This window comes from Aegilops tauschii, chromosome 3, assembly GCF_002575655.3.
Source record: "Aegilops tauschii subsp. strangulata cultivar AL8/78 chromosome 3, Aet v6.0, whole genome shotgun sequence".
Lineage (NCBI taxonomy): Eukaryota > Viridiplantae > Streptophyta > Magnoliopsida > Poales > Poaceae > Aegilops > Aegilops tauschii.
The window spans coordinates 29,082,461-29,154,145 of record NC_053037.3 but is presented as its reverse complement, the minus strand read 5'-3'; the positions used below and the strand labels follow the sequence as shown (position 1 = coordinate 29,154,145).

The 71,685-nt window shown below is 44.9% G+C and overlaps 4 protein-coding genes, 1 long non-coding RNA gene, 2 other non-coding genes and 4 pseudogenes across 7 annotated transcripts; 7 read left to right on the top strand and 4 right to left on the bottom strand.

Moving 5' to 3' along the window:
- Positions 1-5,041: 5,041 nt before the first annotated feature.
- On the bottom strand, positions 5,042-5,200 carry LOC120962227 (small nucleolar RNA Z112; annotated as a pseudogene).
- A 5,455-nt stretch (positions 5,201-10,655) lies between these two features.
- LOC109769241 (uncharacterized) lies at positions 10,656-11,327 on the top strand. The gene has a single exon (XM_020327993.4). The coding sequence runs from the start codon at positions 10,692-10,694 to the stop codon at positions 11,256-11,258; it is 567 nt and encodes a 188-aa protein (XP_020183582.1). The 5' UTR covers positions 10,656-10,691; the 3' UTR covers positions 11,259-11,327.
- Positions 11,328-17,328: 6,001 nt separating this feature from the next.
- Positions 17,329-18,029, top strand: LOC109769240 (uncharacterized). Its single transcript, XM_020327992.4, has one exon. The coding sequence runs from the start codon at positions 17,392-17,394 to the stop codon at positions 17,965-17,967; it is 576 nt and encodes a 191-aa protein (XP_020183581.1). The 5' UTR covers positions 17,329-17,391; the 3' UTR covers positions 17,968-18,029.
- An 11,332-nt stretch (positions 18,030-29,361) lies between these two features.
- LOC120975303 (uncharacterized) lies at positions 29,362-31,119 on the top strand. Its single transcript, XR_005771088.3, has 3 exons — positions 29,362-29,638; positions 29,740-29,897; positions 30,633-31,119. It is a non-coding gene; the product is annotated as an uncharacterized lncRNA (long non-coding RNA).
- Positions 31,120-33,035: 1,916 nt separating this feature from the next.
- TRNAL-CAG (transfer RNA leucine (anticodon CAG)) lies at positions 33,036-33,116 on the top strand. Its single transcript has one exon. It is a non-coding gene; the product is annotated as a tRNA-Leu (tRNA).
- A 649-nt stretch (positions 33,117-33,765) lies between these two features.
- On the top strand, positions 33,766-37,824 carry LOC109769236 (uncharacterized). Its single transcript, XM_020327989.3, has 2 exons — positions 33,766-37,177; positions 37,259-37,824. Exons 1-2 carry the CDS (start codon positions 34,432-34,434, stop codon positions 37,669-37,671), a joined length of 3,159 nt encoding a protein of 1,052 aa, XP_020183578.1. The 5' UTR covers positions 33,766-34,431; the 3' UTR covers positions 37,672-37,824.
- A 246-nt stretch (positions 37,825-38,070) lies between these two features.
- Positions 38,071-38,794, bottom strand: LOC141042653 (pentatricopeptide repeat-containing protein At1g68980, mitochondrial-like; annotated as a pseudogene).
- On the bottom strand, positions 38,071-40,005 carry LOC109769239 (uncharacterized; annotated as a pseudogene).
- Positions 40,006-46,676: 6,671 nt separating this feature from the next.
- LOC109769237 (pentatricopeptide repeat-containing protein At3g02330, mitochondrial-like) lies at positions 46,677-48,452 on the top strand (annotated as a pseudogene).
- A 2,780-nt stretch (positions 48,453-51,232) lies between these two features.
- On the bottom strand, positions 51,233-51,313 carry TRNAL-CAG (transfer RNA leucine (anticodon CAG)). Its single transcript has one exon. It is a non-coding gene; the product is annotated as a tRNA-Leu (tRNA).
- A 5,500-nt stretch (positions 51,314-56,813) lies between these two features.
- LOC141042652 (uncharacterized) lies at positions 56,814-57,200 on the top strand. The gene has a single exon (XM_073511513.1). The coding sequence runs from the start codon at positions 56,814-56,816 to the stop codon at positions 57,198-57,200; it is 387 nt and encodes a 128-aa protein (XP_073367614.1).
- Positions 57,201-71,685: the final 14,485 nt, after the last annotated feature.

Sequence of the window (71,685 nt, the reverse complement as noted above, 5' to 3'; positions counted from 1 at the left end):
TTATCATGATGTGGATGACATATGCAAGTTTTAAGCAAGTTTATGAAAATGTTGACATGAGCATGATACGAGGCATTTGTCACCATGGCGGAAGGAAAAGGGTGCCACGGCGGTGAAACGGAAATGGTACCACGGCAACATCCCGGTTCCGGTAGCTCACGGAGATTCCGGTGCAAAAGGAAGCGTGGCGTGAGCGTGTCATGCAAGATGGTGGGGTGATCTCGGTTACCGGGTGTCCCACAAGACGGTGGCAAGGAAACGAGGAACGCGCAAGCGACAACTGGGACACGGTTCGAACATGAGCAACTCATACATCACAATCATACATTCACGGGCGTCGTCTCGGCGGTTATACCTTCCAAACGTGCATTTTGGAACGGATCAAGTCCGTTGAGGGAAGTAGACGTTCTCGGGACGGTCGTGGTGGAAGTAGTGGTACACGTTCGTTTCGGAGAGGTACTTGACGAATCCAAGTCTGCGGGGAGACGGTAGTTGTACACGGGTCGTATAGGAACTTGACGAAACCCAAGGCGACGGTTGTGGTACATGTCATCGGTATTCGAGCTTGGCGATCCGGAGAGGGTACTTGGCGAACAACGGTCGTCGTGGTACTTGTGTCTTGTGGAACTTGGCGATCCAGAGAGGCAGCAAAACATAGTCGACCTTGTCGTTTCAGTGTTTTAGTCTTGCCGGTGGTGTACTTGGCGAATTCCACGCTCGGTGGTCGTTGGACTTGGCGTCAACAGCAACAGGGGCGCGATGCAGGGGCGACGGCCGCAGGACTTGGCGCGTGGAGGAGGCTGGTTTCGAGCGGGACTGGCCTGTCCTAGCGGGCTGCTCGCCGACGAGGTTCAGGTGAGGTCGCCGGCCGGTGGAGGTGCAGCAGAGGATGTCGCGGAGCCCTCAAGTGGAGGCGGGGCTCCTCCTGCTGGCTTTTGGCGACGAGCGGCGTGGGAACGAGGCAGGAGGTCGCACGAGGTGTAGCAGAGAGAGGCGGCGAGGGACTTGGCGGCGGGGACGTCCTGAAGCTGCTGCTGGTGGTGCTCGTGGTGGCCGCAGCAGTGGCTTGTCCTTGCAGAGGAGGTCGACGCAGTCGGCCACCAGGGAGACGACGGCGAGCTTGATGACGAGGCAGCCATGGTCGCGGGCGCGCGAGGAAGAGAAGGAGGCGAGCGGGAGGTGGCTGGCGGAGGAGAGCATCTCACGCGCGGGGAAGGAGGAGACAGAGGCAGGGCTTGCCGGCAGCGTTGCAGCACGAGGACGGCGGCGTCGGAGCATGGGCTCGCCGGCCGGAGCGGCGGCAGGGTCGCGGGGCGAGGCGAGGAAGAGAAGCAGGAGGGAGCAGGCAGGCGAAGGGGGGCGTGCTAGGAGATAGAGAGGGTGAGGAGGAGATCGAGCGGAGGGAGAAGCGCGAGGCTCTGCTCCTTTCTCTTTCTGTGTGGGAGGCAGCGCGAGGGAGGAGACGAGAGGGAGATGGGGATCGGCGATGGGTGAGTGACGGCGCAGGAGGAGAACGAAGGGAGAGATGGGGAATCGATCGGGCTAGGGTTATGGCGCGGCTGGGCCTTGGGCCAAGTGGACTGCGGCTACAGGAGGCCCAAGTGGCCGGCTGGGATTCTCTCTCTTCTCTCTCACTTATTTCTTTTTAGCAGAAAAATATTAGAGAGAAGAAAAAGAAAGATAGGGTTAGGGAAAGAATTTGCGCATGCGGATAATTTTCCCGGACTCACAAAAATGCGCTTGTTCCGAGAAAATAGAAAATGCCATGATTAAAAGATTTAAATTCAAACTCATTTGAATTTAATTCAAATGGTTTGAAAGAGTTCAAGGTATTGAGGAGTCCAAAAATGTTGGGAATTTAGTAAGAGCCTCGATAAATGGGAAAAGAATTATTGGCAAGGTTAGAGAGATCGACTCAAAGCAGAAAAGGCATAGGATTAATTTTGCACGTGTGTTAAGGTGAACTCCAGTTAATGGAATATTTTTAATATAGCTCCCTAATAATATTGGGAGGATATATGTTATAAAGAGAAATCACCACGTGTATTTCCCTCGATTTAAATGGATCGAAGATCCATGCAATTTACTTAGTTGAGTTTTTTAAAAAAAATTAATGACATGATGCAATGAAAAATAAAGAGCAAGCACATAAAAAACACACGGCGATCACGAAAATAAGGAAGTCTTCTAAAGCGTTGGTCTTGGAGCGTTACACATGCGTAGTCTCGCAAAGCATAAGTACTGTGACATGTTTCATCAACAATAAAGAAACATGGACACAATCACAGCCTTGTGATTGTGGTGACCGAAAGACCACCACCACACAATCAGCCCCGGCTCGATGGCCAGACCGTCTAAGGGCACACAGAGTCAGACACACAGACAGACCAAGGACTCACCACAATCCATGTAGTCTGACATGGAGATCCTGACAGTGTGCCATGTATGGTTCAAGTGCTGCCGACTGGCTGTCATGTCCCAATGGAGGTCGGTCGCTGGTGGCAGGCTGCTCTGGAATCATATGCTCGGGAGATTAGCGGCATTTGTTGCTTATACGCAAAAGTAAGAACTATTCATTCATAAGTACATGTGTAACAACAAGTACCAAGATACCGAAATGCAGCCACGGCCATAGCAAGAAAAATAGATTGGTCGTTGTTTATTCATAAAATGGAGATTGCACGAGCAGACAATTAAACACGGATCAATACATGAGAGTTTTTATCTTGCAGCAAACAAAATCCTAGTAAGGAAATGAATTATGCTAACGGCGCTAGTAAGGGAATGTTAAATTGGAATCGTTGTCAAATCAACAAGTTGTACTACCTTACATGATATCAGACCTATTCGTCTCCATTCCTATTCCTAGCACACACTTTTTTGCTTTGTACTCCCATCAGAAGCACATAAATAAATAACACGGTAGTGTGGGGGGGGGGGGGGGGGGGGGGGGGGGGCTTTTGTTTTCATGGATAGCAATTTCCTATTAAAGTTGTGGCATTTCTATTCCCTATACCCAGACACATCTTAGACTGGGAGTTGTGACTGAGGATCCAGCCTCCACAGAATGTGTTAAACTATACTATAATTAGCCAAATTTAACTCAAATACTTGGCATCTCAGTCTAGCTCTAAGTTTCCTCAAGAATATATTGCCCAACACAGTGCTTCAAGAGAAAGCTACAGATAGGCAGATGTGACCATTGACGTGAAGCTCCACAACATTTCTGGGGGACAATGCATAGCATAAAGATGTGATACTAATGCTCGACAAGACTACCCGGTGATTCAAAAATAAAGTCAGGGCTTACCTGCTAGCACCACCTATGTTCCTCTTATGCATGAAAGTTTTTCATTATATTCACTCTTAAAGCTTCTTGTTGAACAAAGAATGGCGTCGGACGGTCACAGTTTTGTGTTGCATGTTCATATTTCTGTAAGTTATTACTAAATCATGTTGGTTGTGAAAATCGCACAACTCAAGTTGGCCCAGCTATCACAGATTCACAGTGAACAAAAAGCTCGAAACAGTAGCCATGAATTTGTAGAAGTTTGGTATAAACCGAGAGAACCAACAAAAAGAGAAATCTGTCTATTGCGTGTTTGACCAGTCACATATACTCTGCTCTTATCTCTTCTAAACAAAAAAATACTCGGTCGGATGGTTCTATCTCGAATGTTCGCTACTCTAAAGGCAAAAGACAAACAAATCTCACATTATATCCAACAAAAGCAGAGTGGAATGCAAGATGCGTCATCGCCAAGTTAAGCAACTTTAGAGACTAATTCCATGCTCACAGGTTGTGCCTTCCAGCTTTCTAGTGCTTGCTTGAAATGAAAAAATGACAAAACATATTCACACAACACAGACCAGGAGGAACTGAGTACTACAAGCAATTCTACTATGAAGTTAAACCACATGATAGGAGAAGCCCTAACACAAACCAAACTAGATAGCTAAGAAAATCAAAGCGCTGCAAGCAAGGAAGGGTGGTTGTCTTACCATAGCCATCAAACTCGATGTTGCAGTTGCCGACGTGGTGCTTCTGGTGGTGCAAGGGCGTGAGCTCGCCAGAGATGGCTGCCTGCACTAGGACATGGTCGTATGGCGGCTGCGCTGCTGGTCTTCACCGCCTCCAACATGCTAGTGCCGGGCGAAGAAGAAGATGGACGAACCTCACCCTAGGCAGGCACGAGATCAACCCTGGTGAGGCGGCAAATCCTTCCTCAGCGGCCGATCCTGGATCCATCCAAGCAACACGCCGCCTCTGCAGCTCGTCCTCCACAGAGGATAGTTCTGGACAAAGACATAACAGTTTCATATGAACTAACATTGGTGCTTGTCAAGAAATAAAATGCTTGATTATATTGTACAAAACAAGTAGTGAGATGAAAGGCACATTGGTGAGAAAATAACTAACAGTAGTTACTGTGTACTACTCCCTCCATTCCTAGACATATGACATTTTGGTAGTTCATTACTACCAAAATGTCATATGTTTAGGAAGGGAGGGAGTAGGAAACAATTTTTATCCTTGTTTTTATCTGAAAACACAAGGACTATAGTGGCAACTAAAAAGAGAGCAGCCATATATATAAATGCATCAACAGTTTTCCGTCCAATGTCAGGCATTCACGCATCCAATCCTCTTCCGAAGACACCAACACCAGTGCAACTATATATAACAAGCATATACATCATCACAACAACAACAACAAAGCCTTTAGTCCCAAACAAATTAGGGTGGGCTAAAATTAAGTTTTCTTGAACCCGAAAATGTTGCTGTGCGTACAGCAAACCAAGCACCCCTCCCATGTTTAATTGTTGTTTGACCTGCTCCCATGAGTGAAAAATCAGCCTAGGAACTATAGTGTAAACTATTAACTGCACTATACGAATCTCAGAAACACCTACAGAATATATATGCCTAAAATCTAAATAATAAACCACAACCAGTGACCAAACATGATGTTATTTTTATTATCCCAAATTCATTGCTATCTAAACATGATGCACTGTAAGAATAGGAAGCACTACAATGATCCATCAGAGACCCGTTTAAAATAAAACACAAAACTGAATCAAGCTGGTCCAAATGGGTAACTTCATCCCAGACCAAATCTTATCATAAAAGGAAAGCACCACAATACTATATGCAAGACAACACATGTATCTATGATTTTAGTACCCTCAAGTAGACCTCTATTTAAGGAATTGCCAGCATATGCTTTGTTCTTACATAAGCTCGTATGGAAGAGGTGGAGGGTATACCTCGTCTGGTGCCCGCAGCTCGTCGGGAGGAGGCTGGAGTGCCTGCCGATGCAAGTTCCCGCTCTTCTGCTCCACGAGGGGAGAAGAGGGACCTTCCTTAGCGGCGGCTGCTCTAGGAAGAAACAGCAAGAAATGGTTCCATCACTATGGACTTATCCATTTAAGAACATCAACATACAAGAAACAGTAGGTATTTTTATTTTTTATTTGAATAGAGCACCCAATAAATAAAGGAGAAAGTATATCATTTTAAACACCAATCTAATGCATGATATCCAAAAAAGTTCAGTTTTTCTCTCTCATTACATCCAGCAAGACAGCGAAACACACTGGTACTGTCTAGTCAAAACCAAAAAAGAAAGACCATAACTCTAGTCTATTTGTTAGCAAGTGAACCTTATGACTCGAATTTGAAAAAAATTAAGGCATGAGCTATGTCATTCACATCTTAGATTCCAGTATGGCTAACTGGCTAAACACTGAGCAAAATGTGAGGTCAAATTTATATGCAGGGGCGGGCCCACCTCAATTCAATTTATATGCAGGGTCGTAAACCCTGCAGGGGTGCACCAAGTTACCCATACATGCATGATCATCTATTAACGTCACATGACACCCTTCCCTTGGGGTGTTGACAAAGGGTGATCAACACGACACTTCACCTACGCCTAAAATTCAAGCTTTGAAATAATCTAGCTTCAGCACACTCTTAAGTTGACACAGAACAGATCCTTGGTTTTTACTACTGAAGATATATGACATAGTTTGGCTGCATATTGCATATGAAAGGTAGTCTGGTCATGTGAAAATAAAGCTACAATGCTAGGCCATAAAGAAGTTGCATATCGCATATCGCAAATCTGAATGAAGTTGTTAAGTTCAGAAATACAAAATAGGGACACTCCAATCATAGCTGAATATGTACTAGCTAAATGTTTTATTCAAGATTTTGATACCATACTGGAATGTGGCTGTGTGAAGTATTTTGCAAGGGGTATGAAAATAGCAAAACTTTTACTAGAGGAATTGCCAGCAGTTGCAGAGCCAATCTTCTTAAAAGCTGGCTCAAGTTTTCTCAGCTTCACTGGATCAAACTGTTGTGTTGACGTGTTATTATACCACAAAATTCTATTGAATCTGCCAGTCAAAACCAGATCATGATGGTTTATCAATAAAAATGAAAACATATGCAGATGACGTTGACGAAATTCTTTCCGTTCAACACATTCCATGAATTTAGTAATCTGTAAGTCAACACAACTATAAGTTGACTGCTGGATTTTTAATTTATTCCTTTTAAAGCATTGAGATATTAGTAACATCATATCAACAAAACAACTATATTTCCACAATACTCCCTCCGTCCCACAATATAAGATGTTTTTGCAAGCTAAAACATCTTGCAAAAACGTCTTATATTATGGGATGGAGGGAGTAGCTGTTATCTTAACAATGACATCCTCTCCAACTTAGCACACCGGCCACGAAGTCTCTTCATTTAGTACACGTGAACTATCTTCATTTAATACACGTGCAAAATATAAGGCAATGAAAGCAATATTGATGGCAAATGTACTAAGTACTAACATTATTGTCATGCAGCAAGCCACAAACACCCCATATATTTTATTGTGTGAATTCAGAGAACACTGGTTGCAGAACTCTAGCATCTGCATTGACTCTTACATGGCCTTTCCGTTGATTCATTTGCTAAATTTCGTATTAGAGTCACAAAATCTCAAGGTTCTGGCAAGCTTTGTTCAGCAGTTCATCGACCAAAGATAAGCCTAGTTCACGGAGAAAACTTTGCTTGCAGTTTAGGAGCGCAGAAGCTTCCTTCATAACTAAACCGGAATTTTGTGTGCGTGCCTTTAGCCAGGTACTTTGGCTGCAGGGTGTTCTTAGCCCAAACAAATCATGTTTACATTTAATAAAACTATGACCACCAATGTCAGGAGATCTCTGTTTTACTGTTTAATGTACTACTACTTGTTCAACATACTACTACTGTAAAGCTTTAAGCTGACTGCGGTGGGATGAGCGAGCCCTCGAATTCTTGGAAGAAACAATTGGCAAATCTCGAAGAGATGATCCGGAAACAACAAATCTGGAAGAGAAAGACACGGAGCAAACCTCGTTTCCGTGCTTTCCCTTCTCACTCCACCTCCGAAGTAGTTCTTGTCTCACTTTGCCCGCTCCGGCTGCTTGGCCCCCTTCCAAGTCCCACAAGATGGAAACGAGGCCGCAATCAGTGCTCTGCGAAGAAACCAGCAGGGATCACTTGTTGAGCAGAGAATAATCTAGCTTCAGTACACTCTTAGGTGACACAGAACAGACCCTTTATTTTTACTACCGAAGATATACATAATAGTTTGGCTGGATATTGCATACAGAAGGTAGTCTGGTCATGTAAAAATATAGCTAAGCAGTATCATAAATCTGAATGAAATTGTTGAGTATAGAAATGCTGAAAAGAGACACTTAAATCGCATAGCTCAATATCTACTAGCTAAATGTTTTACTCAAGATCCTGAAACCATACTGGAATGTGGCTGATATCTAATACTCCCTCCGTCCCATAATATAAGAGCGTTTTTACACTAGTGTAGTGTCAAAAACGCTCTTATATTATGGGACGGAGGGAGTAGCTGCAAAGAGACATTCAAATGTACATAGCTTTGCATAATTCATCTCAACCATGGAAAAAGCCTAAAATTGGAGATCTGAAAATATCTAGCTTCAGTACACACTTAAGATGACAAAATAGATCCTTGATATTTACTACTGAAGATATACAACATAGTTTGGTTGCATATTGCATACAGAAGGTAATCTGGTCATGAAGAAATAAAGCTACAATGCTAGACAAAGCAGTATCATAAATCTGAATGGAATTGTTAAGTATAGAAATACTGAATCGAGACACTTCAATCGCAAGGGTGTGAAAATAGCAAACCTTATACTAGAGGAATTGCCAGCAGTTACAGAGCCAAACGCGGGCCGAGGATTCCAAAGCTTCACCGGATCGATCAAGCTGCGCACATAGATTAGCAGAGAAACCATGTTAAAACGGTAAGGAGAAAAGGTTTGCTGATGTGTTATTCTTTGTATACCACAAAATTCTATTGAATATGCAAGTCAAAAGTAGACCATGATGGTCTGCCGGTAAAAATGAAATGAAAGCATATATACGCAGATGAAATTGAAGAAATTCCTTCTCCGACACAATCCAAAAAATTAAGTAATCTGTAAATCAACACTGCTATGAGTTGACTGCTGGATTATCAACTAATCCTTCTTGAGAATTGAGATGCTAATATGTTACTGAATTTCACACTAGACTAGAGTCACAGAATCTCAAGGTTCTGAATTTTCTACAAGACTTGTTCAGAAGTTCCAACAAGCGAAGACAAGCCTCGTTGGGGGAGAAAACTTGGCTTGTAGTCTAGGAGAGCAGCAGGTTCGTTTTTTGTCAGTAAACCTTGAACTTTTGTGTGTGCCTTGAGCCAGGTGCTTTGGCTGAAAGGTGGGGCCAGCCTAAACAAATCGTATTCAACTCGTAGCACCAATGTCAGGAGATCTCTATGTTTACTGTTCAACATACTACGAGTAGTAGTTGAAGCTGACTACGGTGCTCTCGATGCTTAGAGGAAAAAGAAGCAATTGGGAAGCAGATAATCTGAAAAGAACAAATCTTGTAGACGAGGCAATTGGGAAACAAACCTTTCTTGTTCTGCTTCCCCTTCTCAGCCTAGCTAGTTGGGTAGTTCATGTCTCACTTCGCCCCCTTCCAAGTCCCAACAAGATGTCCTTAATCCTCACCCGCAGCCGCAGGACAGACCGACTGGAGGCCTTGGCTCTCCTCTCTGAAAAAGGTTGACCTGCCTCATCCCACGGTCATCTCCCTCCCTCACGGATCTCAGGTCCTGGCGGCGACCAATTCATGAAGAGAGGAAGGGAGGAGGAGAGGGTGGGGCGGCGGCCCTCGTCTCCACGGATCGATGGGTCCACCTACCCACGGATCAAGCAAAGTGCACCGTGATTCTTATTGGTTGTTTCCCACGTCTCACGGATCGACCCTTGTTTTGACCCGATCCCAGCCATTCGTCCACGAAATTCGGGTGAAAACTTACATATATTTTTCTTTGACAAAAAAAACCTCAATGCAACCGCACAAAGGGAGATCATCGTCCACACCCAACGCAAGATACTAATTGACAATCAGTACCTCCTCGCGGCGGCGCTGCGGAACGACTGCACCTTCTTAAAAACGCTCGGCATGTGGGTGGTGACGAGCTTCCTTGCTTCCCGCCAGTACTCACCGTATGGCGCGAAGCCGATGTCAAACGAGCCGTACATGATGGTGTCGGAGACCACAGAGTGGGGTTGTGACGCGGGTCGTGAGCGCGCGGCGAAGACACGACGAGGGTCGGCACGGCGCCGAGGCGGAGGAGCATCACGCTGTCCGTTGGCTAATATGTTCGGGTGTCATATCCTCATCACATGTAAGCATTGGTCCCCAGGGAATATGTTTGGATCTGGCCAAGCGTCATCTCTGCTGAATCCATCTGGATGGGTCGGCCCTCGTGGTTCTTAGTCTGTTTGCAGGTATGGTCCTTATGGTCTACTTCTTTTTCTTTGTCGATGATGAGCCAGCTCTTTGGGGTCTTAGCACAATGACTTCCCAACCGTCGACTATAAATAAGGTTTGCCCGACTTTGATGAGAAAAGGGCGATGACAGACGGAAGCACAACTTGGGCTCATTCTCATGCTTGTAGACTTTGCAGTCTGCGTTGGGTGGTTCATGAACCTGATTGCAATATTTGTCACCTCTGATGATCTTTGTAGTGTTGTTGCAAGTTATTTGGGCTGTCACAATGTTTACAGACGAATATAGAATCATTGGGCTGATCTAACCAAACATGGCGGCTAGTATCTAGGAATAAAGCGTGCTTCGCGAGTTTGTGAGCCTGCTGCGAGCGGGGTCAAGGCGGCCAACAAATGAAACAATTTGGGCTGCGCTTGTTGTTTGACTCTCTCTCGCGTAAAAAAAATATAACCCACACGAGTCTTCGCATTTAAATCGGACGGTCAGGGGCATGAATGGGACCGATTTATTTTTCAGCTAGCTTAGTTTTAACAAAACCGCTCATTTAATAAGCTAAAAATACGATGTGTAATCCTGAGATCTTTTGTGATTCGCTTTCAATGAAGTACTATGATTGCATATGTCCAGTTTCAGATATACGCTTCCTACGTATGGATTTATGAAGCATATCTCAAATGATTCGATGAACCTGATGGATTTATTTTCTTTTATTTATGATATGATACACCACCTACTAAGATTAGACTTATAAGAAGAGACAAATGGGAGAGAGGGAGGGTGAGACAGATCGAGAGACAATACGCCACCATCATGGCCGTGGGCACATCCTCTTCTATGCTCGGCGGCGCTTTCCTTCTCCTCGTCCTCTCCTCGGCCACTGATGTTCACGGCGGGCCAAGCTCCAGCGCCGCGCCACGTTCCCCGCTGGACTACCTCTGCAACAACCTCGGACCTGCGTACGTCGGGGCGAACCTCTGCGTGTCCACGCTCTGCATCGACCCCTCCTGCCGCTCTACGCGCGGCTTGCCGGGGCTCGCAGTGATCGCCACCAGGCTGACAGTGTCCAACGCCACGGTGGCCAAGGCGAGCATCGAGCATGCGCTCGCCCACGCCAAGGACGACAAGGCCAGGAAGGCCATGCGGTCGTGCCTCCAGCTCTACACCGGCGCCATCCCAAGGCTGCAGTGGGCAGCGCGGTCGGCTGCTGCTGGGCGATATAGCGGTGTACCGGAGGTGCTACTGGCTGCTAGGTACGTCTCAGATAAGTGCACCAATTTGGCCGGCGAGGGGGCACTTCCCAAGGAGAACGTTGAGTTCTTCATGATGGCCTTCGTCGCGGAGGCCGTTGTCGAAGGGGTGCAGCTTTTTATCGGCTGACCAATGGATGAATAACCCGCTTTTCCCCTCGGTAATAATAAGATAAAGCCGCTGTCAAAACTGAAACAACTATGCAATGGTGTATTTGTGGCCGGCCAATCAAGTCACCGTTGCTTGGTCCCTTTTCGTTGTTGTTGTGTGAATATACTGGCGCTCGACCGGAACGACCGACCCGTCTACGTGTTTAGTGACAAAAACAACAACAAATACGTGTTTTATTTGACGCTCAGGCTGGACGGAGCAAGCGGGCTTTTCGGCCCGCTCAGGACCGGACCGGACGGTCCTGGCCCGCTCAAAAAATTGGCCAGTCGGGATACAAAATTTCGGCCGGTCCAACCGAGCGGACCGAAGCGCGCTGCAGGCTGTTCATCGTCATCGCGGCAAGCGGCGGCACCATTCTCTGCCGGTGAGATGCGCGCGCCGCGAGTCCAACGGCCACGCCCTGACATCCTTCTCCCGCGCGACCGCGCCCCTCCTCGATTTGTTTCTTTTATTCAGTCGAACAGAGAAGAAAACTCATGTCGCACGCATCATCAGGTAGAAGAGAACAGAAATAGAAAGAACACGCTGTCACACCCGTGATTATCGGGAGGAATAGGGGCAAGAGACACTCACGCCCCACTTCCTTGTTATCCTTTTAATCATCCAGTTCGACCCGATAATTAAGGCGCCTTCCCAGGACAACTCCTCGCTGCCGTTCCTTTTATTCAATTGAACATGCACAAAATAGTACTAGGAACGAGAAAAAAAAATGGTTCGATCCGACAATCACGGTGTCAACTTCGCGCCTCTGCCTCGCGCCGCCGCTCCCTCGCGGGGCTGTTGCCCCTCTCCCCTGTGTGGGTGTGCCGCTCCCTCCCTCTCCTGTGCCTCTCCCACGCGCCTCCGCGCATGAGGTGTGTCTTCTCCGGCTCCGGCCATCGTGTTGCTTCTCTGACCACCTCGCCGACATCTTGGGCCCACATGGTGTCATGGCCGGTTTTCCGGGACATAAAATCTCAGCAAATGACCCTTGTGTCATCACCAGCCCTAGGATTACTGTTTGCTGGTGGACACTTTCTTGATACAGAATTTCAAGCAGTTACAAGAATTTGAGTATAAGACCATAAAGGTCCATTGAGAATAACAAGGATCTCTAGTGGTGGACGACGGAAGTGACTCATGGATCTCCAACGTCTATGAGACTCTATTCCCAAAGGAACAGCTGACCTAACTGTTGGGGAATGTAGTAATAATTCAAAAAAAAATCCTGCGTGTCACACAGATCAATCTAGGAGATGCTAGCAACGAGAGAGAGAGGGAGTGCATCTTCATACCATTGAAGATCGCTAAGCGCAAGCATTACAAGAACGCGGTTGATGGAGTCGTACTCGCGGCGATTCAAATCGCGAAAGATCCGATCCAAGCGCCGAACGGACGGTGCCTCCGCGTTCCACACACGTACAGCCCGGGGACGTCTCCTCCTTCTTGATCCAGCAAGGGGGGAGGAGAAGTTGAGTGAGGGCTGAATTGGAGGATATTTTGAACATTTCTTTTGAAGCTATATTTTTTAATTTAATTTTTCATCTTAATAAAATCCAAAGATCTAGATTTTTTTTCCATTATTGAAGAATTCGCATCCCTATTTTTATAGGGATTTTTTCTAAATTTATCATGTGCATTTTTATTATATGTAGCATGGCATTTTCTAGGTCGTTTTGTAATGCCCCATGGCAAGCTTTTGGGGAATTTAATCACTTATTCATGGCATTTTTTTTGGAATTGTTTCTTGTACATCTCACATGGTAGTTATATATATATTACTACAGAGTATATAATATTTAATAATTACTAACATGGCACTTTGATTATTAAGAGAATGAAAATTTAATTATTAAGAGCATGGCTTTATTATTATTATTAGCATGGTATTTTTTATTATCAAGAAGATGACAGTTTTATGATTAATAGGGTGGCAGTTTTATCATTAATAACATGGCATTTTTATTATTAGGGGATGGCCGTTTTATTATTAATAGGATGACAATTTTGTTATTGCGAGCATGACAGTTCCATTATTGTTGGCACGCAATTATATTATCAAGTGGGTGGTAGTTTTACTCTGAAGAGGATGGCATTATTCGGATCCACTGACATTTTTGGGCTCGGTGAACTTTTTTGAAATTCATATTTTTTGAATTTTGAATAGTTTTCGAAATTCGGAATTATTCACCTTTTTCGAGTAACTCGGTATTATTTACTAAAGAGAAAAAAACGATACAAGAGAAAAAAAATAGGCGCGCGGGGGCTTCCCGCTGCCGATCATGGGCCGGCCCAAAATGCGCTCGCGGGTACAGCGGGGGGTGCGCGCGCGTCCGCACCCTGGCGCGTGCTGCGCCGTATAGGCGCTCCCCCTAGTCAGCGCCACCTCGCCCGACCACTTCGCCCGCTAGTTTTTTGTTTCCTTTCCTTTCTCTAAAAGAAGCTCGTTTCTTTTCTTTTTTTTTCTTCAGTTCGTCTCTTGGGAAAACATTGACGGTTTAATTTTGAAAAAAATCATAAAATTTCCAATGTTTATTGATTTGAAAAAATAATTCAACAATTTTGAAAAAAGTTCATTGATTTTGAAAATAAGCTAATCAAATTTGAAAAAAGTTTATTAATCTGGAACTGAGTTCAAAACTTTGAAAACAAAGTTCATCAATTTTGGAAATAAGTTCATTGAATTTAAAAAATTATCAAATTTGAAAAAATTCATCTATATTGAAAAAAAAGTTCATCTATTTTAAAAAAAGTTCATAGATTTTCGAAAAAAAATCATGATTTTGAAAAAATCATTCAATGAAAAAATTTCATCGATTTTGAAAAAGATGCTCACGAATATGTAAAAAGTTTCACGAATTTAAATAGAAGTTCATGGATTTTGGGAAAAAAATCCATACAATTTAAAGAAAAGTTCATAGATTTTAAAAGAATCCGAGCATGTAAGATAAGATAAAAAGGAAAAGGCGAGAGAAAAGATGATACAAAAACTGAATAAAAAAGTTCAGAAAAAACCCACGAACTAACAAAGAAATAAAAGGAAAGAGAAAGCAAGTGTAACACAACTACTGGGATAGCTGAATGGTTAGGATGTTTCCCTTCGGACGAACAGGTAGCAAGTTCGATCCCTGTTGCCATCTGGGTCAAGAGTCACATAAGCAAGAGCTTACAGAATTAACATACCTAAATGATAACGCCCACATATGTGGCACTTATCGACATAGCCCAAATGCAGTTATGCCGTTCAATTCATTTGCACGAATATTGCAGCAGTCGTCATCTGGGCCGAGAGCCACGTAAGCACCCAGCGTCTTGTGGGCATTATCATTTAGTGCCACACATGTGGGTGCTCCTCGCCCGAACGGACAAACGACGCTCGCACGAACGTGTGGGCGAAACTGCTCTTCGCCAACACGACGCTCGCACGGTGATAGATGACAACTACAGTTGTGCATATGTGGCAACTAGTTAATCACACACGGCAACTATGATTGACCATACATGACAACTATGGTTTGACCACACATGCAACTCCAATTAGTTACACATGACAACTAAAATTAATCAAACATGGCAACTAAAGTAATTAGACATGTCAACTATAGTTAATTACACATGGCTACTAAAGTTAATTACACACGCGTTCCCACTCATGGTGTGGGGGTAAGCAATTGCCACACAGGGTCATGTGAGCCGTCGTACCTGCGCCCCAACGTGTGAGCAGTTTTAATGTTCGCCCACACAGGATCGTGTGGGCTGTCTACTGGATACGACCGGACGAGTCGTGTGATCGGGTATACGTTGTGCCACATGTGTGGTGAATATCGGCGTCCTTAACATATGGGTCTGTAAGAGTGCCCTGAGCACCGTCGCGAACCAAATCAGTCGCTGGATATTGTGATCTTTTTTTAATATTTCTTTTCTTTCTTTCCGGTTGTCAGTTTGGTTTCCAGAACTCCTTTTTTTTAATAATCCCACTGCTAACATAGTTTTTTATCTCTTTTTTATTTATAATAACCCACCCTTGACACAATTTTTTTTATCCTTTTTTATTGCAGCCTCACTTTTTAAAAATGTTTTTTTCTTTCTTCCCGGTTTTCAATTTAGTTTTCAGAACTCTTTTCTTAAATAATCCCACTTTGGCACAGTTTTTTAATGTTTCTTATAACAACCACACTCTTGACACGGTTTTATTAATCTTTTTTTAACAACTCCACTCTTTTTTTAATATGTCTTTTCTTTCTTCAAGATTTCTAGTTTATTTTTGGAACATTTTGTTTACATAATCCCATTCTGGACACATTTTTACCCTTTTTTTATTCACAACCCATTCTTCTTCAAATTACTTTGTCTTTGTTTCTGATTTTTAGTTTAGCTTTTGGAACACTTTTTTAAAAACAACAAGTCCCACTCTTGACAAAAGATTTTATTATGTTTCCAAATAACACCTTGAAACAACAAGTCCCACTCTTGACAAAAGATTTTATCCTGATTTTCAGTTTAGCTTTCGAACACTTTTTTTTTAAACAACAAGTCCCACTCTTGACAAAAGATTTTATCCTGATTTTCAGTTTAGGTTTTGGAACACTTTTTTTAAAACAACAAGTCCCACTTTTGGAACATGCTAAAAATTTGGCTCAACAATTTTTGAAGGAAAATTACACCTGAAATATATCCTAGGGAAGTTCGATGATCGTTGAATTGAATTTTGGTTTGATTTACACCCTTTAATGTAGAATGGCGAATAAATCACCGCCCTTATGTGATTTTTGAGTTGATGTGGCATAGATTTAGGTCCTCCTCCAACCCTCCTTGAAGATGTGTGAGAATTACCGAGAATGTTTTACCCAGAAAAGGAAGGACCATTTCATGTCAGTATGTAATGTATCATTTTTTTCTTCTGAGAACTACACTTAAATGCAAAAGAAAGGGCACAAATCAGAAGTAACAAGCTGACATATGCCAATTAGAGAATATTTTAGCAAATTTCAACACCATTCATATATTACATAGGTTTATACTAGAAACAGACATAGAAATTACATTAAGAGGAGAATATGTGGACCATGAATGTATGACTTGAGACAAACAAAAAAAGACAAGTGCAATATGGTCAGTGACGAGGCGAAAGATGGAACTTATAACAAGGTATGGGTTCAACCCATCGATGCTTCGATTTTCTAAGTGAAAAATCCTAAAGAATATTGGTTGCAACTATAAATATTGACAAATGAGAAAAGTGAACCAGTAAAAGCTAGAGATTAGTAGTACAGTAAATGGTTTATCATGTCAGTAAAATAGAACCTGAATCATTCAGTCTTTCATGTCAAGGCAAGTGCATCATATATTCATATGTTTATCTTTACATAAATAAAAATGTAGCAACGGCTGGTATGAAAGCGAATAGGTAGAGAGAACACACCAAGAAGAAAAGTCTAGCCGCGCAAATGCCCGGGTCATCCCGCTAGTTTTAATAATAATATAAGTAGATAGATAGATGTCTGCCATATTGAAATTTGATGAAGTACTTTAGATTGCAACAAATTTTGTTTAAGTGCTGGAAGATTTTATAGTTTATACCATCTCATTGTGATCAAAGATTTTAATTTGTAATGGGTCGTAGCATAGGCAAAATGGACACGTACAGTAGCATAGGCATTCACGTCGTACATGAGCATACGGGAGAAAAACGTGATTGAAACATACGTAGAGATGAAACCAGTGTTAGATTGAAATCTGACGGGGTGAAAGAAAAGTGACTAATACATACAACAAAATCAGGCACATGAGGCACAAGGGCTCCCAATAATAAGTGATATAAATGGTAGTGTATGTAAAGTTGTAAACACTCATTTATGCTGAATATACGGCATATAATCCTAAGATCTTCGGCGATTCGCTTCCTATGAAGCGTGATTGCATATATCAATGTTTGAGATATACACTTCCTAGGTATGGATTTATGGAGCCTATCTCAAATGATTCGATCGAAGCTGCTGAGTTTATTTTCTTTTATTTATGATATGATACACCGCCCCGTTAAGGTGGACTATTAAGAAGAGACAAAGGAGGGCAGCGGGAGGGAGAGACCGAGAGACAATACGCCAACACCATGGCCATGGGCACATCCTCTTCGATTCTCGGCGGCGCTCTCCTCCTCGTCCTCGTCCTCTCCTCGGCCATTGATGTTCACGGCGGATCAAGCTCCCGCGCCGCGCCACGTTCCGCGGTGGACGACCTCTGCAACAGCCTCGGCGACCACTACGTCACGCCCGACATGTGCGTGTCCGCGCTCTGCATTGACCACTCCTGCCGCTCTGCACGCGGCTTGCCGGAGCTCGCGGTGCTCGCCACCAGGCTGACGGTGACCAACGCCACGGTAGCCAAGGCCAGCATCGAGTCTGCGCTCGCCCACGCCAAGGACGCCAAGGGCAAGAAGGTCATGCGGTCGTGCCTGCAGCTCTACGTCGGCGCCGTCCCGCGGCTGCAGTGGGCGGCGCGGTCGGTCGCTGCGGGGCGCTATAGCGGCGTTTCGGAGGTGCTAGAGGCGGCCTGTTGGCACGTCTCGGCAGAGTGCATCAATTTGGCCGGCGAGGTGGCGCTTCCCAAGGAGAACAGCGAGTTCTTCTTCATGGCCTACATCGTGCAGGCCGTCGTCGACTGGGTGAAGCTTAGTATCGGTCACTGAATTCATTCATGAACCCGCTCCCCCTCCGTAGTAATTAATATTATATGGGCTGACTGAGTTTACGGTTTGGGTCAGTCACTTTTTTTCAATCCACATCGGCTACCGGGCTGTGGCAGCTGCTATTATTCGGCCTCCGTTCCACCGCGCGCGTGCGTGCTTGTTGCATGCAGGAAATGCATGCTCGTAGTAGATTAAAGCACAGCCAACATTCCACAATCCACACCACGTATTTTTACCTCATAGAAGAAATGAACAAAGACAAAAACAAAGAAAATATTGCTTTCCTAGGAAAAATGAATTATGGGGATAGTTTAACCCTAAGAAAATAAAAAAAAAATGAAAGTTAATATTACACAGCTATGTCTGACATATGAACAAATCATAAATACTTGTTGCCAAACTATTTTCCAATAAACATAAAGAAGAATATATGGAAAACTTGCAACCTATTTCCCTCCGTTCCAAAATATAAGGTGTATTCGTTTCCGTGCAAGTCAACCATTTGAATGTTTGACCAAGATTATAGAATAAAATAACAACATCTGCAATATCTAATAGATAAAATATGAAACAACTTTTCATATAAATTACGTATAGTGGATATTAATATATTTTTCTAAAAACTTCGTCAACCATGCACTCGTTTGACTTTTGAGAAAACAAATACACCTTATATAAAGGAATGGATGGAGTACTATGCAATAAACAGGTGTAAACTAGCAGAACTTCAGTGTAAGTTATGATTTGAATAGATCAACTGTAGGAATAAATTCCATTTTAAGTTCCTTGCACAAAATTAAATATCGACACATGATTGCAACAACAAATTGCCATGCACAAATATAGGAGAAAATCCAACAATAAAATTTGACTAAGCAACAACATGAAAAAGGAGCAAGAAACATTATGATTAGAGAGAAAAGGAAGTTTTTTTTTCATGTTCGACACTCTTTTCTTATCGGTAAACAAATAAATATACTAACTAAAACCATAAACTAAAAACAAAAAATGTTATTCTTAGGTAGAATGAATTAAGCGCGTTGGTACTACCCTAAAGAAAAAGAAAATGAAGAAATAAAACTTAAAACAAATGATGACTAAATCTTGCACACATAGAACGTCCACTGTTCAACATTATGCAAGAAGAAATATACAGTTTATGGGGATAGTTTACCCTAACATTAATAACAAGAAACTAACAAAGAAAATTAATACTATTATACAACTATGCCTAAAATGAATGAATCTTAAAATATTATTGGCATGATTTTTTTCTTATATGTTGGAATTAGATTATATCTCGTTTTATTGTGCATGCCTAACCTAGTAGAACTTGAATACAACTAATGATTTAAATACAGAAATTAAGAAAATGAAATAAATTTTAAGCTCATTACAAACATAAGTAATAACATACGACCGCAACATCAAACCACCACCACATGCGCAAATATCAGAGAAAATCTAACACGCAAAAAATTGACAAATCAACAAAAATGGAGGAAAAGCATTAGCATATACGGGAAAATAAGCAGTTTTATATTTGGTGCTAGTCATTTTGTTCTCCTTGCTTGCAAAGAAAGCAACATATTAGAACCAAAAAATACATCTTTCTAAGGTAGAATAAATTAAGGATTTAGGTGTTTCTCTAAAGGGGGAAATTTTTGAAGAAAATAACCTTAAGAAAAATGATTAGAAGAACTTCCACATAGATTTCATAGAATTTGCCCTACACCACAATATGCAAGAACAAATATATAGTGGTGCAATATTCAAACAACAATATGATATGTACCCATATTGCATAGAACTATATGTATCCATCCATGTATACCGAATGTTCAGATAGCATAATAACAACACTAAAGATTAACATGCATGAATGGGCGTGCACACACACCCACCTATGCATGTGGTGCGCGCGCAGGCACACAAGAACATGCACAGAAGAACAATAAATTGATTGAACTAATTAGACATAATACCCTCCCCCCCCCCCCCCCCCCCCCCCCCCCCGCAACACACACACATGTAATAGTAGAAATCAATTGAAACAAAAAGAACAAACAAAAACTTCACATGCAAACTGTCTCGACGCATTCAAAATAAAATGCATTTCGACAGCGTGTTCCACTTTCACAAGCAAACATACACGGATGCATGTACACAAGCACATGGTGGCACCCACCCGCAGACGCACACGGACATGCACAAACACACAAAAAAAAACATAAGTAAGACAGGGAGGCGCACACACACAGAAAGAAAGAAAGAAAATACGAAAGTGGAGTATTTGCACCCCGAGCTCAAATGCTCATGGTGAACGGTAAAATCAGGGAAAATAGTAAGGGAATTCCAAAAAAATTCGTGCTAACCTTTGACAAATGTTCTATGTGCTTGCAAAAAATTATCATGAATGAACATTCCTGGAAGTCGTGGAAAAAAACAAAGTCGATACTCCAAAAATGTTAGTTTTGAAAGCATTTTGGAGTACTGATCTTGTTATTTTTGCCGTAACTTTCATGAATGTCAGTTCGTGATGAAAATTTTCAAACATATAAAACTTTTGTCAAAAGTTACTACAAAAAATCAGAATTTTTTGAATTTGATTACATTTTCTTTTAATTTTACTGTTCACCCACAGGAAGAAAAAAAGTAGACACATGCACGAGTGTGGCGTTGCAACCGCCGAACTTCATGGAGCTCGTTTTGCCAAAAAAATCAAAATATATTTAGAAGTTTAAAAAAATGTCATTTTTTTCTACAAATACATATGCATATTCTTCAAGTATGTATAAATTTTCATCAACTAATTTGATTATTTGCATCGTACAAAAAAGACAAATATCTGACACAAATTAAACAAAGAAAATGCTTATTTTAATCTGTATATTTGTCTTTTTTGCGTACATCACATATGAACATATATGTTCATGAAATTTTATACATGTATACTACAAGTATATGTCTACATGAAACTTTTTTCAGATTGTTTTGAGATGTGGAAAAGGTATTGTTGCTGGAAAAATATATAGAGCTCAATGGAGCTCGATCGGCCTCTGCATGCACTTTTCGACACATGCACTCGCTTCATGCTGCTTCGGGGACTTGTCTACATGTCATCCCTGCATGCCTAGTTTGCCTACTCCAGCTATAGGTGCAGTTATTACGTAAGTCTGCTTGGGAAAAAGAATGGACTGAGACTTAAAATAAAAACGGGTACCTGAAGCATAGCAAAACCGAATAATGTTAGCATAGGCACTATGAGCCCGTTTCTTTTTTAAATTTCAAAGAAACGGACTTCTAAAACTTAAAAAAATGTATTTTTTTTGTACGCGCACATATAGTGTAATGTATCGTACGAATTTGCATAAAAAATCATGTTTGTACGCGATAGATACAAAAAAGACAAATAATAATGAAGATAAAATGTGAAGACATCTGGATCACAAGCTACAGGGAACCCCATTTGGTCAATGCTCATCCATCTCTTTGTATCACGTGCCATGTGGCAGTCCAATGAAAAAACTAGTGCCAATAAAAAAGTCTATGGAATAGTACATAGATATTAACCTTTACAAAGACAGAAAATAATGAAATAAAATAAATAATGGAAAATTTTCCATACAATTTACACAGAGGTTACACTTTTTGTAATATGCAAGGTAAACATATAATAGTGACTTTTTTGCAAAAGGAAGTTTCCTAAGAAGGAATGAATGAATGTCTTTTATATTATCAATAAAGAAAAATAAAAAGAAGTAAAACAAAAAATGGCAAATTTGCACACAATTTACACGTAAATTGCACTTCGTTATAATATGCAAGAATCAACATGTAATAGTGAAATTTTTGCAAAAGTAGAAGTTCCCAAAAAATGAATGAATTATTTGCATTGGTATTTGATCCACAATGTCTCTACTTCTCAAACTTAGAACAATGAAGTTTACTCAGAAAGAATGAATTAGTGGCATTAGTATCACCCTTTAAGAAGAAAATAAAAAAATGAAAAAAAACTAACACACAATTTAATCAGAAATTGTGTTTTATTACAATATGAAAGAGTAAGCATATAATAGTGGAGTTTTTGCAAATAAGAAGTTTTCCAAGAAGGAATGGATTAATATCATTGGTATTACAATGTAAGAAAAAATAAATTAAACAAAAATAAAAAATTAAATATAAACAAAAAATCAAAATATGAAGTTTTCGAAGGAAAAAAATAATCTAGAACAAACAATGTCGAAATTTGCACACAATTTACATTAAAATTGACTTTTTATAATATTGCGAGAACAAGCATATAATATTGGATCACAGTGCAGAGACGCAGAAGCCGTAGTCCACGACCTTGCGGATCGCGTTGCATGAATCCACCACCGTGTCCATCGGTGCGCCGGCCGCAAGGATGGCCAGCACCGCAAACTCTTTATGCGTGATTCCGGCATGTGCCGGCAACCATCTCACCACTGAACAGCTGCTTTAAGATGCGGTCCACGAAGAGCAATTATTCATCCCATTTTGCTATACAAAATGAATACTAGATCAAATACAGCTATTAGCCCACACCTTTTGTCCTTACCTCGCATGCATAGATGTGACAGTTCACTCTTTCTCTCTCTTTCTTCACACACGTATGCATCTGTCTTTTCTCTCTCCCTTGCAAACAAATCCATGGACTTTTTTTTCATCTTGACCAATTTAAAACATATATATCTTTTAAAACATAAGGTTATTTGTGAAATAATTTATGTATTTGAACTCCTGGCATCAAGACCTTTAGAAGTAAACCAATTTTTGATATATTTGAAACACGTTTAAATTTAACATTTCACATTTCGTATGCGGAACAAACCTATGTCACTTGAAAAATGTGTTTTCTGTTAAACAAGACAGCTGAACTGAAATATTGTTTCGACAAGAAAAATTGAAACTGAAATGTCAACTTGTGAAACTGATTATTTGAAAATGTGTAATAGTTTAATTTGAAAAGAGTGAAATACGTTATTTCAAAAATGAGCAACTGAAATAAATGTGCTTTCTATGAAACAAGCTAGTGAAAAGAAAAATGTAGCTTCTGAATTGTGAAATAGCAACCACAGAAACTGAAATTATAATGTATCATTGTGAAACTGATTATTCAAAAATGTCAAACAATTCATTTCAAAATAGTGAAATAGTTTATCTAAGAAATGTGCAGTTGAAATATATGTTTTGTTGTGAAACAAGCCAGTGTAAAGTGAAATATAGGTTCTGAACTGTGAAGTAGTAACCACAAAAAGTGAAATTGTAGTATATCATTGTGAAACAGGTTATTTGAAAATAACAATTTTGGATATATTTCAAACACGTTTAAATGTCAACTTTTCACATTTCGTATGTGAAATAAATCTATTTCACTTGAAAAATCTATTCTTTGTGAAACAAGACAGCGGAAGTGAAATATTGGTTTTGAAAGTGAAAAAATTTATGAAACTGAAATGTCAACTTGTGAAACTGATTATTTGGAAATGTGTAATAGTTTAATTTCAAAAGAGTGAAATATGTTATTTAAAAAATGAGCAACTGAAATGGGTGTGCCTTTTATGAAACAAGCCAGTGAAAAGAAAAGTATAGCTTATGAATTGTGATATAGCAACCACAAAAAGTGAATTATAATGTATCATTTGTGAAACTGATTATTCTAAAATGTGAAACAATTTATTTCAAAATAGTGAAATAGTTTAGGTGAGAAATGTGCAGTTGAAATATATGTTTTTTGTAAACAAGCTAGTGTAAAGTGAAATGTAGGTTCTGAATTGTGAACTAGTAACCGCAAAAAGTGAAATTATAATATATAATAATTGTGAAACAGATTATTTGAAAATCTGAAACAATTTATTACGAAAAAGTGAAATACGTTATTTGAGAAATGTGTAATTGAAATAGGTGTTATTTTTTCAAAAGAAGCCAGTGAAAAGTGAAATGTTGGCTCTGAATTGTGAACTAGTAAGCACAGAAAGTGAAATACATTGTTCACATTTTCAAATAATCAGTTTTACAGTCGTATATTAAAATTTCATTTTATGTAGTTATTATTTCACGGTTCTGAAATATGCTATTGGCTTGTTCCACATTTTCTGAACTGAAATGTGTTAGTCCACATACCAAATGTGAAATGTTGAAATTTAAATGTGTTTGAAATGTATCCAAGATCTGTCTAGTTTTAAAGGTCTTGGCGTCAAGAATTTAAATATATATATATATATATATTATTTCAAATACTACCTTTTGGTTCAAAAGATATGAGTGTTTTTAATTTGCTAAGTTGAAATAAAGTCTGTGGATTTGTTTGCAAGGGAGAGAGAAGAGACTGATGCATGCGCCTCCTTCTCTGACAAAAAGTAGTACTTCGGGGCTGCTAGATTGACAAAAGTAGTACTTTGGTGATGAACCAGCTATTGAAATACTAATATTTCATAAACAGAAAAAACCTTTTATACAACACAAGAGTCAATATACGGTACCAGATGTCACCAGTTGATAGGCTAGCGGGTTGCCGGTACCTACCGGGCCGCCCAATTTTCCGTGTCGCGGCCAGCACTAGTGCGACGACGAGGAGGATGGTTGGGCTGCTGCTCGTCATGGTTTCTTGGTGGTGGTTGCTCGCCTAACGCTCGTATCTGTTGCTTCCTGGTTTAGTCAGGTGATCTAAATGGTAAATGGTAGTGCATCTAAACACTCATTTAATGCTTAATATACGGCGTATTATCCTGAGATATTCCGCGATTCGCTTACTATGAAGTGTGATTGCATATATAAATGTTTGAGATATAAGATTTCTAGGTATGGATTTATGGAGCATATCTCAAATGATTTGATCGAACCTGATGGATTTATTTTCTTTCATTTATGATATGATACACCCGCCGTTAAGGTTGAACTAATAAGAAGAGACAAAGGGGGCAGAGAGAGGGACAGACTTTTTTTTAGAAAAGGAGGAGGACCCCCGGCCTCTGCATCTGGGCGATGCATGCGTCCACTTTATTAATTATTCTCCCAAGACCTTACAAAATCATACAATAGTAAAACTAAAGCCACCATCTAAGCAACAACTGTCGCTACTCCCATCCAATTGATGAATGGGCGCTGATAGCCTGGGCCTAATATCAAACAGACATCGCAGCCAAACCTAAACATCTAAGACCTGAGATCCCAACCAGGACGCCTGCCGGGTATGGGGCACCTACCAGTCCGGCACACTCCTCAACCAGGATGTCTGCCGGGTATGAGCCGCAGCAGCCACCTGCCACCAATCCATCTTCAGAGCTATACTGTTGCATCTATCGTGCCAGGTCTCTCTGCCATCGACGCCATCACGACGCCAGCCATCGTCGTCCTCCTGCGCGAGTCCATCCTCGCACATCAAACTCCGAATCTGTGCACTAGGCAGTGATACTCCGGTTAGTATACATTTGCCCTTACAATCTCTTCATTCAACACTATCATATCATATTTACCATTACAATCTCGTCTCAAACATGTAGGGGACCGGCGGCTCGACTCCAGTCACTCCAATCAGGCAAGGAGGTGGCGGTGGTGGTCTTGGCGGTGGCGGTCTTGGCGGTGGCGGTTTTGGCGGTGGTGGTCTTGGCGGTGGTGGTCTTGGCTGATGTCGATGATGATACCCATGCCTGTGGCCGTCGTGGCATACTTTTCATGTTCTGTAGTCCTTATTTACCCGTGCCTGTGGCCTCTCCTCATGTTCCGGAGTACTTATGTTCGCATACTTATGTTCATTAAGTGTTTCGCCGATGATAATGATGTTGATCTTTACATGATGATGATCTCGATGATCTTTAAATGATGATGATGATCTTTAGATGATGATGATCTTGTTGTGATCTGTTATATATCTATACATGTCATATATGAGTCAATTTGCTGTGAATTTGAATGAAAATGGACAAAACAGGGCATATAAAAAAATCAAAACAGAACTATGCCGACAGCAAAGCCATCGGCATAGCTATGCCCAGGTGAACCGGCAGCCGCCACGTGGCAGGGCTATGCCGACGGCTAATCAAAACCTATGCCGACGGCTTTGCCGTCGGCATAGTCCTTCGCCCAGGAACTCCCAGGGGTTGCCGCATGGCAAGCTAAGCTGACGGCCCCGTCGGCATACCTTTTCGCTTCGGAGCGCTCTGGGCCTGCCACGTGGCAGAGGTAAGCCGATGGCCAGGCCGTTGGCTTAGACTTGGCACTATGCCGACGACCAGGCCGTCTGCTTATCGCTGCCACGTGGCGGCCCTTGGTTCGACTGGTGCAGTGACGGCGCCGTCAACGGCCGTCCCATGGAAAACTGCGCCGACGGTCATTCTACACCGACGGCCGTACGGACACCGTCGGCATAGGCCCCTACACCGACGGCATATCCACTACTAGAAATCCCCATATTTCCGACGGTGAAATCTAATAGCCGACGGTCCGTCGGTCATTACAGTAATAACCAACGGAGGAGGCAATGGCCGACGGTTATTGGCAACTCACGGGTATGACCACTAATAACCGACGGTGTCCTAAATTATCTGACAGGGAAAACCCAACTCTCGGTTATCCAACCTAATGCCCGACGGTTCATTGTAATATCTGACGGTTTTGGCTATACCCACGGAGATTACATGTAATACCCGACGGTGAAATTTAATAGCCGAAGGTTAAAACAAAACTCTCAGCTATAAGTAGAAATGACTGACGGTGCATACGTCACTCTCGCCTATTAGATTAAATACCCGACGGGGTATTCAATAACCGACGGTTGAATTTAACCCTCGGTGATATGTTTCAATGGACGACTGCAATAAATATATGTGGAACAACCAATAGTTTTATTCCAGAAAATTTTCATAAAAGTAAACTTCCAACAATTTAGTTCTAGCATTGATGTTGTAAGTGCATGATATGTTATTTTTCTTTAATAGGGTGGGGAAAAAATTGGTCCAAAAAATACAAATATGATGGTTTAAAAAAAAGACTTGTTTGAAAGAATGTGCACTTACACAAAGTATCAAGAGGAAAGAGGCCCAATCCCTTATCTGATCTAACGGAGTTGACGAACAGATAAAGGAGATGCTCATCATAGTCTTGTATATATAGGTCTAGGTTGGGTCATTACCATGTGGCACATGGCGTTTTGGCTAAGTGGAGTGTGTTGTCGCCGTGTCCGAGCAGTGGCTGGTGGCTCATGACGTGGGAAAAAAATGGAATTCTATATCGGGATAGAGTTCATCCATGGCTGCTTTGGAGTGGCTAGGCGTTTGTTGCGGTGATCGGTTGTTGTCCTGTTCCACGACACCACCACATCTGCTGGCCCAAGGACGCCCATTCATCTCCCCCCCCCCCCCCCCCCCCCCCCCGACTGAGGTAAAATGGAGGCAACGCTGATTCTCCACGGAGTTTGTGTCATGGAGCCACAGAGGTCTTGTCATCCCAAGTGGTGTCATCCTCAACGACAATGAGGATATGCATGTATATATTGGATCGTTCCATCAATGTTCTAGGGCCCTTTTTGTAAAATCTAGGGTCTAGTTTGCTATTTCTTATTAGTAGTTATGTGTCCTTCTGTAACTTCCTGTGTATGTTCATGTTTTTATTTATTTAATGCACCTTTGTGATCTAGAAGGACCACATCTTCCATGTTTTTATTAAATGCAATTTAGCTCATGAATTATAGAAAACATGAGTTCTGCATTTCAAAATTAAAAAAGAGTCCTGCTATGCATACGATTCTGTATGTATGATCCTTGTCGTGCATTATCCTTGTCCAGCACAACAGATCAGTCCATTTGGGGGGGGGGGGGGGGGGGGGCAAAATACAACACATCATTGAGTTATCCACCATACATGGATCGCACGAAGAAACGTCATATGTGCAACTGTTCGGATTAAAATGTTGACCTATGTGAGAAATCTAAGAATCAAAATATGATTTTTGTAAAGAACAAATGGCCCAAAAGAATAAAAGTTAATTACATGGTTTTCGTAGGGTGGAACCAAAATACAACACACCAATGAATCATCCATCGTGCATGGATAGCACCAAGAGACGTCTTATGTGCATCAGTTCGGAGCTTCTAACACTGTTTGAAAAATCTATGAATACATGTTGCTTGTAAGTGTGAGAGTGTCAAGATGAGATATTATCTTTATAAGCAAATACGAAGTTACTACATCAAAACTATTTCTCACTGAACTTTTTCAAACATTTGGGGTCCCATATTATTTAAAATAACAAAGAGATATATTTGGTGGTGTTATCTTTTTTTATGTGAAAATTGTTAGTGTTATGTTCATAGCATGCTTGGAAATATATGAGACATCATTGAAGATGTGCCCCTTCAATGAAACCTATAGTTACGGTTTTATCAAATCTTTTGAATATTGGAAAGATTATTTGGGAAGTGTGTACCATAAATATTGATCTGGAAACTTCCAACTAATTTCTACATATGTGGGACCACATTATACAGGTTCTATTAGATTGTTGCAAATTTCTAAACTCTTTTTCTATCATTTAGAATTTAAATAATTATTTGCGAAATTAACGTTACCTAAATGTACATTATGGATACAATTGACATCACGCGAGTTTAAAATGTTGCAAAGTATATTTCATCATCACATTGAATTTACTGCATTGTATTTAAAATTTTAAATTGATCAAATATTAATCTGATCAATGTTCAAATTATAAGAAAAAGAAAACCTGAAGTCTGTTTACACGGGCGGCTAAAAGTTTCAAACCACGCTTGCGCGAGCCGAAAAAAATACTCCCTCCGTTCCTAAATATTTGTTTTTTTAGAGATTTCAAATGGACTACCACGTACGGATGTATATAGACATATTTTAAAGTGTAGATTCACTCATTTTGCTTCGTATGTAGTCACTTGTTCAAATCTCTAGAAAGACAAATATTTAAGAACGGAGGGAGTAATATGTAGCCCACGCGGCACGAAGCCACGAACCGCAGTTGCAATTATGAACCTCCCCTTGCTAGTCGTCGTGGCCTAGCTTCACCTCGCCGCCACAGACCAACCCTCATCTTATTCGCCTCCACCCCTCACCGCCCCCACCACCTGAACTAGCTTCAGATCGGCTCCACCCCTCCCCTCTCCACTCCACAACAGCCATGGCTGGAGGCTGATGGAGGCGTTTTTCACCTCCCCCATTTCTATCCTCCCGTAAAAATCAAGTCCACCCAGCCAGATCCCGTCTCTCACCAGTTCTGGCGGCGGCGTGCAGCACCCGGCGATCTAAGGTGCTAGATCAGTGCCTCTTTCCTCTCTTTAAGGGAAAATCTTCCTCCTCTCGCCTTGGTCTCTTATTTCTTCTCTTTCTGCAGAAACAGTACTGCTAGCAGTAGTGTTGGACAATGGCGAGCAGCAGCGCAAGGAGCGGCGATGCGGCTGATGGGCGAGCTGTGGACCGGGCTGCTCGTCGAGCGGTGGCGTGTGTGGATGGCCGAGCGACAACGCAGGCTGAAGGGTTCTATTCTGCTGTGTTCTCCTTCTCATGAAGGGTAAAGGAGGTGGGAGATCCATATCGCTAGCTTCATCCAATGTCAAATCCATGTACCAGGCAAGCAGCCAAGAATGCCTTCTCCCTGCCCGGCTAGAAGTTGGATCCTTCCAAGGTACCATAACTGAATCACATCCGTCTCCCTCTTCTTAATTCGTTCATGTTAGAGTACATCTATGTTTCCATTCATCTGATTTGTTTTTTTTTATTTGGCAGAGGGAACCTCTCAGGATTTTCTACGAGTCACTGTCCAAAAAGTACATATATGTTTTCATTCATCTGAGTTTTAGAAAAATTTGACAGAGGGAACCTCTCAGAATTTTCTAGGAGTCACTGCCCAAAAAGATCCAATCCAGTGAGATGGCCGACTTCAGGTAGGTGTACCACCTCTGTTCAGTTCCATTACCAATTACCGTATTGTAGTACTCCGCAAGTTAAGGCTGCAATCCCCAGCTAGTCTAGTCTGATATATTTCTAATGTCAAATCTTTGCGAGCTAAGATGTCAAAACTGCACAAATCACACAACTATGGTGGAAATTCTACTATGGAGTAGTAGTAGTAGTTGCAGCAGCTTCGCTTTGTACAACTAGTTATACAGGAACAAAGTAAGATGAGAAAGTATGTGCATATTCGGATGATGAAAAAGCTTGCCATGGTTGTGCCGCACTTAACTATTTCACTTAGTAACTTTCTGGATTTACTTTAAGTTCATAAATCATTCCTCTTTGCTAAATCGCAGAGTTGATTACTAAAAACGAATTATCACATGTACCAGGGAACTATATTAAAAGGTCAAAATTACTAGTATATAAGTTTGTGGATAAAAGGTGCAAACGAGTGAACTAGTTTTATTTGTGTATTGTTCCCATTTACATTTAGTTTCTATTCCCCGGATGCATGGTTTGAAAAGGAGCGAACCATTGGTCTAGCACTAGTAAATGCTGACATACACTAAGTTCCTAGTCCATGGATACTCCAGTACAATATAGAACAATTAATTTTATTCCCTGTAGCTTCCCTATAAAAGTTTGTTCCCTGTGGCTCAATTGAATTTAACTACAGTACATTACATCATTTTTCATCTCTCTTACAAGTTATCATTTTATAGGGGGGTGGGAAGCAATATTGGAGGCGGTCTGAGTCATGACAATAATCATTCCATTAATGATGATGACGATAACACCTATGACATCAAGGCAGGGGATATCTCGTGCGATAAACATTATGATCCATATGGCGATGAATGAGATACTAACTCTGGCGATGATGGTGACTAGTTTAACAATCTTATTCAAGGCACGCAACAAAGCGAAGTTTTGAAGATTGAGGGCAATTTAGCTTATGCAAATTGCCTGAACCATTATATCATGCATAGTTACTATTTTGTTTTGCATTCTACATTCCCTAGATGGATCGCTAGGGTTGATGTAAATCGTATGGAACTCATTAGGCTTGTAGTACTTTCTTAGATATGCAAAATATAATATATGTTTTTGGGTCATGTATGGTCGTGTAATCTTGAGACCTATTTGATATGCCAATATTCTGAAACGCAGTTTGGTGTATCACACTACTGCCTATGGAGCGTAGAAAAGATCTCGGGGTGACTATGCCTTATAGCGTAGCAAACATCTTGGGTACACAATATGCGTACGATGAGCCTTCGTAAATTGGCGTTGCTTGCCAGCCTCTCAACTAAAGGAATCTCCGAAGGGTTATATGCACCGTCGGTAATCATACTAATCGACGGTTTGGCTCTACTCTTAGTTATGATTAACCCCGACGGGTCAAACATACAGTTGACTAATAACAAACCCGACGAGAATCAGTTACTGTCGGAAGAATAATAATTGAAGGGGCACTGTCGGCTATATGAGTCGTCAAGCTAGTGCGAGCCAACCGTGGCCTTAACATATCCGACGGCTCACCGTCGGCTTAATACCGTGGGAAAAGATATTAGCTAAGAGTACCGTCGGCTATTAATGTAATGGCCGATGAAGCATAGCCGACGGGAGATGGCCGACGGTTCACCGTCGGTTATAAGTGTATCTGAAGGTGAACTTACATATCCGACGGTAATTGGACCCTCGGCTAAAACGGGATATCTAGTAGTGATCTATGCCGACGGTCTGACAAGACTACGCTGACGTTATCTACGCCGACGGGCCTATGCCCACGGCAGCCGTCGACTTAGATCTGCACCGACGGGGAAGGGCCTATGCCGACGGCCCTTACGTTGATCCGGTACACAGAAGACGACATGATGTGATCGCATGAGCAGAACAAAAGGGGATGCTCGGCACCACAAAAGGATAGCTACCTCGGTGGTAGGATGATATCAGAACCCTTGGCTTCCCAAAGATGCACATCCTCTTGAATGGTTAGGATCAGGTGCCTCACAAAGGGTGCTTGTCATGCAAGTTGTAGCTGTTCCTGAGCTTCCAAAGCTAGCAGGCCGTGAGCACCCCGATGGAGGCGAAGACCTTGCAAAGGGCATCCGACGTCTGATGAAGGGAGCCCGCCCACCACAACCTGAAGGGGAAGTCTTGGCTAGGCACAACAATAGTGGATGTGCACCAGGAGAGCACTTCAAGTCATAGCTACCTGGAGAAGGAGCATCCAGCCAACATGTGTCGCATGCTCTCTAGCTCCTGGTCCCAAAGGGTACAATAGTCCACAAGAGCCGGGCAGTCGACCTTCCAACGCCTATTCTAGATCGAGGGCGAACCAGAGGGAAATCTTGATGTGCAACAACACCCATGTTTTCCAGGTGAGACGTCAATGGGGACTCGAGATAGAGCTCAAGAAAGGTGCCGCATCGCAAGACTTGGTGGCATATTGACTGGAATCCCTCCACTGGCTTTATATATAAAGTGTTTGTACCGGATGCTATTGATCGTTGCTTTATATATAAAACGGGCAAAAGCCTTTTTCGGTAATCCCTCCACTGTCGACAGAGCTCCGTGAGAGAGAGAGAGAGAGAGAGAGAGAGAGAGAGAGAGAGAGAGAGAGAGGCCGAAGATGGTGTCAGAGGTTTGGCGTACTGGACCATGGCAGCAGTACCGAGGGTAACCACGAATGCCTTCGAATCACGAACAACAAGGCAAAGCCCTCGTGGAACAAGCAAATCTTGTTGCAATAAGACGTGAGGATAAATGAGAGGTGTGATCTTAGGGATTGACTGCCATTGATCCAGTGATCAGTCCGGAACCGGGAGAACCCATCCCTAACATACCCCAAAGTGGAGGCGCGGAAGATGGGACAAAGACCGGAGTCGCAGTCCAGCGATGCCAAGCTTGAGAAGGATACGCAGCCGGCCCTTTGAGATTGCGGAGGATGCTAAGGAATTGCTAAATTATGTATACGTTTTTGCATTCTCTCTGCAACCTTACCGAAGCAAATAGCTCAAGCACATCAGAGGAAAAGTAAAACGAAAACAAAATGACATTCGTGAGCTTCAGAACTCTACCATGTACTATATGGAAGATGTTGTCGACACGGTGGTCAGAACGTCAAGATGGCCGAGTTGGTCTAAGGCGCCAGTTTCAGGTACTGGTCCGAAAGGGCGTGGGTTCAAATCCCACTCTTGACACAATTATTTTGTTTTTATCTGCCTTTGCTTGTTTCGGAATCATAACTACTACAGTAAAAAAAAATTAAAACAGTTAAATGGACTAGCTTTTTATGCGAACCAACCAAAGGTTTCATCTCCATTCTGAACAAATTAGAGTGGCGATGGAGTTGCTTATACTTACAGCACGATTGATTCCCGTTCTGAAACTGTAGACATGCTGTGCAGGCAAGGTTGGCTCATGCTTCGGATATGGTCGGTATACAGAGGATTCAGACTACGCCACAAAGGCACAGTAACAGCTGATGGATATACCAGACAATACTCCCTCAGCGTCAAAAAAAAAAAACGAAAACCCGTCTTATATTAACTTACAGAGATGGTATGAGATTAGGAAAGCAGAACAGCTTAAACCTTCGGTAGAAAAAGAAATATTGAATTAGAAATGCATCAGCACCGATCTCGCCTAGTGCATCGGATCAGATTGACAACACTAAAATATAAACACCGACAGTAACTTGGCAGCAGCAGGAGTTTGAATCGAGCCTCACAGAGTCAACAAAAGAAGCTACTCCCTCCGTTCCAAAATAGATGACCCAACTTTATACTAACTTTAGTACAAAGTTAATACAAAGTTGGGTCATCTATTTTAGAACGGAGGGAGTATTGTCCAGTGTGACCCAATATTATGCAGAGATATTATAGCAGCAAGGCAAGCAGCACGCCAAGTGTGACCCAATATTAAAACGGAACATGGCGTCACCGACCCTGTCCACACCATATCCGGCTGTTCTCAAAGCACGGAAGCAAGAGATGGATAGATATAAATAAACCGAAGCAGAGCATCTGAATTCTGAACCCCATCTTCTTCCAGGTGCTGCGTTTTGATTTATGAGAGGCTCTGAAGGAACGAGACACATCATCTTTCTATCCATCGGACTTTCAAACTACTGAGGAATACCGTAGTTACAACGGGTTTCGACCGTGCGTCCGTGTGGAGCTTCGGCCCCGAGCATCTTCGGCTCAATCCCTGTGTGGCACCGCTACGCTGTCGTCGGCTCGTCATGGTCATCGCTGATGATTCGACGTGCTGATGGTTGTCAACTCCGGAGAAGCAATCGTGCAGGTTTGTCAAAGATAGGACTGAAGGTCTACATCATTCCTGAAAGTCAGCCAAGCGGTGAAGGAGCTGTTGAAGTTTTAGCACTACCCTTTCAGACGAATAAATAAATGCAATGCGGCAAGCCACAGGCACGTATGACCAGATCAGGTTATATCTATCTGAAGAGGGAGAAACTGCTATTTGGAGACCCATAGTTGGAACCACCGAACCAGTATGGGCATGGCAATGGGGATCATGAGCTTGCCATGGTCACTAGTGCTCGCCCTGACGATCGCCGTGGTGAGCGCCGGCGACGAGGCCGCGCTGCTTGCTTTCAGAGAGCAGATCAGCGACGGCGGCGCGCTGGCTTCCTGGAACAGCAGCGCCGGCTTCTGCAGCTGGGAGGGCGTGACGTGCAGCCACTGGGCGCCAAAGCGGGCGGTGGCGCTGCGCTTGGACGGCAGGGCGCTCGTCGGAGCACTCTCCCCAGCCCTTGGGAACCTCACGTTCCTGCGGACGCTCAACCTGAGCTTCAACTGGTTCCACGGGGAGATTCCAGCAAGCCTCGGACGCCTACGCCGCCTGCAGAGGCTCGACTTGAGCGACAACTCCTTCTCCGGCACGTTCCCTGTGAACCTGAGCTCCTGCGTCAGCATGACCGAGATGACACTGCGCAACAACAAGCTTGGCGGGCGCATCCCGACCGAGCTCGGGGACAAGCTCGCGTCCCTGAAAGTGGTCTCGCTGAGAAACAACAGCTTCACAGGGCCCATCCCGGCATCGCTGGCCAATCTGTCCTATCTGCAAAACCTTGATCTCGGCCTTAACCAACTCGTGGGCTCAATCCCGCCAGGGCTCGGCACCCTCCACAACATGCGGCAGTTCACTGTCGTCAGAAACAACCTCTCTGGTATGCTTCCAGATTCTCTCTACAACTTGTCATCTCTGGAATTACTTAATGTAGGGGTAAATATGCTGCACGGAAGCATTCCGGATGATATCGGAAGCAAGTTCCCCATGATGAAAACTCTTGCCTTGGGTGGGAATCACTTCACAGGAACCATCCCCTCCTCGATATCAAACATTTCTTCCCTCGTAGCACTTGGCCTCGTGCAGAATGGGTTTAGTGGGCATGTGCCTCCCACATTGGGGAAGATGGGAGCTCTCCAATATCTGAACTTGGCTGACAATAAGCTTGAAGCGAACGACAACAAGGGGTGGGAATTCATCACTTCTTTGGCCAACTGCAGCCAACTGCAGAAATTGATACTCAGCAACAATTCTTTTGGAGGACAACTACCAGGTTCAATTGTAAACCTCTCGACAACTCTCCAACAGTTATACTTAGATGACACTAGGATCTCTGGGAGTATACCCGCAGATATTGGCAATCTGGTTGGTCTCAACGTGGTGTTAATAGCAAATACTTCCATATCAGGAGTGATTCCGGATAGCATTGGTAAGCTAGAGAACTTGATTGAGCTGGGCTTGTACAATAATACGTTGTCTGGCCTCGTACCGTCATCTCTGGGAAATCTTTCACAATTGAATAGGTTTTATGCATACAACAACAACTTGGAGGGACCAATTCCGGCAAGCATGGGGGAGTTGAAAAACCTCTTCGTACTTGACTTGTCAAAGAATCACCAACTTAACGGTTCAATTCCCAGAGAGATTTTTAAATTATCCAGCCTATCTTGGTACTTGGATTTGTCATACAATTCCTTTTCTGGGCCCATTCCTAATGATGTTGGTAGCTTGGCAAACCTTAACATACTAATTCTAGCAGGAAACCAGTTATCTGGCAAGATACCCGACAGTATCCAGAACTGCATAGTGTTGCAATGGCTATCATTAGACAATAATTCCTTTGAGGGAAGCATACCACAGTCACTGAAGAATATAAAGGGGCTCAGTATACTAAACCTGACCATGAATAAGTTATCTGGTGATATTCCTGATGCCCTTGCTAGCATTGGAAACCTGCAGGAACTGTACCTAGCACACAATAACTTGACAGGGTCAATACCAGTAGGTCTACAGAATTTGACATTATTATTTAAATTGGATGTATCCTTCAATAATTTGCAAGGTGAGGTGCCAAATGAAGGTGTTTTCAGAAACATCACTTACTTAGCAGTTGATGGGAATGTCAATTTGTGTGGAGGTACACCTCAACTTCATTTGGCTCCATGCTCCACAAGCCTCTTGAGCAAGAACAAAAAGAAGATGCAAAAGTCTCTTGTAATTTCTCTAGCAACAGCCGGAGCAATCTTGTTGTCACTTTCAGTTATTCTTCTTGTTTGGATACTTTGCAAGAGGTTCAAACAAAGCCACAAGACATTATCACAAAATTTAATTGTTGATGACCATTACCAGAGAATTCCCTATCAAGTATTATTGAGAGGAACTAATGAATTTTCAGAAGTCAACTTGCTTGGGAGAGGAAGTTATGGAGCGGTTTATAAGTGTGTCTTGGACAATGAGGAAAGAACATTGGCTGTCAAGGTGTTTAATCTTGGTCAATCTAGGTATTCCAAGAGTTTTGAGACTGAATGTGAAGCCATGAGAAGGATACGACACCGTTGTCTCGTTAAGATCATTACCTCTTGTTCAAGCATCAACCACCAAGGTCAAGAGTTCAAGGCATTGATTTTTGAGTTCATGCCCAATGGTAACTTGGCTGGTTGGCTTCATCCAAAATCTCAAGAGCCCGCTACAAGCAACACACTCAGCCTTGCCCAGAGGCTTGATATTGGTGTCGATATTGTGGACGCAGTAGAATATCTGCACAACTACTGTCAACCATTGGTAATCCATTGCGACCTTAAGCCAAGCAACATTCTTCTTTCTGACAACATGAGCGCCCGAGTTGGAGACTTTGGCATATCAAGAATCCTTCAAGAAAATACAAGCGGGGGAATGCAAAATTCATATAGCTCAACTGGAATTAGAGGTTCCATAGGCTATGTTGCTCCAGGTGACTGGAATTCCTGAATATTAGTATCTTTTACTTTTCACTCAAATATGGCGCTAACCACAAAACTTTGCATAATTGTAGAGTATGGAGAAGGCTCTGTGGTATCCACTCATGGTGATATTTATAGTCTTGGCATATTGCTGCTGGAGATGTTTACTGGAAGAAGCCCAGTAGATGAAACATTTGGGGATTCACTGGATCTGCATAAATTTGTCGAGGATGCTCTTCCTGACAGAACCATGGAGATAGCTGACCCAACAATCTGGCTACATGGAGAACCGAAGGATGATATTACCACTAGTAGAATCCAGGAGTGCTTGCTTTCTGTCTTCAGGCTTGGCATATCCTGCTCAAAGACACAGCCTCGAGAGCGGACGTTGATAAGAAATGCAGCAGCAGAGATGCATGCAATCAGAGATGCATATCTCCCATTTGCTGGTAAGCATATTGGGGAACATGGAACAAAAGGGGAGCCACGGCTCCATTCGAGCTAGAATGATATGATCCTGCAATAATAGAAGTTGCATATGTCGCTTCAGTTAGCATTTATTATCGGAGCTATTTTATTTGCAACTGCTCAGATACATGTAAACTGTCAAATCCTGGTGTTCTACAATAGCACTATGGTAATAGTAATTTTCAGCATATTACATGGCTTCTCAAAAATTTCAAAGATGTTTTAAACCACATCCTCAATCTAAAATGCTGGCAACATGAATTTATCGCTCAAAGCAAATCAGCAGTCAGACTGTTAAGAAAGTATTGTCCATGTGTACAAAAAAAAACATATGCAGCAGTACACAGTAGCAGCAAGTAATTGACCCTAATATTGCACATATCCAGTGACAAATGCAAATATTTGAAAACACAAGAAATTTGTCACAAAACAGAAATCACAGACTAGAAATGCATCAGTATCATTGAGTTTCCAAAAGCAGTAGCATGTAATCCTTCTAACACGGGTGAACCCAAATTACCCAACTAAATACTACCACATCCAGCATCAATTCTCATCAAGTACTCGCATTAATACTCCAATATAACCATAGTCTAAGCAGAGTCGAGGAGCAGGAGTACAGGAGGGCTAGTTTAAGATTGATCCGCCTCCTGCAAGGCCAATTGCTTACTGAATCCGCCCAACCTTACAGAACACTTGATCAATGCTTTAACTGCCACCATGTTAGCAAAATAGAGATCTTTAGCTTTGTCAGGTTCCCTTCAGTTGTAAATTAATCAAGAAAACAACTATAAGTATAATTGTTAGGAAGGAAGTGACTGGCTAACATTTATTTACAAAGGCGCTCTGCACTGCTCAAATGCCCTGAATTGCAGAATTATTTACCAGAATCACCTTATCTCAACAGTTTAATGCATGAACCATAATTCCTTCTGAGTGCATGTCAATCATGCATGTATGGAAAACATTGTCTGGCATCGCACTTTTTCATTTCATATCCCTCAGTAACACACATGATTTTTCTGTATCATGATGTTTCAAAGCTGCATACACAATAATGATAAAGCTGACAAGATCAAGCTTGACTCCCCACATTGCCACTCATTCCAAACATCGTATGTTTCGCTCAATCTTCCTTCTCTGCAGAATCCATGCAGTATAAGTAGTCCATCAAACACCCTTCTCAGCCGTCTCCAGGCAGAGTTTCATGGCACTGGACATACCCCCTTCTCTACCGAGACCAGCTATGAGTGGAGAATATGAAGCTACACTCAGCGTCACTCCTATCTTAGCCATCTCCCCCAGAAAGTCCGTCTGCCATGTCCAAATCCTCCTGTTTTGTAGCAATCGTTAATTAAGGAAATGTACGGATAAACTGTCAGTCTGACTCCCTTCTCCCGCAACCTATGAAACATATGAAGCACATCCTCCACCATGCCCCTTTTGCATAGTGAATGCATCAGTATAGGATAACTCACCTCATTTGGCACCAGACCCCTGTCTAACACTTCATTGAAAACCCTATCTGCCTCACCGAACATACCATTCTCGCACAGGTTATCAGGCAATGCATTGAATGCAAATATGTTTGTCACCATACTCAACTCGCTTAACTACGAAGCTAAACTGAAAGCCTCCTCAAACTGCCCCCTCTTTCGTAGCCCATCAAGCATAAATACGAATTGGCCTCCGATGACACGAAACTAAACCTGGTCATGCTGCCATTCTCAATGCCATTTACAGCTCCTCCGTCCAACCAAAATCCATACAGCAACGCCCAGTAGGTCACTTCATTAGCACTGAATGCGTTGATTCTTGCTTCAATCCATACAGCAGTACATACGACACCACGAGCCTCTCCGCGTCGTGAGATACCCTGCCTCGCCGAAGCCCGAATCCCAGCCGTGTAAGCATACTCATCCAGGCGAACACCAGACTGCGGCATTTCATCGAACAGGACACGGGCAAGGGTGAGCTGACGAATCTTGACAAGGGGGAACGATATGTGGGAAGCCGCATACTGGTTCAGAGTGATGCGGCGTGCCGGGGAAGGTGGCGAGACGGACGGCGTGCGCATATGAAGGAAAGCGCGGGGAGGGAGAGCGAGAGCGGGGAGACGGTGTGGGGAGGCAGGAGCAGGAGGAGCGAGGAGACGTGGGCGGGGGCGGGGGCGGGCGAGGCCGGTGCAGGGCGCGGGCGGGACGTCGTGGAGGAGGTCGGCGAGGAGCTTGACCATGCCGGAATGGGTGCGGAGCGAGGGGCCATCGGGCCGGCGGTGAGTCGCCGGAGCGCCAGACGCGGCGGGTGCGAGCTGTGCTATGATGAGCAGGTGCCGGTACGGCGCTGTGTAGAGTGTGTTGCCGTTGGATCACGAATCAACGCCCCACATTGGTCTCTCCGACCTTGTATCGAATCTGCTCCATTAACTCTAGGGCCTTAATTTATTTTATTTTATTTATTTTGACGATGGAAAACCTTATTTGTAAGGGCCCTAGTTTGGTAGTCTGCGATACCGCCGGGATCCCCCTCGAAAACCAGGGCGTAGAGCCTACGGGGCAAATCGCTCCATGAAAAACCTGCCGCAATATTTGGTCGCTCGCCTGCTGGGGATTTTCTGCCCCGATCCTTGCCCTTTCCCGGGGTGGGACATCCACGCCTAGAGAGGTCGAGGACAAAAGCCAGGACGGCGCGAGGCGTGCCTCGCGATCTCGCCCGGCAACCTAGCGCTATCCCTCCAAGACCATCTGCCCTCTGGTGATGGAAACGGGTCGGCAGCCGTGCCAAGATCTCGGCGGCCAGAGGAGTCTATCATGTCTTAGCATTCTTCTTTCTCTTCCATCGACCAAGGTCTTCCTTGGACGTGATCTCCTTCCCTCTCCCCTGTCATCCAAGCTGATGTGGTGATCTCCCCGTGGTGGGAGGCACCGGCGGAGCTATGGAAAGGCTCAAAGGGCCATGACCCGCCCTGGGATGGAGCCAAAACAAGTTTTACATGAAGTTTATTCCCATAATAACGCATTGATTTTTAATTTTGTAGCACTGCTTGCACCATCCAGCCCGCCCAACATTTTTTGGGTAGCCCCACCACTGGTGGGAGGAGAGGATCCCCGATGACCATGGAAATCCCGTGAGTGAGATTAAAGCCCTGGGGTAGTTTCCCCGTGCAACCAAATTAGGCCTAAAAAGGAGCGTTGTTCCCCTGCAAGTCACCGTAAGAGCATCTTCAGTGCAAACCCCTAAAACGGGCACAGGACAGTGATATGGGAGCGGGTCATCCAAACGTGGCCACCTACATTTCAAAGTGCATTTGAACAAACCTCGCGGTTTTTCATGCAAACACAACAAAATTCACTTAATTTGGGACATAATTTACATAAAAGGTATTTTGTCGGTTCAACTAAAACCTAAACTATTTAGTAGCAGACGATGGCTTTGTACATGTCGTCGGCCTGGCCACAGGCATCTCCGTCATTGTTGTCGTTGTCGGAGTGGTCCATCTAGTGGCAGAATGGCGCGGGGGGCACGACAACCCTGCCCGAACGCCGTCTCGGCGATGGTCAGCAACCGGTCGAGGGCCCAGGCCTTCGCGAGGTGAGGGTCCACGCGGACCAAGGCGGGCGTATCGTTGAACTTGGTGAACGTGGAGCGGCGCGCCGCGCTGCATCGCTCTGCCATGCCGCCATGATCGATTTCATCGGGACCAACTCAACCTGGAACGCCATGACACTTTGTGCGCTCTTGCCTGCGGCGCACAAACCAGTGTTGCTGGTACTGTTGAAACCGTGTCGAATATTTTGTACAAGAAAAGTTACAGTTGGGCTTGGAGTTGTATGGTGTGCACCCACTGAGAGTTAAGGTGAAAGCTGGGGGAGAGGACTCGGGCGCCGATGGGCCCATGCAAGAACTTCCCGAGGGGGTAGTGTGCCTAAAATGCGAGACTTCGGTCGTCAGAGGCAATGGCGGCGCGCGGAAGAAGGCCTGCCGCGTCTACGTCGTCGGCACCATGTCTCGCAGTTGTGCATGTCGTGTCCTCGTGACCACCGGGACGTCGGTATGGTAGTGTGGTCGAGACCACACTGGTGCCCGGCCGGTACATGTTCCCGTTTAGCAATTCTCTATGACAAAAGTGCTAGGTTATAGACACAAAGTTAAATGTGGTAGATTTCTGAGACCGGTACATGTAAAGTGGTAGTTTTGGGGTAAATACTCGAATATTTTAGAATTCTACTACTAAGGTTGTCCAAATTCATATGTAATTGTGCATGCATGTTGGGAGCGTTCTATTTCATCAGAGAGTACGTACTCATGTTTTGTACAAACACGAAGAAGCCAAATAATCACCCTCATCCATGTACTACGTACTACAACAGGAGAATCTATCGCTGGGCTAGGCCGGATTCTAGCTAGTCTAGTTATTGCCGTTCAAGCTCCTTATGAGCTGCAGGTGCTCGTCGCCGGAGACGTGGAGGTGCAGGCGGAGGTCGGACAGCAGCTCCTCCCTGGCCCAGCTCAGCGGCCCCGTGGCGCGGAACGCCTTCATCACGCTCACGTACGCCTCCAGCTCCAGACCATGGACGCGGCCGTGGTCCTCATGTACCTCTGCCGCTTGCCGATTTCGTTTCATCGCCACCGCCTCTTCCTCGTCCTCGTCCGCCGGGCGGTGCTGCATTGTCGCGCTGGCACGACCGTCGGAAGAATCGTGTTCCTCTTCCTCGCGGCTCCGCGGCGGCGGCGGGATCGACGCCTCTCGATTTTCTTGGCAACGCTCGCCGGCGGCGGGAACTTCAGGAACGCCTCCGTTGCTGTTGCTTCCGCTGCTGCTGCTGCTGCTGTCTCCGTCGCTGCCATCCGCCGATGACGACGATCGATCAGACGTGCTACTACTACTAGAACCGTCGTCGGTGTCGCTGCTGTCTCTTGCTGTTCCTCCGACCGCATCACACGACTCTTCGTTATAGGATTTATCATCATTGCTCGTCTCTTGCCGCCGTTTCTTCATCAGATAACAATGGCTTGGGTATCTTGCATCCTTGGGGAACAACTTGATGCTACTATGCAACCTGTTGCCATCCGGTGCTTCCTTGGGGAACAACTTGCTGCTACTATGAAAATGAAACCTCTTGGCATCCGGGGCTACGTCGCCGTCCACCGTCACCGTGTGGCTGCTCCTCTTCGTCGTCGTCGTCGTGCCCCCGAGCTTGACGGCATGGGGCGCGGCGAACTTGCCGCCTCCGAGGTTGCCATTGTTGGCCTTAAGCTTGATGTTCTTGCCGGGGATGGGGCGCGACGGCACGACGCTCTCGACGGGGATCTTGTTGCCCTTGTGGAGCACGACCCAGCCCTTCTCCCCGTACACCTGCCGGGGCCGGAGCGCGCTGCGGTCCGCCGTGAGGACCTGGGAAGAGCCGACGATCTTGACCTCGAACCGGTCGGCGGCGGCGGCCACGACCTCGGCCCACTTCCACAGGCTGCCGTCCAGCACCTCGACGTTGTCGCCGGGGACGAGGTCCGCGGGGAGCTTGACGGCGGGGTCCGGGAGCGGGCGGACGAACTTCCTCAGGATGCGGCCCGAGTCGGAGCCGCCGTCGAACCAGCGCATGACGTAGGAGTGGCCGTTGCCCCAGACCACCTCGCCGGCGCGCCAGGCGCCCATGGCCATGGGAGGCGCCGCCGCGTCCGTGGGGACCCACGCCTCCAGGCTCATGCCCAGCGTGATCCTCATGGCCGGCCGATCCTGCCTGTTCCCTCGCCTCGATGATCACCGCCCTGATCTACTGTGTTGTCTTGTCTTTGGACGCCGGCCGCAGCGAACTCGCGGCGCTATATATATATATATAAACTCGGCGTCGGCGACAGGGAGCGAGATACGAGTCTAGTCGGATTCGATGAGACGCCGAGTTCTTGGGTGACTCGGAAGTAGGAACCGACACGTACTCCAACAAGCTAGCTCACCGTACGGATCGAGTGCGACACTGACACGGCCGCCGGTTTAAGCTAGGCTTACGGCGGACGGTTTACCAGAGGACGTTAGCGATCAACGGCACGGGCAGAGCACGTTGTCGTGGTCTAAGCTAGGCTTAGTTCACAGAAGAATGAAACTATTAGGGCAACTTTAACGTAAACACTCAAAGCGTCCGCAGCGTTCGGGTCAAACGGTCTGGACGCAATTTGCCACTCAACGGGTACCTTATCGGTGCGCGGACCGCGGGCTAGTTTGGTTGCTCGTTTTTTCGCAAACCATGAGACTTTGGCGCCGTCCAGACAGCAGATACATTAGCGTCCGACAATCTGGTCCCATCAAAAAACCCTCCATCCAAAGAACCCTCTCCGTGCGGTGTGGTTGTCACACATTAATGTCCGTCGGCCCCGCTCAAGGGCGGACGTTCGGTTTATTCAAATTTGTATTGAAATAGATGGAGGCATGATTGGATAGTTGGCTCTCATATCCCTCCCCGCAGACATTTTAGAAGTCATCATTGGAGATGCCCATAGCACAATATCTCTTATCACATATTTAGGGATATCTTAGCACAATTCCAGCGGCCGATTCCGCGACAGCCAAATGAGTGGGTAACAGAATTCGAAAATAATCTGCGATTCCATGCCCAATATCTGGGTGCCAAACGGACTATAAGAGATAATTCATTGCACATCATTTTTTGTCATATCTAGGCTTAAGGTAAGACTACCTTAGAGCATGTACAACCAAATCCCTCATTTCCGCCTCAAACGATTAGGCGGCATGTCCGGACAAAAATTAGCCACCCAACCGGGGTCCCAAACCGGGGTCCAACAAGCTAGCTCACCATACGGATTCGAGTACGACACTGACACGGCCGGCGGCAACGGCATGTGACTGGGACTTGACGGTGGAAGGTTTACCGGACAACGTTGGCGATCAACGGCACGGGCAGAGCACGTTGCCAGGTCTAAACTAGGCTTAGGCCCAGTTCTTTTGCTAGAATGGGATTTTCCCAGAATCTAACCCCTACCCGGTGTCTCCCAGAATCTTTGAGCCCCATTTGTTTTACAATCCGGTCTAATTAGACCCTAATTAGATATGATTGTAAAATAAATGGGGCTCAAAAATTCTGGGAGAAGCTGGGTAGGGGTCAGATTCTGGGAGAATCCCCAGATTCTGGCAAAAGAACTGGGCCTTATAGTTCATAGAAGAATAAAACTATTAGGGCAACTTCAACGCAAACCCTCGCTCAGACGGTCCGCATTCGTTCGGATCAAACGGTTTGGACTTTGGACGTAACTTGCCATTCAACGGGTACCTCATCGGTCTGTGGACTGGTCTGGTTGCTCCTTTTTTTGCAAACCATGATACTGTCCGGACGGCAGACACATTTGCATCCGACAATCCCATCCCACTAAAAATCCTCCGTCCAAAGAACCCTCTCCGCGCAATGCGGTTGTTGTGCATTCATGTCCGTCGGCAGCGCTTAAGAGTGGACGTGACTCAACGGCATTGATGTCCGGTCAGGGGGATGCAACCGAACAAGCAGGGAGTGCCGCTTCAATGCTGACGTGGCGACCGAGGAGCCTACTCCGACCGTCGCCCCTTATTCAAGACGGCTTCACGTCCCTTCGCCTGGCTGCGCTTATTTAAGCCGGGATCCGATGCCATTCACACCACACCTCCACTATAAGATAGTCTAGTTTTTTTTAAGTTTGAGTTCAACTGACAAAATATCATATGTTTATGTAAATTATGTCCGAACTTTTGTGAATTTTGTCGTGTTTGATGTAGTTTGTCTGTTTTATTCAAATTTGTTTCAAAATGGATACATGGCATGATTGTATGGCCGGCTCTAGTGTCACTGTCCACGGACTGTTCGTTTTAGAAGTCGCCATTCGAGATGCCTTTTAGCACAATATCGCTCATCACATATTTAGGGATATTTTAGCACAACTCCAAGGGCCGATTTCGTGACAGCCAAATGAGTGGGACCCGCGATTCCATGCATTTGGGTGCCAAATGAGCTGTAAGAGACAATTCATTGTACATCCTTTTTTTTTTTGTCATATCTAGGCTTAAGGTAAGACTACCTTAGAGCATCTACAACTGAAATCCCCATTTCCGTCCCAAACGACCAGGCGGCATGTCCGGTCACTGTCCAGACAAAAATTTGCTACCCAACCGAGCTCCTCAAACCTAGCCCAAATGCCCGGGCCGTCCGGCAACTCCCATATCAAGTCCATATGTGGGACAGATATAGGGAGGGCCAAACGCGCGCGGACACTGCGTCCACATCGGTTCGGCTCGGTATGGCCCACGCCACCCCCACCATCATCCCCACAAGCAAATCCGAAGCCAAACCCTAGTCCTAAACCCCACTCCACTCACTTCTCTCGCCCTCTCCACCCCCTTCCGTCCCCTCCCATTCCAATCTGCGACCCCCTCCGTCCCCTCCGCCATGGTCGGCTCTAGCTCCAACGAGCTCGACTGGGTGGGGCTTGCCGGCGGCGACCCGTCCACCTCGTCTGAGCTGGACGAGGAGGACCTCGCGCTTCGCATTGCGCTCCGACGCTCACTAATGGACCAGGCGGGAGCTCCTCCATGATGGCGTCCCCGAGCTCGTGGGTCGACAGCTCTTCCTCTGAGGCGGCCCGACGCTGCCCTGCCCGCTCTCTGTCATCGACGGTAAGGCGGCAACACAAGCTGCGGCGGCCCGACACTACGCGGCAAAACGAGCTGCAGCAGCCCTATCCGTTTATATCTACGTTTCTTTATGTTTAATTAGCTAAAAATTTGAACTGTTTCGGCCCTTTTGTATGAACCATGTGGATGTTCAACATCGAAAGTGCCAAGTTCTATGCTATATCGTATGATCGACGTAATTTGCATGGGTTTGTGTCTGGGAAGTGAGGAAATGATAACTGTCCGGGCACCGTCAGCAGGCGTGTTCAGACACATGCGCGATCGTTTGGAGGCATACTTTACTACTTCCGGTTGTAGATGCTCTTATCAAATTTCGCTCTCTTATCAAGCACTATATGCCCTCACAGTTCATTTTGCGGGGCGTTGATTCGTGATCCAACGGCAACACACTCCACAGCTCGAGCTCGGTACCGGCCGCAGCTCATCATAGTACAGCTCGCACCCGCCGTATCCGGCACGTGCTCCGGCGACTCTCACCGCCGGCCCGCCGGCCCCTCGCTCCGCACCCATCCCGGCATGGTCAAGCTCCTCGCCGACCTCCTCCACGACGTCCCGCCCGCCCGCCGCCGCCCACGGCTCCTCGCTCCTCCTGCTCCTGCTTCCCCACACCGTCTCCCCGCTCTGGCTCTCCCTCCCCGCGCTTCCCTCCCAATGCCCACGCCGACCGTCTCGCCATCTTCCCCGCACGCCGCATCACTCCGAACCAGTATGCGGCTTCCCACATATCGTTCCCCCTTGTCAGGTTTCGTCAGCTCACCCTTGCCCGTGTCCTGTTCGATGAAATGCCGCAGTCTGGTGTTCGCCTGGACGAGTATGTTTACACGGCTGGGGTTCAGGATTACAAAGCGGCAGGGAATCTCACGGCGCGGAGAGGCTCCTGGCGAGGATTGGGGGTCAAGGCCAGCATGGTGTCGTATGTACTGCTGTGTGGATTGTGCAAGAATCAACGCATTCAGGAGGCAGCGGAGCCGCGGAGGTAAAGGATAACGTGGTGGTGACTGGTGAGGAGTTGCAGCTGATGAAGTGACTTACCGGGAGCTGCTGTATGGGTTTTGTTGGACGGAGTAGCTGTAATTGGCGTTGAGAATGACATGGCCAGGCTTGGTTTTGTGCCATCAGAGGGCCAGTTGCTCATTTATGCTTGATGGGCTGCAAAAGAGGGGTCTGGTTGAGGAGGCTTTCAGTTTAGCTTCTTAGTTGAGCGAGTTGAGTATGGCGACGAACATATTTGCATACAATGCATTGCCTGATAACCTGTGCGAGAATGGTATGTTCGGTGAGGCAGATAGGGTTTTTCATGAAGTGTCAGACAGGGGTCTGGTGCCAAATGAGGTGACTTATGCTATACTGATGCATTCAACTTTGCAAAAGGGGGGGTGAGTGCACTTCATATGTTTGATAGGATGTGGGAGAAGGGAGTCAGAGTGACAGTTTATCAGTACATTTCCTTAATTAATGATTGCTGCAAAACAGGAGGATTTGGACATTGCAGATGGGCTTTGTGGGGGAGATGGCTAAGATAGAAGTGACATTGAAGGTAGCTTCATAGTCTCCACTCATAGCTGGTTTCTATAGAGAAGGGGGTCTCTCCAGTGCCATGGAACTCCACCAGAGATTGTTGCATGGACTTGTTGTACATTAACAGCCCTCATCAATGGTTTCTGCCAAATGAAGCTTCCCGGTTGTTTAATAAGAGGATTGACAACAATCTAGTACCAAATGAAACAACTTCTAACGTCATGATAGAAGAGTGTTTCCTGGTAGGTAATATAAAAAGGCATTCCAGTTATATGATCAAATGGTGGATAGCCTTAAACCTGGCAATTACACAATCCGGGGACGCCAGAATATACAGTCGCTTCTTTCGGGTGCACAATCTCACTCTAATGTTGTACTTCCTGGTGACTAGATTTTGATTTGACAATGCTATAACAATTATTGTAATTCTCAGTGTACTCCTGTGGGCAATTGCTTTTTTTCTTTCTGCTGGCTCTTGGTGTTGTTTCTTCAATGTCAGTTTCCCTTTTGCATAGAGATTGGCTGGTTATTCCAAAATAGGCCAATTACATGCTTAATCTCAATGCTTTTTGTGTATGCTGCCTTTAACTTTAACCACAAGGAATGAAATAAGGAAAGTCAATCTTAGACTATGCTTCCTGCTGTCCTGCTGTTCAACTCTGCCATCTCCAGATCAATCAAGGACGGCCCCAAGTGCACATTCTCTGGTAGTGCTAGCACTGTCCGGTGTCAGTTGCTGCTTAGATTCTGGTTATATTCTTTTCGAGAATGATTATGTTGGAATATTATTGCGAGTACTTGATGGGAATTGATGCGGGATGTGCTAGTATGTAGCTGGGTAACTTGTTTATCACATGCGTTAGAAGGATTACATGTTTTGCTGCTTTTTGAAACTGAATGATATTAATGCATTTCTAGTCTGATTTCTGTTTTGTGACAAATTCCTCGTGCTTCCAAATATATGCATTTCTTACTGGATATGTGAAATATTAAGGTCAATTTCTGTTACTACTGGGTAATGCCCTCTATGTCTTTTTTTTTTGGGTACACATGGATGATACTTTTTTAACAGTCTGACTGCTGATTTGCTTGGAGCGATACATTCATGTTGCCAGCCTTCTGGATTGAGGATGTGATTTCTCAAATCTTTGCAAATTTTGAGAAGCCATGAAAATTGCTAGTGCTATAACTGATTTCTGTTTTGTGACAAATTCCTCGTGCTTTCAAATGTATGCATTTCTTACTAGATATGTGAAATATTAAGGTCAAATTCTGTTACTACTTGGTATTGCCCGCTATGTCTTTTTTTTCTGGTACAAATGGATAATACTTTGTTAGCAGTCTGACTGCTGATGATTTGCTTGGAGCGATAAATTCATGTTGCCAGCCTTCTGGATCAAGGATGTGATTTCTCAAATCTTTGCAAATTTTGAGAACCCATGTTATATGCTGAAAATTGCTATTGATATAGTGCTATTGTAGAACAACAGGATTTTACATTCTACATTTATCTGATACAGTTGCAAATAAAATATCTTTGACAACAAATGCTAACTAAAATTACATAAGCAACTCCTATTATTGCAGGATCATATCATTCCAGATTGAATATCTTGAGCCGAGGCTCCCCTTCTGCTCCATGTTCCCCAATATGCTTACCAGCAAACATGAGGTACGCATCTCTGATTGCATGCATCTCTACCGCTGCATTTCTTATCAACATCCGCTCTCGAGGCTGTGTCTTTGAGCAGGATATGCCAAGCCTGAAGACAGAAACCAAGCACTCCTGGATTCAACTACTTGTCATATCATCCTTTGGTTCTCCATGCAGCCAGATTGTTGGGTCAGCTATCTCCAAGGTTCTATCCAGAAGAGCATCCTCGACAAATTTATGTAGATCCAATGAATCCCCAAACGTTTCATCTGTTGGGCTTCTTCCGTTAAACATCTCAAGCAGCAATATGCCAAGACTATAAATATCACCATGAGTGGATACCACAGAGCCCTCTCCATACTCTACAATTATGCAAAGTTTTGTGGACAGCATGCCATATTTGAGTGAAAAATAAAAGATAGTAATATTGAAAGAATTTCAGTCACCTGGAGCAACATAGCCTATAGCTATATAATTTTGCATTACCCCGCTTGTATTTTCTTGAAGGATCCTTGATATGCCAAAGTCTCCAACTCGGGCACTCATGTTGTCAGAAAGAAGAATGTTGCTTGGCTTAAGGTCGCAATGGATTACTGATGGTTGACAGTAGTTGTGCAGATATTCTACTGCGTCCACAATATCGGCACCAATATCAAGTCTCTGGGCAAGGCTGAGTGTGTTGCTTGTAGCAGGCTCTTGAGATTTTGGATGAATCCAACCAGCCAAGTTACCATTGGGCATGAACTCAAAAACTAATGCCTTGAACTCTTGACCTTGGTGCTTGATGCTTGAACAAGAGGTAATGATCTTCACGAGACAACGATACCGTATCCTTCTCATGGCCTCAGATTCAGTCTCAAAACTCTTGGAATACCTAGATTGACCAAGATTAAACACTTTGACAGCCAATGTTCTTTCCTCATTGTCCAAGACGCACTTATAAACCGCTCCATAACTTCCTCTCCCAAGCAAGTTGTCTTCTGAAAATTCGTTAGTTCCTCTCAATAATACTTGATACGGGATTCTCTTGTAGTGGTCATCAGCAATTGAATTTTGTGATAATGTCTTGTGGCTTGGTTTGAGCTTCTTGTAAAGTATCCAAACAAGAAGAATAACTGAAAGTGATAACAAGATTGCTCCGTCCGTTGCTAGAGAAATTACAAGAGACATTTACTGAAGGTTTAAGCTGTTCTGCTTTTTTTTGAATATGTAATTCATGATTTCTTTTCTTTTTTTTACTAATTTACTCCTGCTGCTGCCAAGTTACTGTCGGTGTTTATATTTTAGTGTTGTCAATCTGATCCGATGCACTAGGCGAGATCGGTGCTGATGCATTTCTAATTCAATATTTCTTTTTCTACCGAAGGTTTAAGCTGTTCTGCTTTCCTAATCTCATACCATCTCTGTAAGTTAATATAAGACGGGTTTTCGTTTTTTTTTTTGACGCTGAGGGAGTATTGTCTGGTATATCCATCAGCTGTTACTGTGCCTTTGTGGCGTAGTCTGAATCCTCTGTATACCGACCATATCCGAAGCATGAGCCAACCTTGCCTGCACAGCATGTCTACAGTTTCAGAACGGGAATCAATCGTGCTGTAAGTATAAGCAACTCCATCGCCACTCTAATTTGTTCAGAATGGAGATGAAACCTTTGGTTGGTTCGCATAAAAAGCTAGTCCATTTAACTGTTTTAATTTTTTTTTACTGTAGTAGTTATGATTCCGAAACAAGCAAAGGCAGATAAAAACAAAATAATTGTGTCAAGAGTGGGATTTGAACCCACGCCCTTTCGGACCAGTACCTGAAACTGGCGCCTTAGACCAACTCGGCCATCTTGACATTTGCTAAATTATGCGAAAGTTAAGTCCTTATTAATAACTGTGCATTTTAAACTGATGGAGCAAACTCTTTTAAACGTAATAAGAACTAGTAGAAGCAGTGGTTGGGAAGTTGTCGATGCAAACCAGGAGATGCCGGCTGCCATGATCAGCGAAAGCATGTCGTGGCCCATGAGAAGAAAACGCCGATTAGGGCATGTACAAAGTTTGGAGATCATGAAAGCGGGTCAAATCGAGATGCATCCACCAAAGACCGATTAGGGCATGTGCTAACTTTGGAGATCATGAAAGCCGGCCGAATCCAGATGCATCCACCAAAAACCTAAACCAAGGCACCACATGCCCTTAGCCGCGGTGATAAACACACCAACAAAACTGGGAAAGAGCGGGGTGATCAATACTCCTACACTAGATCAGCATCGCCGCCTAGCCCCCCCTTTCCAAAAAATCAAACTCGAAGACTCACTAAAGAAAACTTGGAAAACCCTGTCCATGCCGCTGCACGACAGGTCCGAGTGAGATGTCGACCTCGCCGACGTTCAGGACCATGCACCGACTCCCTCTTCTTCGGTGACCTAGGTAGGCCGGGCCACCGTTGAAGATCGCCGCGCTGTATCACCAAAGTCATTGTCGAGCACCATCTGACAAAGACCGCCACTCGAGCATACATCTCCTTCGCCATCCCACCACAGGGCTCCAACGTCCCCACATGTAGGATGGCCTCTCTCCCCCCGATTAGGACCTCCCCGCCAGTGCCGACATCGCACGGTCTTTACCCGATGACACGCGTTGGTGGCAGCGAGAGGGGAAGTAGATGGGTGGCAACTAGGATTAATGTCGCCGACGTAGACCTCTCTCTACGAAACATATCAAGTATCACATTTCCTTACAAACACACTCTTACAAGAAACACAAAAATACATCCAAATTCTTAGAGTTGTTGAAATCTTCTTCCTCCTGCATCCACCGGCGGCACACCATGAGCAAAAATTGTTGCCGCCTCTAGGCCTCCATCATGGCAGATGAAACTTGTTTAAACCCATAAGCTTATGGAAGCAACAGTCACGAACATCGATGAGCAAAAGATGCCAATAGTCGTGGTCTACTTATCAAATCGTCACCCCAAAGAAGAAAACACCGAAAAGGGTAAGTACAAACTCCAAAGACTATGAGTGCTGGTCGAATCCAGATGGATCCACGGAGCGCAAAACCGACCGGATCCCAAATGATCCTCCGAAGGCACACCTTCACACGCCCTCTGCCGATGATAAGCACACCAATGGAACGGGATAGGGCAGAACAAACACTATTCCTATACTCGGACAACGCCGCCGCCTTGCCACCCCAAACTAGACACATATACTACCTAGAGAAAAAACATGAACATAAGTCGCCCCTGCCGCTGAACGCCAGATCCGGACTTGAGGTAGAGAACATCACTGTTTAGGTCCACGCTCCAACGCCCTCTTCTCTAGTGACCTATCCAGTGCAATCTAGCGTCTTTTGTTGACTCTGTGAGGCTCAATTCAAAGTCCTGCTACCAAGGTGACGGTGTCCTGGACTAAGGGGTACCAACCTAGTTGGCCCACAGTCCATGGGCCAAGCATATGGCCCGCCGATCTCACAAGCCTAGAACCCGGGCGTGATCAAGATGGACTCTACCGAAGACTTGGCGTGTACTTCAAGGACTACCCTAGCTATCCGCGTGTTTATTCCTAGTTGGCAACTGACCATGTGTAACCCTAGATGAACCCGGTGCCTATATAAACCACGGAGTTTACTCCATAGAGGGACAATCACAATTACCTACCTTAGTGTTTAGAACACAACACACGATCTCGAGGTAAATCATCATGTACTCGATACTCCATCATCAATACAATCAAACAGGATGTAGGCTTTTACCTCTTCGAGAGGGCCCAAACCTAGGTAAAGATCGTGTCCCTTGTCTCCTGTTCACCATCGATTCTAGATCAACAACTCGAGACCCCCTACCCGATATCTGCCAGCTTTATTACCGACATAGGTGGCCCATGCAGGTCCTATTGTGTGGTCAAGAAGGATCAGTGGCCCGCCTTCAGATCGATAGCTGATGGAGCATATTTTCGTCAGATCCCTCGGTAGGGGCCCAAGCGCAGCTGGAAGTCATGAACTAGAGGTCACATGAGAGGTTTATCCAGGTTCAGGCCTCCGGAGAGTAATACCCTACGTCCTGCTGGTTTTGGTTATTCATAGTGGAGAGATACCTCGCGCGAGGGGTTACAATGGTGTATAATGTTGCTACCGAGATTTGTCCTATATGAGGATGGATGATCAGGAGGAACCCTAGACCTCCATTTATATAGACAGGAGAGGCCTAGGGTTTACATGCTGGATGCGATATGGGGCGCCGCCGCCCTCTAGTCTTGGGCGTCAAGGAGGTTGTCTGGTCTCCTAGGGTTATTGTGACACCATGGGCCCGTTAGGCCCCCTTGTAGCTGATGAGGTCGGGCTCCTTGGCATTAGCCACCCCCGGTATAGGACTCCGTTAGTAGCCCCCGAGCGTGCTGGAGGTCGCAATGAGGGTCGCGAGACCTCTGACAGGCTCCTTTGTTATCTTGTCTCTCGAGAACATGGATGGCTTCCAAGTTCGACCCGCCCAAGGGATCAGGCACCTCTTGAATATTGATTCGGCGCGGACGATACTCCCACAACGGGTTTAAAAAGAGGACCTCGCCGTGATTTTCGCCTTCGTTTTCTACAAAAAGGGGAAAGATAAAAACTCTCCAAAGGCAAAAAAAGGTTGTCGCTTCCGCTGTGGGCGGACGGAGCCTCGGGTTCGGACGTTTTATAAGAAGAGGAAAACTTAGGGTTTCAAAACCCTACCTCATTCTGGCTTTCACCTCCTTGCTCGTTTCAAGCCTTCCGTTGCGTCGCCGATTTGTTCCCTTTGCTCATGTTTTCTCGTTGCCGATGGCCAAGAAGAGAAGTGAGGGACGGAGGCAGATCTCGGGTTTGAAGCCTCCCTCTAGGTCCGCCGGCGGAAAGAGTAAGAGGGCCACCCCCAAAGGAGGAGCGAGACCAGGGCGCGCTGCGCCTAAATCCACAGGAAAGTGGTTTCCGTCTGTGGCAACAGAGGGCGATATTAATGGGTATAAGGACAACCTTTCCATGCCCACAGATCTAAAGGTGCGAACTCCAAACGGGGAGGTTCCACCAGAGCCCCATGCGAACAAACACATCTTGTGCTCAGGCTACTTCGGGCGGGGCTCAGCTTCCCTATTCATCCCTTCGTGTGTGGCCTCCTGCATTTTCTTGGATGCCAACTCAACCATATTCCGCACAACGGGGTTCTGCATATCGCCAATTTCATCACTTTATGTGAATGTTATCTTGGGATAGCCCCACATTTTGACCTGTTTCGCTACTTCTTCCAGGTCCGCGTTCAATCGAACGAAGGCGCCGTCTGCGACCTTGGGGGTGCCATCCTGCAACTTCCCCTTAACTCCACCTTCTTTTCTTCGACCTCCCAAAATCCGTTCGGGAGTGGCACAAGTCGTAGTTTTATGTGGAGGGCCTTGGTGATGACCTGCCGGCCTTTGTAAACGAACCTCCTCAAAAGCTACTCCCGTGCAGTGTTGTAGCTATGTTGAGGCCAGGGGGGCGCTGCCCCCCAGCCTTGGATAATTTTCTGAAGAATTGTTTTTAATAGTGTCAGCATCCTTGATTCCCATGACCAGGCTGACAAGGAGGACCCACAGCCCAGGGGCTCGCCAGGCTCGCCCACCAGGCCCATCAGGAACAAGAGGCCCAACCCGCGAGTAACTGGGCCAACATGGGTGCGGTGAGGCCCAGCCACCAGGCCACTACTTAAGGGCATCGCCACCAGAGGAATGAGTATCTAGAGGATCAAGGCAACGGCGGCGGCTACCCTAACCCTAATCCCCTTCCTGTTCTTCATCTTGTACTCCTCTGTTATAATCGAACCTGTTAATCCGGGCTAGTGAGAGTGAATCGAGTGCCATTATCGTCACCACCATCTCATCCCTTACATCTAGTATCAGAGACCACCACCACCACTTCCCCCGCGTCGATCTGGTGCAGTTCATCGAAACCAGATCCCTGACTCAAGCCCGCGCCCACCTCGTCGTCATGGATCCTGCTGTCCAGTCGTTCTTGGAGCGGCTCGACACCACCCTGAAGGAACACACCGTAGTGATCCAAGCATCCAATGTCAAGGTCGACGATCTTGTGGCGTGGCGGCCCGATCTCGAGAGGCGTGTCGCCGATTTGAGCGATACGGTGGCGGCTCTACAACTCGCGCCCCCGCCACCTCGCGTGGAGGGCGTGATGATCCAAGCGCCTGCACCGACCAATCTCCCACCTGTGACGGCCGACACCCATGCGGGGACCGCGCCTGGCGTGGCGCAAGCTCCACAAGGGCCCGATGGCCGCGGCTTCTACACCATCCCACGGGGTCCCCCGGTGGGGTCCTTCCAGACGCCGCCACCGCCCCCGGCAAACGGCTAGTACGACGGCCTGTCCTCACCTCCCGTTCTATCTCCGTATGCGCATGCTAGCCAGTTGCTCAGTGGGTTGGGTCAGGCGCACCCATCCATCCAATTTCCTCAGTTCACCGGAGACAATCCGAAACTGTGGAAAACCATTTGCGAGCAGTACTTCTCCATGTTTGCTATTCTACCATCGTTCTGGGTCCCCATGGCTACATTGAACTTCTCTGGTTCAGCATCCATCTGGTTGCAGTCCATCCAGAAACGACTTGCAGAATTCGATTGGGAATCGTTTACTGCACTTCTCTGTAAGCGCTTCGGCCGCGATTGCCACCAAACATTGATTTGCCAGTTTTATACTGTGCGACAAACACCAACAGTGGCAGATTATATTGAGCAGTTTGAATCAATTATCAATCATCTTAGCTCTTATTCTCACACAATTCATCCGTTCTATTTTCTCACTCGCTTTGTGGAGGGGCTCCGGAAGGATATCCACGCGGTGGTGCTAGTTCAGCGACCGCCGGACTTGGATACGGCGTGCGCCCTGGTACTTCTCCAGGAGGAAGTGGCTGAAGGGACGGCGCACAACTCCCACGGGGCGCAGGACGCGTCCGCGCGCACGGGGCTGCCATTGCCCCTGCCACCACCTCCACCTCCGGCGCGATCGGGGGCATCAACGACTACAATGACAGCGACGAACCGTGATGGCATGGAAGCCACGCGCGCCGACAACACCAAAATCAAGGCGCTCCGAGACTATAGGCGCGCCCGTGGCATGTGCTTCAAGTGCGGCGAGCGCTGGGGCCATGAGCACGTCTGCCCCCCACCGTGCAGCTCCATGTGGTCGAAGAGATGCTGGAACTCTTCGGCATCGACGCGGCAATCGGCCACAATGCCACCGAGCCGCTGACTGACTCCGTCATGGCTATCTCATGAGCAGCGCTGGACGACAGCGTTTCCACCAAGGCATTCCAACTTCTCGCATCCATCCAAGGGCATGAGGTCCTTATGTTGGTGGACAGCGGCAGCTCTACATCCTTCATCGACCAACGGCTGGCCGATCAGTTATCCGGGGTGATTCCACTTTGCCAACAATGCCGTGTACGCGTCGCTGACGGCGGTGAGCTCACCTGCTCCGCGAGTATATCTGGCTGTCAATGGTCATCACAAGGGCAGGATTTTACCACTGACATGAAGGTTCTTCTCCTGGGAACATACGACGTCATCCTAGGGATGGACTGGCTAGAACAACATAGTCCCATGACAGTGGACTGGAGGAACAAGGTTATTCAGATACCAACACCGCTGGGGCCGGCCCATCTGTTCGGCCACGAAGCCAATTCATCCACTTGCTATCTGATCACCAGTCTCCAGCTGCAGAACTTGTACCACTAGGGCTCGCTGCTGCATATTTCTCTCCTGTATCCAGTAGCTGACGAACAACAAAGCAAACCGACACCACCACCAGAATTGCAGCAACTGTTGATAGAATTCCAAGACGTTTTTGGTGAACCTACATGACTGCCACCGCGCCGCGCCTGTTACCATAAAATTCCCCTCATGCCCGGAGCCCAACCTGTCAATATTCGCCCCTATCAGCACAAGCCCGAGCATAAGTCAGAGATCGGAAGGCAAGTGGAGGAGCTGCTGCAGTCCGGAGTCATCCAACAAAGCCGAAGCAGTTTTGCATCACCAACAATTCTAGTTAAGAAGAAAGATGGGACGTGGCGTCTCTGCATCGATTACAGACACCTCAATGCAATGACATGCGTCAACAAATTCCCCATCCCCATCATAGAAGAACTGTTGGATGAGCTGCATGGAGCAGCTTGGTTCACTAAGCTCGACCTGCGAGCGGGCTACCATCAGATCAGGCTTGCGGAAGGAGAGGAATTCAAAACAACATTTCAAACACACACAGAGCATTATGAGTTCAAGGTTTTGTCGTTTGGATTGGCGGGTGGCCCAGCAACCTTCTTGGGAGCGATGACAAACACATTTTACACTTTGCTACGGCACTATGTCCTCCTATTCTTCGACGACATCCTCATCTTCAGCAAGACGTGGGAAGAGCATCTCGATCACTTGCGACAAGTCCTCCAGCTCCTTCACAGGGATCAGTGGAAGGTGAAGATCAGCAAATGCGAGTTTGGGCAACGACAGCTATCGTACCCGGGCCATGTGATCAGCGATAAGGTTGTCTCTACAGAGCCCAACAAAGTACAGGCGGTCCAGTCATGGCCCACACCGCAGGACGCCAGGGAGGTCCACCGTTTCTTGGGAATGGAGGGTTACTACCGCAGGTTTCGTTCGCGGGTTCAGCATCATCACCAGACCTCTTTTCAATCTCTTGAAGAAGGGGGCCCCGTTTGTTTGGACGGACAACACAGCGCAGGCGTTTGAGTTGTTGAAGCAGCAGCTCACCTCAGCTCCAATCCTAGCCCTGCCAAATTTCACCAAGACCTTTGTGATGAGACAGACGCTTGTGACAAGGGCATTGGCGCCGTGCTACAGCAGGATGGCCATCCCATTGCATTCATGAGCAAAAGTTTGGGTCCGAGGTACCAAGGCCTCTCCACCTATGAGAAAGAGTACCTTGCAATCGTGGTGGCAGTGGAGAAATGGCGTCCATACCTGCAGCACAGTGAGTTCATCATCCGTACAGACCAGAAAATCCTGATCCACCTTGAAGAGCAACGACTAACAACACCCTGGCAACAACGGACATTTGCCAAACTCCTGGGTTTGCATCACACAATCAGATACAAGAAGGGCACCGAGAACACAACAGCTGATGCCCTCTCATGCTCCAAACCAACTGCAACGTTGCTTGCGTCACTTCCTGTCAACCCAGTTGGCTCGAAGACGCGATGTCCAGTTACAACTGCAACCCACAGGCGCAAAAATTGCTCGAGCAGCTGGCCATCAGAGAGGACCCCAAAGGGCGTTTCACACTCCAGAACGACATTCTGCGCTTCCGCGGGCGCATCTGGCTCGGGGGATCCACGGCAATCCAACAGAAATCATGGCTGCATTCCATGACAGCCTGGTAGGAGGACACTCTGGATTCCCTGCTACTTTCCGGCGCATCCGCCGCCTGTTCGCATGGCCCAAAATGAAGATTCAAGTACTCCACTATGTGCGCTACTGCCCCGTTTGTCAACAAGCCAAGCCTGATAGAGCAGCGTCCCCTGGACTCATGGAACCCCTGCCAATCCCTCAACAACCATGGGATATGATCACCACGGATTTCATCGCCGGACTCCCACAATCTGGTAAATTCAACTGCTTATGGGTGGTGGTCGACAAGCGCACCAAGTTTGCTCATTTTCTTCCTCTCTCCCACCCGTATACTGCATCCAAGATGGCTCTGCTCTATATGAACATCATCTACAGCATCCATGAACTCCCAGGGGCCATTATTTCAGACCTGTGACCCGGTGTTCACCAGCATGTTCTGGCGCGAGCTGTTCAAGTATGTCGACACTGAGTTACGCATGAGCACAGCCAACCATCCACACACGGATGGGCAGACCGAACGCGCCAACCAGTGCGTCGAGACTTACCTACGGTGTTCTATGCATGCATGCCCGCGCCGTTAGAGCTACTGGATCCCTCTCGCCCAGTTTTGGTACAATTCTTCCCACCATTCAAGCATTGGAATGTCTCCTTTCAAGGCCATGTTCGGGCACGAGCCGCGGCATTGGGGCATCACAAACACCGCCGAATGTGCGGTGCCTGCCTTGCAAACTTGGCTCGACGAGCGCGCCGTGATCCAAGACCTTCTTCAGCAGCACCTTCATCGAGCCCAACAACACATGAAAGCTCAAGCGGACAAACGCAAATCACATCGAGCATTCGAGGTTGGTGACTCTGTATACTTGAAGCTACAGCCATATATCCAGACCTCAGTTGCACGACGCGCCAATCACAAGCTGTAATTCAAGTATTAAGGCCCGTTCAAAATCATCACCAAGATCAATGAAGTGGCGTACAAACTGGACCTCCCAGCGCAATCTCAAGTGCATCCGGTCTTCCATGTTTCCCAACAGCGCCACTGCCTCGTTCCAGGTAAGACTTTATCTTTAGAACTCCCAGTTCATTCTGACGTTCCTGCGGTCCCTGTCGTAGTGCTCAAAAATCGATGGCGTGATACGTCTCCAACGTATCTATAATTTTTGATTGTTCCATGCAATTATATTATCCATCTAGGATGTTTTATATGCATTTATATGCTATTTTATATGATTTTTGGGACTAACCTATTAACCTAGAGCCCAGTGCCAGTTTCTGTTTTTCCCTTGTTTTTGAGTTTTATAGAAAAGGAATACCAAACAGAGTCCAATTGACGTGCCAATTTTTGATGATTTTTTATGGACCAAAAGAAGCCCCCGGAGTAAAAGAGTTGGGCCAGAAGAGTCCCGAGCCGTCCACGATGGTGGGGGGTGCGCCCTAACCCCTGGGCGCGCCCCCTATCTCGTGTACGACTCGGAGACCCCCCTGACTTGTTCCCGACGCCAAAAATTCCTATAAATACCCAAACCTCCAGAACATAACCTAGATCGGGAGTTCCGCCGCCGCAAGCCTCTGTAGCCACCAAAAACCAATCGGACCCTATTTCGGCACCCTGTCGGAGGGGGGATCCCTCACCGGTGGCCATCTTCATCATCCCGACGCTCTCCATGACGAGGAGGGAGTAGTTCACCCTCGGGGCTGAGGGTATGTACCAGTAGCCATGTGTTTGATCTCTCTCTCTCTCTCTCGTGTTCTTGATTCGACACGATCTTGATGTATCGCGAGCTTTGCTATTATAGTTGGATCTTATGATGTTTCTCCCCCTCTACTCTCTTGTAATGGATTGAGTTTTCCCTTTGAAGTTATCTTATCGGATTGAGTCTTTAAGGATTTGAGAACACTTGATGTATGTCTTGCATGTGCTTATCTGTGGTAACAATGGGATATTCACGTGATCTACTTGATGTATGTTTTGGTGATCAACTTGCGGGTTCAGTGACCTTGTGAACTTATGCATAGGGGTTGGCACACGTTTTCGTCTTGACTCTCCGGTAGAAACTTTGGGGCACTCTTTGAAGTACTTTGTGTTGGTTTGAATAGATGAGATTATGTGATGCATATCGTATAATCATACCCACGGATACTTGAGGTGACATTGGAGTATCTAGGTGACATTAGGGTTTTGGTTGATTTGTGTCTTAAGGTGTTATTCTAGTACGAACTCTATGATAGATCGAACGGAAAGAATAGCTTCGTGTTATTTTACTACAGACTCTTGAATAGATCGATCAGAAAGGATAACTTTGAGGTGGTTTTGTACCCTACAATAATCTCTTCGTTTGTTCTCCGCTATTAGTGACTTTGGAGTGACTCTTTGTTGCATGTTGAGGGATAGTTATATGATCTAATTATGTTATCCTTGTTGAGAGAACTTGCACTAGTGAAAGTATGAACCCTAGGCCTTGTTTCAACGCATTGCAATACTGTTTTCGCTCACTTTTATCATATTTTTAGATTACAAAAACCTATATCTACCATCCATATTGCACTTGTATCACCATCTCTTCGCCGAACTAGTGCACCTATACAATTTACCATTGTAGTGGGTGTGTTGGGGACACAAGAGACTCTTTGCTATTTGGTTGCAGGGTTGTTTGAGAGAGACCATCTTCATCCTACGCCTCCCACAGATTGATAAACCTTAGGTCATCCACTTGAGGAAATTTGCTGCTGTCCTACAAACCTCTGCACTTGGAGGCCCAACAACGTCTACAAGAAGAAGGTTGTGTAGTAAACATCAAGCTCTTCTCTGGCGCCGTTGCCAGGGAGGTGAGTGCTTGAAGGTATATCTTTAGATCTTGCAATTGAATCTTTTAGTTTCTTGTTTTATCACTAGTTTAGTTTATAAAAGAAAACTAAAAAAAATGAAATTGAGGATGCCTCATATGCTTCATCTTTTTAATATCTTTCATGAAAATAAGGATTCCGATAATTGTGCCAAAGTGTTAGAAGAAGAATGCATTAAAATGTTTGGCACTAAATATTTGAATGCTGAGCATGATTGCAATGTTGTTAGTACGAACTCTTTGAATATCCATAGTACTAATGATGGTTGCACTAGTCATGATGAAAATGTCTCTTATAAGCATGTCAATTTTTGTGGAGTGCATAGAGTTTGCAAGTACACACCAAATAGGGAAGATAGATTTTGCAAGAGGCATAAGTATTTAGAAACTAAATGGTTGCAAGAAAGGCTAGATGTTTGTGCTGAAACTTTAAATTTTCTTAGCCATCCTTGTGAACTTTGCAATGAACGTGGTCATTTAAATATCCAATGCAAATTGTTTCATGATCGAATCGTGTTCAAAAATTGTGATGACTTGATTTCCCTTGCGCATCATAATGAACTTAGTTTGCTTGTGGGTTACGAGGAAATGAAACATATAACTAAAGTTCTTGATTTTGATCTAGAGGAAATTTATATGTATTGTGCGGTGAATTGCATTGAAAATCCTTATATTGAAAATTACATAAAGACAAGAAAACAAATAGAACATGAAGAGAATACTAATGAAAGGGCAGAGATTTCCTAATATCCTCCTATTCTTTCTTATGATGAATCAGGTAACAAGGAGGAGCCTTCTATTCAACCAATCTCATTAATAAGGAGCTCCAAAAAGAGGATTAAACCCACACATGATGCGAAGAAGAAAAATAAAAGACGGAGAAGCAAAGGTAAAAAGGCATCCCTCTCAAATGATGTTGCTCCTACTACTCATTGTGATGATAATAGTTGCTATAATATTGGTGCTATCCATACTATTAATGATGAGAGTGATTATGCTTATGATATGAAAAGGCCCAAGCTTGGGGATGCTATGTTTGATGAGAATGACATGTTTGAGAATTTATTTGCTGCAATTAATGTTTGTACCAAGCTTGGGGATGCTATGTTTAATGAAGATGATATTTTTAGTCCCCCATGTTTTGATATGCAAATTTATGATGATGATAGCATGCCTCCTGCTTATGATGATTATATTGATGAAAGTGGGTTTGGAAGAGTGTCAACTTTAGGAAGTAATGATCCCACTATTTTGGAGGGTGTTGAATCTTATTGTGACAATTATGAAAGTGGATTTGGAGAGATCATGACTTTATTTAGTAATGATTCCACTATCTTGGAAGAGGTTTCAATTGAGTATGATGAGAACAAAGTTGCTACTTATGATGATTATTGTGATGACACTTATGCTATAAAAAGTAGTGATGATTATATTTATAAAACTTGTCATGATTATGATTACCCTTTTTCTGAACATTACTCTTTTAATATGGAAACAATTTATAGTATTCGAGTTTATTATGATACTCCCACTATTCCGAATGAGAAGAATTTTACTTATGTGGAGAGTAGTAAAAATTCTATGCTTGTAGATCATGAAAAGAATGCTTTATGTGATGTTTATATTGTTGAATTCATTCATGATGCTACTGAAAATTATTATGAGGGAGGAATATTTGTTTGTAGGAATTGCAATAATATCAAGTTTCCTCTCTATGTGCTTAAAATCCTGAAGTTATGCTTGTTTTGCTTTCCTATGCTAGTTGATTCTTGTTCCCATAAATTGTTTGCTCACAAAATACCTATGCATAGGAAGTGGGTTAGGCTTAAATGTGTTAGTCATATTCTTCATGATTCTCTCTCTATGTTTCAATTCTTATTTTTTATGTGAGCATCATTGAAATCGTCATGCCTAGCTAGAAAGGCACTAAAGAAAAGCGCTTGTTGGGAGACAACCCAATATTTACCCCTACTGTTTTTGTGTGCCCACATGATTAAGATACTGTAGTAATCATGTTTTATAGTTTTTGTTTGAATAAAGTGCCAAGTAAAGCCTTTAGGATCTTCTTGGGTGATTGTTGTTTGATCTTGCTGATAAAAACAGAAAGTATGCGCTCACGAGAATAATTATCATTTTTAACCAGAGAGCGATAAAATACCAATTCCAACTGCAGTAGATCAATATGCTTTTTATCCTGGTCGTCCTAATGTTTCAGAATTTTTGGAGTGACCGAAGTATTCGAAACATCCAGATTGCTACAGACTGTTCTGTTTTTGAAAAATTCTATTTTCTATGTGTTGTTTGCTTATTTTGATGAATCTATGAGTATTATCGGAGGGTATGAACCATAGAGAAGTTGTAATACAGTAGATATTACACCAATATGAATTTAGAATGAGTTCACAACAATACCTAAGTGGTGATTTATTTTCTTATACTAACGGAGCTTACGAGTTTTCTGTTAAGTTTTGTGTTGTGAAGTTTTCAAGTTTTGGGTAAAGATTCGATGGACTATGGAATAAGGAGTGGCACGAGCCTAAGATTAGGGATGCCCAAGGCACCCCAAGGTAATATTGAAGGACAACCAAGAGCCTAAGCTTGGGGATGCCCCGGATGGCATCCCCACTTTCGTCTTCGTTCATCGGTAACTTTACTTGGAGCTATATTTTTATTCAGCACATGATATGTGTTTTGCTTGGAGCGTCATTTTATTTTATTTAGTTTTGCTTGCTGTTTGAATAATATCCCAAGATCTGAAATTCTTAAATGTTAGAGGGTCTTCACATAGTTACATAATTATTCAACTACTCATTGATCTTCACTTATATCTTTCGCAGTAGTTTGTCGTTTGCTCTAGTGCTTCACTTATATCTTTTAGAGCACGGTGGTGGTATTATTTTATAGAAACTATTTATCTCTCATGCTTCACTTATATTATTTTGAGAGTCTTTTAGAACAACATGGTAATTTGCTTGGGTTATAAAATTAGTCCTAATATGATAGGCATCCAAGTTGGGTATAATAAAAACTTTCATATAAAGTGCATTGAATATTATGAGAAGTTTGATACTTGATGATTGTTTTGAGATATGAAGATGGTGACATTAGAGTCATGCTAGTTGAGTAATTGTGAAATTGAGAAATACTTGTGTTGAGGTTTGCATGTCCTGTAGCATGCACGTATGGTAACCGTTGTGTGACAAATTTGAAGCATGAGGTGTTCTTTGATTGCCTTCCTTATGAGTGGCAGTCGGGGACGAGCGATGGTCTTTTCCTACCAATCTATCCCCCTAGGAGCATGCACGTAGTGCTTGGTTTTTGATGACTTGTAGATTTTTGCAATAAGTATGTGAGTTCTTTATTACTAATGTTGAGTCCATGGATTATACACACTCTCACCCTTCCATCATTGCTAGCCTCTTCGGTACCGTGCATTGCCCTTTCTCACCTCGAGAGTTGGTGCAAACTTCGCCGGTGCATCCAAACCTCGTGATATGATACACTCTATCACACATAAGCCTCCTTATATCTTCCTCAAAACAGCCACCATACCTACCTATTATGGCATTTCCATAGCCATTCCGAGATATATTGCCATGCAACTTTCCACCGTTCCGTTTATTATGACACGCTTCATCATTGTCATATTTCCTTGCATGATGATGTAGTTGACATCGTATTTGTGGCAAAGCCACCATTCATGATTTTTTATACATGTCACTCTTGAATCATTGCACATCCCGGTACACCACCGGAGGCACTCATATAGAGTCATATTTTTGTTCTAGTATCGAGTTGTAATTCTTGAGTTGTAAATAAATAGAAGTGTGATGATCATCATTATTAGAGCATTGTCCTGTGTGAGGAAAAAAAAGAGGAAGGCCAAAAAAAGAGAAGGCCAAAAAAACAAAAACAAAAAGAAACAAAAAATGAGTGAAAAAGAGAGAAGGGACAATGTTACTATCCTTTTTCCACACTTGTGTTTCAAAGTAGCACCATGATCTTCATGATAGAGAGTCTCTTATTTTGTCACTTTCATATATTAGTGGGAATTTTCATTAGAGAACTTGGTTTGTATATTCCAATAATGGGCTTCCTCAAAATGCCCTAGGTCTTCATGAGCAAGCAAGTTGGATGCACACCCACTTAGTTTCTTTTGTTGAGATTTCATACATTTATAGCTCTAGTGCATCCGTTGCATGGCAATCCCTACTCCTCGCATTGACATCAATTGATGGGCATCTCCATAGCCCATTGATTAGCTGCATCGATGTGAGACTTTCGCCTTTTTTGTCTTCTCCACACAACCTCCATCATCATATTCTGTTCCACCTATAGTGCTATGTCCATGGCTCGCGCTCATGTATTGCGTGAAAGTTGAAAAAGTTTGAGAATACTAAAGTATGAAACAATTGCTTGGCTTGTCATCGGGGTTGTGCATGATGGGAGCATTTTGTGTGACGAAAATGAAGCATGGCCAAACTATATGATTTTGTAGGGATGAGCTTTCTTTGGCTATGTTATTTTGAGAGGACATAATTGCTTGGTTAGTATGCTTGAAGTATTATTGTTTTTATGTCAATATTAAACTTTTGTCTTGAATCTTATGGATCTGAATATTCTTGCCACAATAGAGAAGATTACATTGATGAATATGTTAGGTAGCATTCCACATCAAAAATTCTGTTTTTATCATTAACCTACTCGAGGACGAGCAGGAATTAAGCATGGGGATGCTTGATACGTCTCCAATGTATCTATAATTTTTGATTGTTCCATGCTATTATATTATCCATCTAGGATGTTTTATATGCATTTATATGCTATTTTATATGATTTTTGGGACTAACCTATTAACCTAGAGCCCAGTGCCAGTTTCTGTTTTGTTACAGCATGGATTTTGCTTTCTCTTTTTTTCCGGACTTGCCTTCTCTCTGTTTTCGGACTTGGTTTTTGCCTTGCTTTGATTTGGGTTTTGGAATCATTTCAAATGGACTTGTCACTTGGGCATATCCTTGACTTTCACCAAAGTGACCGATCTAATCCTCATTCAACTTTATTCCTCTGATAAATCCCCAAAATAATCAAATGAATATTTTTGACAAAAGAAAAATATTCATTTTTCTCTCTGAAACTCAATTCAGAAACTTGTGCTCCAAAGCAACCCCATTTTTTCTTGCTCCTAAAATATGAAATAATTCCTGAATATTCCTTGAACCTTGGCACACCTTCCCAAGCAAAATATTGCATAACGTTTTGTAATATTTTTGCTATAGAAAATCATTTCTCTTCTGGCCCAAAATTCTAGTTTGTACAACAAGTGCATTTTTCCTTGATCTTTTGGCCCTGATCTTTCTTGAGCTTAAACACCCTCCTAAGAAAACCTAAACCCCAGGAGATCAGCCCTAATGACCTTCTAGAAATTGCTTAACTTGGCGACCAAGTTCCTGGTCAGAAACTTGCCAGCTTAGTTGAGTCAAGTCTGGTCGGTCTGGCTATGAGCTATCAACTTTCCTAGACTAAACACTGCGTGGACTAGAGCGTAGACAAGGTTTGGCAGCGTTTGGGCGTCGTCTTGACCATGCCAGCGTGGTGACCGCATGAAGACACGGTGCCTGGCAGCGTCTCGACGCGCTCTGGATGGCGCCTTCCTCTCTGTTCTACGCGTGCTCGATCCAGCGCTCGCTGACGCCTGCCGCGCCGCACCTACAGCCCCGACCCATTGCCCTTGACCTCTCCCTAGCGCTCGCCGAAGCCGGAGATGCCGCAGCAAACACGGGCATGTCGCAGCCAAAAGCCACAGTGCGTGTGTGCCCTTGTCCGCTTCTTTCACCGCCTCTTGTGCTCATCTGCGAGCGCGGGCAGCTCCTGCGTTGACGCTGTATGGTTGCCCCCTCGCACTGGAGCTTTTCGTCGCCGTTCGCTGCGCATCCAGAGGGCTCCGGCGGCGACACATCCCTCCCCTCGCTCCGGCTATTTATAGCGCCCCCCTCCTCGATTCCTAGCCACGCACCACTCCTCACCACCTCCACGAGCACGTAGACGGGCCACAACTCGGTCGGGCAGGCCTCTAGCCGTCGCCCCGACCAGAGAACTCCGGCGACCTCCGCAGCAAGGCCACCACTCTCCGGTGCCTCTCGAGCTCAAGCAGCTGCTCGGGCGGGGCATTGGGGTCTGTTGGTGTTGCCTGGACGCCGCTGAGCCCTCGGAGCCGCCCCTAGCCGTCATCTTCAACCACTCCGGCGAACCCCGTCCGCCACCGAGGCTTGCGAGCTCGACCGCGAGCAGCTCCATCCACCCCAAGCCAAGCCACAGGTATGGGCAGGAGCGCCATGAGCCCAGCTTCAATCCTATCCCTCTAGCCTAGCCCCAAACCCCCTCGTCGCCGGCGTGAGCTCCGGCGAAACGCCGCCCCTCTCTGATCTCGCTCTCCCCCTCTCTCTCCTGACATGCGGGACCCACCCATCAACCTCACCACTCGCGCCCAAAGCGGTACGAGTGGAGGCGCACTCTTGCTTTACGCCTTCGACGTCACCCCCCAGGATTTCTGTTTAATTCAAATTTATTCATAAATTTGACTAAACTTTGACCAGCCACCATTTCTAAACCATAAGTCCAAATGATTTGATTCTTTTTGCATTGTCTTTGTTTCAGAAAGCTCTTGCAGCACACAAAAGGTGGATTTTTCCTTGCTGTCTAGAATTTCTGGTAAATTTCAGAATAGTTTTTGATAATTGTTTTTGTGGTTCTAAATTCTTTTCAGAAGGAGAAGCTTGTCTTGAAGCAAACCAAGAGGGGTGTGATCCTCCTCTACACTAAGGCAAGCCACACTAGCATTTGGATGGTGTTATTTCAATATCTATGATTTTCTACTTGAATATGAGTTTTTATTTGCATTTAAAATTTGATATATATATATGTGTGTGTGTGTGTGTGTGTGTGTGTGTGTGTGTTGTTGATTGCTAGTTAGTTTACCATGCTTGATATGCTTGTTTTAGTTACTGGTTAAATGCATGCACTTGTTTGGTCAAGTAGAATAAGATTTTGCACTAGTTATATTGCTATGGTAAATAATGATTGTTCTTTTATGAAGTGATATTTTCATTTAAATGATGAACTAACAAAAATATTGCTTGATAATGAAAATGAGTTATAAGTAGAGAAGTTTTGATCTTGAGTAGTGCAAGATAATTATGTTGATAAGATTGATCCATGTCTATGAGTTGTTTGCGTTGCATGTCGATTAGTTGCATGGTTATGGCTTAGTATCATTGTTATTTTATAAAAAGTTTTTGTCAAAGTTAAACTTGATTAATTTCAACTTGAATATGATGTTGATCACATCATGGTGCCACTGAATCGGGTGTTTATTCAGTGCGCCACATTTACCTTGTGGGAAGGTCTTGATTCGGTCCTTTGTTGTGCCTCTCAACGGTGCCTCCCGCGAGGGAAGGTTATGGGCGTGCATACCCTGGCCCGGTAAGCAGACATAACCTTGTGTGCTCGTTTTTGTTTTTATGGTACCTTGTCCCTGTTTGGGACAGTTTTGCCACGACGGTGGTCGTTGGTGTCTTTGGTAGACACGGGGCCACCCAAGACCTAGCCCTGAGAGGGAGTTGGTCGGAGTGACCGGGAGAGTGCCATGACAAAGGGAGGGTTTCGTCGGAATGCTTTGGTCCACCCGAATGGGGATGCGAGGCCAGGGTTCTGTAGTGTGGGTAAAGTGCGCTACCTCTGCAGAGTGTATTTAATCTATCGATAGCCGCATCCTCGGTTGTGGGCATAGCTCGGAAGTAAGTCACACCATGGATCAACTTTTATAATTAATCTTGCAAACTAAAATGATTGTTGTGATGCATTGTGTTTCGTGTGATTCATGAACTCATGAGTTGTTCATGAGTGGTTGGTTTCAGTTGTGACCCTGGTATGGTCACCTTTGGTTACAATGTAACCGTCTGGTAAGCGAGTCCGTGAGACTCGGTGCACATATTGGTTTTCTTTGCATCTGTAGTAGTTCTTGCATTGCATTAATTTGCTTAATTGTCATGATATTGTCTGTCATCGTGCTTATGTTTGTTGTGAGCTTGCAAGTACATTCAATGTACTGACCTGGCGTGTCATGCCAGCTTTCAGGCAAGTCGGTTTGCATCAGAGCGCATCTCGCGTCTAGGCCGTGTCCACGTCCTGTGCTATGGAGTTCCACTTCGCCGTTCTTCCGCTGCCGCGTAGTTCAAGTGATCGAGGCCCTCATCATGTTCATTAAATAATGTACATATTGTTCAGCAGCATCGTGTGTGCCGCCTGTCCTCGTATCTCGATGTAATATCAGACTTATGTAATCCGCTAGTATCAATAAAGCGGTTGTTTCTGTACCATGTTGTTGTGTATTGCCAGAAGACTTGATCTCTGGGCTGGCAATGCAAGGTAAACCGGTTGCTCTGAGCCAGGATGCCACAACGCTTGGTATTAGAGCCGCGCTGATTGTAGGACACGCTAGACCGTTAGTGCGATAGTGAAATGGTAGATAGCTTCGTTTGAGTGCCGGTAGTCATAGAAACTGGTTGTTGCATTGCATGCATGTTTATCTGTTGCTATTACTAACTGTATGGTTTGTGAGTGTAGATGGCTCCAGTACCGATCTTGTACCATCCTGAGCCAGCTCCGTACACATCGCCGCACCTGCTTCAGAACGTGTGGCGACGACTCTACCCAGAGGGTGCTGATCCAGAGTATCGGGTGTATCGAGAGCATGTGGCCGGTGCATTGTATGAGTATTATGCTGAGGTCACTCTACACCACAGTTCCCCTTCTGGCACTTACACTCGTTCTACTAAGGGTGGTCTTGCTTCTACGCCATCTCAGGCGGTTCAGTTTGCTGCTATCGAGGCTTTTGTAGACTTGCGCTACAACGAGGTTCGCATGCACACCCACCCAGGTCTTTTCTACTACCCATCTCTGCACGAGAATGGGCGTATTTGCTTTCCTTTGATTAATCCGGCGTGCGATCGTCCCACTAGTCACCTTTCCCGCTATATCACTGCTAGTTATCTCCTTAACTACGAGTTAGCTCGGGAGCTTTCACGCGCCCAGACAGCTCTCGCCGCTGCTCGTGCTAGGAACCCTCTTCCTACTGTCATCTATAATACTCCAGTTCCTCCAGTCTCTGTTCCACCGGTGACTTCTCAGGGTGCCGTTAGCCCTCTGACGGTGACCCCTCGCAGTGCTCCTGCTGCGTGGGCTTCCCTTGTCGCTACTCTTGCCGCTCCTATGCTTAGATCCCATCCCCTGCCTGCCCCTGAGGGAGAGCCCTCGAGGCAGGGCCGTCGCGTCTCTCATAACCCGGAGGTCTCTACTATCAGTTCAGGATCTGGGTCCAGCTCAGGAGAGGAGCCCGCAGCAGTGCAGTCCGAGCAGTAGACCGTTAGAGTATCGCTTTCGTCATGAGTATGATTTATGGGTGTAATCGCACGTGTCATGATGCTTAGTTTCATGTATGAGGGTAGTATACCCGTTATGATGTTTACTTTCATGTTGAGCCTATTTATAATTATGTTGGAACCTTTTATTCGCTTTGGTTTTCATTCGCTGTTTTCTTCCGGGATTTGTCCTTGGCTTTTGGAATTTTCCCATCATGGTTGCTATGTATTGGGAAAAATGAATAATAGGATGACGCGTGGAGGCAGCAGCAGTCAAGCTGGTGAGGATGTCCCTGTCCGTCGCTCCGCAAGACAGGCAGGACATCCCCCCGAGCCATACCAGCCACCTCCGTCTCCACCGCCACATCCGCCTTCCACTGAGCAAATCCTGCGGATGTTTGAAGAAAGAAGGAGCAACGATTTGCTGGAAATATTGAAAAGTGTGCAAGTTATGGTTGGGCAGAATGGAAATCAGAATGGTCATCACTCCAAGCTGTCAGATTTTGAGCGAACCAAGCCTTCCCAGCTTCAAACAAGCTATTGATCCAATGGACGCCGATGATTGGTTAAGAACTATTTAAAGGAAACCGGAGATTGCTCGCA

Coding starts and splice junctions, on each gene's coding strand:
- LOC109769241 (XM_020327993.4), top strand. CDS start 10,692: ATGGCCGTGGGCACATCCTCTTCTATGCTCGGCGGCGCTTTCCTTCTC.
- LOC109769240 (XM_020327992.4), top strand. CDS start 17,392: ATGGCCATGGGCACATCCTCTTCGATTCTCGGCGGCGCTCTCCTCCTC.
- LOC109769236 (XM_020327989.3), top strand. CDS start 34,432: ATGGGCATGGCAATGGGGATCATGAGCTTGCCATGGTCACTAGTGCTC. Junction 37,178..37,258: donor CATAGGCTATGTTGCTCCAG/GTGACTGGAATT, acceptor GCATAATTGTAG/AGTATGGAGAAGGCTCTGTG.
- LOC141042652 (XM_073511513.1), top strand. CDS start 56,814: ATGTTGGTGGACAGCGGCAGCTCTACATCCTTCATCGACCAACGGCTG.